This window comes from Phoenix dactylifera, chromosome 4 (genome assembly GCF_009389715.1).
Source record: "Phoenix dactylifera cultivar Barhee BC4 chromosome 4, palm_55x_up_171113_PBpolish2nd_filt_p, whole genome shotgun sequence".
NCBI classification, from domain to species: Eukaryota; Viridiplantae; Streptophyta; class Magnoliopsida; order Arecales; family Arecaceae; genus Phoenix; species Phoenix dactylifera.
Genome location: NC_052395.1, coordinates 25,737,373 through 25,809,461, shown reverse-complemented (window position 1 = coordinate 25,809,461; position 72,089 = coordinate 25,737,373). Strand labels below are relative to the sequence as shown.

General features: G+C 38.2%; 3 protein-coding genes across 13 annotated transcripts; 1 reads left to right on the top strand and 2 right to left on the bottom strand.

Annotated features, from left to right (window-relative positions):
* Positions 1 to 6,212: 6,212 nt before the first annotated feature.
* Positions 6,213 to 9,759, bottom strand: LOC103723487 (uncharacterized protein At5g41620-like). 2 transcript variants are annotated; one of them, XM_026800115.2, is made up of 4 exons: positions 9,148 to 9,283; positions 8,634 to 8,757; positions 8,413 to 8,541; positions 6,213 to 8,232 (listed from the first exon to the last, which is right to left on the bottom strand). In XM_026800115.2, the coding sequence occupies exons 2-4, from the start codon at positions 8,634 to 8,636 to the stop codon at positions 6,649 to 6,651; spliced, it is 1,716 nt and encodes a 571-aa protein (XP_026655916.2). In that variant the 5' UTR covers positions 8,637 to 8,757; positions 9,148 to 9,283; the 3' UTR covers positions 6,213 to 6,648. The 2 variants fall into 2 exon arrangements, with proteins under 2 accessions (XP_026655916.2, XP_008812626.2); XM_008814404.3 differs by lacking the exon at positions 8,634 to 8,757 and having other exon boundaries at positions 9,148 to 9,759.
* A 36,162-nt stretch (positions 9,760 to 45,921) lies between these two features.
* On the top strand, positions 45,922 to 46,797 carry LOC103723488. The gene has a single exon (XM_008814407.4). The coding sequence runs from the start codon at positions 46,159 to 46,161 to the stop codon at positions 46,507 to 46,509; it is 351 nt and encodes a 116-aa protein (XP_008812629.2). The 5' UTR covers positions 45,922 to 46,158; the 3' UTR covers positions 46,510 to 46,797.
* Positions 46,798 to 50,371: 3,574 nt separating this feature from the next.
* LOC103723489 (uncharacterized GPI-anchored protein At1g61900) lies at positions 50,372 to 67,669 on the bottom strand. 10 transcript variants are annotated; one of them, XM_026800117.2, is made up of 11 exons: positions 67,521 to 67,653; positions 66,615 to 66,723; positions 66,441 to 66,529; positions 65,492 to 65,595; positions 65,224 to 65,364; positions 64,522 to 65,127; positions 62,694 to 62,939; positions 62,483 to 62,494; positions 61,000 to 61,143; positions 58,921 to 58,965; positions 52,909 to 53,592 (listed from the first exon to the last, which is right to left on the bottom strand). In XM_026800117.2, the coding sequence occupies exons 4-11, from the start codon at positions 65,502 to 65,504 to the stop codon at positions 53,420 to 53,422; spliced, it is 1,380 nt and encodes a 459-aa protein (XP_026655918.2). In that variant the 5' UTR covers positions 65,505 to 65,595; positions 66,441 to 66,529; positions 66,615 to 66,723; positions 67,521 to 67,653; the 3' UTR covers positions 52,909 to 53,419. The 10 variants fall into 10 exon arrangements, with proteins under 10 accessions (XP_026655922.2, XP_026655918.2, XP_026655919.2 ...); XM_026800118.2 differs by lacking the exon at positions 66,441 to 66,529; XM_026800119.2 differs by lacking the exon at positions 66,441 to 66,529 and having other exon boundaries at positions 66,676 to 66,723.
* Between the last annotated feature and the right edge of the window lie 4,420 nt (positions 67,670 to 72,089).

The following is a 72,089-nucleotide window of genomic DNA, read 5'->3' as shown; positions in this document are numbered from 1 at the left end:
ACGACCAGTCCCCCTAAATGAAAAAGCCCGTGATGGGTACTGTGATTCCGGCCAATTATTGGAGGAGCGGCAATAATGGCATAACCCAGCGTAATTGATGTCACAGAGTCCGGTAAAACGTGGGACCCTTTTCTTCTATGAGTGTGGTTCCAGACGTTGGGGCTACTTCCAAGTCTCTTCATTTTTGGTTAAGTAAAGTTATAACACTCGGATTAGTTTGTGTTTTTGTTGTTGATTTCGATTGGGCAAAGAGAAAAAGAGGTCCGTGGCACATTGGATGGCTGAGGAGAGAGGGGTCAAAACTCCAGTGTCCAGACCCACTTAGCTTTGTCCTCCGTTGATTAAAACAAAGACCCCACCACCAAGACACTCCACCCCCTCTATCCCTTCACTCAAATCCATCTTCTTTGTACACCTGTTCTACCCCATCTTGAGGCACACTCATTGCAAACAGGTCTTGATATGAAATGACCAGGGCACTCTAGAAGACTAGAATCCACCATGAACCCTCCGTAAGGCATGCATCAGCCATGTAGCATAGCTCGCTGCTCTATTTACTTCATCTATCTATGATTCATGCAGTTGTATCCCTTTTCTCTGATCCTTGCACATCATGTCACCATGTCCATGCAGCATGAAGTAGATGAGCATCATGACAACCAAACATAAAGGACAATACCATTATCACCGCAAAATAAAAATGTCAGGTAACACTATTATACCATTACACAAGCCCACTACAATGGACATAACTTATAACATGTAAAAGCAAGAGGCACACATATAGTCTGGTATACGCACCACACGTTTGGAGTCTTCTTTTTCCGTGGATATTTCTTTTGCCACTTTTATGAAAGAGATTAATGGGAGCAAGTTGTCGATGCGTCCTTGCTAGAGATATTAGTAACATGGTAGTGGTGGTTACAAACTGTTGCAATAACGGTTGTCGTGGCGTCCGATTGTCTCATTTACACTACCAGTAAGCGTGTGGGCTGCGGAGTCTCCTGCAGTGTAAGAGAAACACGTCTCTTCTTTTTTGGGACCGTGACCACCGCTCTCAACCTTACTCTGTATTTCTATGCACCTCGTTTGATGAACGCAGCTAGTAGGAACGGGCGGTTGTGATTGGTGGCCGCAGGGAATAATTTCTCATCTATCCATCGCTTTCTGTGGCAAGTAATCGCGAGGTGGGCCCCGCTGGTCCCGGTTTTGCCGGTGCGGATATAATTGAACCTCTTTGTGGGACCCAACGCCCACGGTCTCAGGGGGGAGCCAAACAGGGGGCCCGTCTCCAGCGCACTTCCCTTTGTTAGTGGACCTTATCTTATCTAGGGCTTTATCCGGACCCAGGGAAGGGACCTGCCACTGGGACCCGCCACCGCCCAAGGATCTCGTCACGAGGTGGGACCCATGGAAGATACAAAGGTGGCCAGATCTGGGGCCCTGGGTTGTTCTGGAATCAGAATCTTAACGGCTACTTGCCCCAGAGCTAAGCTGTTAAGGGGTTGTACTCGGGGTGGGTGTCCTTCGATTGGGTTTTTAATTAGGGGCATGACTTAAAAATTTCTGTACTTTTCTGAAGGGGAGGCCGAAGTATGGAATCAATTTGATCAGGGAGTGCGTGATTGGGGATTAGTATATACTCTATGATACCAGGGGGGAGGGCGTTTTCCATGTGGGGGGTTACACTTCTGGAATGGGGGAGATTCCAGCTTTGTACTACTGTGATTGTTTTTCCAAGTTGGGTGGCCTTTGATGTGTGGGGCAGGGGCTGGGGGATTGGAAATCTGGCTAGCTCAGTGAGCTTGCCTAGATGGTGACAAATCTGGCAGGACATTAAGATGATCAGATTTTTTTTTTTTTTTTTTTTTTTTTTGTAGCACAGAATACAACCAATGTTGAATTGGTGATTGACAAGTTTGTGCTGATTTTTACTGAAAAAAAAAAGAGGAGAAGACACTGCTGATTTTGTTATAGGGTTGTAACATTTGTGCTAGGGTTATAAGTGGTTTAGTCGGCCGATTTGTATATTAATGTGTATGCAAGCTTGAATAGATCCTAAGAGGACTAATTAGCAATTGATTCATATCACATAAGGTAGTTTTCTTTTGGTATTTGGTTGCATCATGAACTCTATCTAGCTTTTTTTTTTTTACAATAAGAGGAATATGTAAAGTCCTCCAAGAAAAAAGAAATTCTAACTTACATAAGTTGTGTATCAGACCGTCTTCATCAGATTTACGAAAATCCCTAATTATAAGTGTTTACATAGTTTTTCTTTCGAGAAAAGATTGGGCACATGAATAATCGCTGTCATAATATTTCGAAGAAAGAAAAAAAACAATGTTGGAGTAATGTTTTAATCTTAAAAGAGCTCAAGATTTATTTCTAATAAATCCAAGGCTTCAAATAGAGTAACTTGAGTCAAAATAAGACTCCTAAGAAAGAGTGATGCTTAGTCCTGTAGGATTATCTAAAATTCATCAAAACCACTATACACATCCTTTCATTTTTATGAATATAAGATACTCGAGAGCATGATTGTTCTACAAACAAACTTAACTTTGAATATCAATAGCTTGCGAAAGAACAAACATTGAGATATATTATAAGCACTACATCTTGGAGAAAGGAAATTTTTTAGGCATGAGATGGTTTGCTATGTGGTGCCTCCAAGGAATAATTCAAGCAGTCCATGTATCATGTCACGCTTGCCATTTTTGAGAAGGAAAATTGATACAACATAGCATGCCAGATGGGATGTCTAGCCATTGATATAGCTGGTAAATCAATCAACGGCATCAAAATTTCTTGTGCTCATTCATCTGCACTTGACCAATGTCATTATCCAACCCACCAAATAAATTTTATCCTCTCATAGTCAATTGGAGGAATTCAACAACCAACTGGTCAAGTTAGCTTGCTGCTTAGATCTGCCATCAATACTGGTACATTTGCGCATGCAGTTTTAATTTGTATGAATCAAACTGAAGAGCTCCCCTATCTTTTTCAGTAACATTAATTTCTGCTTGTGGTGATAATAACTTGCTGCCCTATCTTTTTTGGCAAGGTAAAAAGTTTTGGACATCCAAATGTGCATAAAAGACTGGCCTTTTTCTCTTGTCAATCAAAATACTAGCCAGCTTACCTTAATTTGCCACCAATTTTGCACTCCTTACATAATCATATACATATCCTCAGCTAAGCTACTCCATTGCCAACTATCACCTTCATTGCTACAAACATAATCCCCAATCACCCTGACAGTGGCGATCATATTCGAAGGCTAAAATATGATAAACAATCCTGTTATATTATCCCCTGTCTGAAGGAGAAGTAAGAGAAGGGGACAAAAAGAAAGAACACACCAAGACTCATGATTGTTAGAATAGGGCCACAAATCCAGTGTCAGACTCATTGAGATCATGCCAAGCAAGCAGGATTACCTTATTACAAGAGGTAATATGTTTTTGGCTAACAAGGTAAACTTGGAACAATACAACAATGTATAATGTTGTCGCAGAATCTCCATGTTACATATCATATCGAGCGATATATAATCATGATAGGATAATAAATTTGCTTCATAGGCAGCCCCTTGCGAAGAGAACTTGCAATGCTTCTATCAGGTTTACCATTTGAGACAGGAATAGAGCTCATTTATTGAATTTGATGATTCGAAAACTCTTCTCCTGATGGTAGATAATCTGTTGGTAAGGACCCAATAATGAGTTTTGTTAATAAAGTTTCATTGACTAACTGATAGAAATGAGCTTGGCATGATCATGTATTGTTAAGCTCTGATGAACCTGATTAAGAATTAGTGTTCATGGTCCAACTTTATTTGGACTGGACCTTCCTGGGTCCATTGCACTCAGCCTAAACAAGTTCTGCTACATGGAAAGCTACTAACAGCTTTTCTCCAACTCCCATCTGGCCCTCGTAAACTCATACTAAAAGAATCTTATGGTAACCTCGAATGAAGTATCAAGAGGATATCGCCGAAATCAGACTCGGATCGTATGAACCGTGTGAAATCAAAATTTGTTTGAGATCTCTAAAAAGACTCGGACTTAATCCATTGATAGATTGGAGTCGCTACTTGTTGCATTGAGTTAGGTTATTCAGAAAAAAATGAGATTTGTAGGTTCTTACGCCTAAGGAGCCAAGAGCACGGATTAGGTCTGACATGATACATGAGAGATTTCGAGATTTGTGCGACACTACATGATCTCACCTTTGTCAAAGTTATCCATGACAACTTGTTCGCGTGTCAAATCATCCTAGTTTGCCTTTGTCTTAGAGAAATCCCCAATGTTCATGGTTTACATCTTTGGGCTCATGATCTAGGTCTTTTCTTGATTGAGTCCATGTCGAGGTTCATGCCATTTCATGTACTAATTTCATGCAACCACATGTACCTTTGTTTTAGATCCAAAAATTGATGTTATTTGCTACCATAGCTCTATTTTATGATCAAAATCATCTGCAAGTTAGACTTTATGTTATCTACAATTTCCACTCTTCACTCAGTATGTTACAATAACTCATCCTTCCGCATGTTTAATCCAACTTATGACTCATTTGGTTCGCGAAAAAGAAAATTTCTCATTGAAATGCTTTTTGCTGATGCCTAAAAAAATTGCTTTTGTATGTTTAGTTGACCACATGAAAGTGATATATTACAAAGTAACTTATTTTTGATTGAGTATCTATTTTTCTGAAAAAAATATATAAAATATCTGCTATCTCCTTAATTAAAAAAAAATTATGCTACCTAAAAGCTTGATGACATTTTTGAAAAAAAAAAACAATTCCCAGCTAACTTTTTCATGTTCAATATGAATTTTTCTTTCTCATAAAATGCAAAAATTTTATTTCTATAAAAAAACATTTTTTTTTATTTTTTTTTTTAAAAACTTTAATCAAATATAAAGTCCTTTTTTTTTCCTTTCACATTGAGCATACTTTCCCCATTCTTTTTTCCGTGGAGCAAACGAGTCCTTAGATTCACCCACATCCATCCTAACATGCACATATAAGGCATAAAAATTAATTATCCAGGATTTTTCCAAGTAAACAATAAAAGATCACGCGGCTTCACACACAACTATGAACTTTTTCTTTCGGTCGATTTTAACGTGATTCCCATCAAGATATCATGGCTACAATTAAAGAAAGCAACCATCTGATGCATTGACCGAGCACAACCTGAGGATGCTGTGCCTAATCTCACGAGAACAGAGAGATCGACGACCAACCCTCGTTTGCCAACGCTAACAGCTGGAGGCCGTTGACCTATAATGCCTCAAAGCTTAAGATTATGCTACCGAAAAGAAAAGAAAAAAGAGAAAAAATCGAGGGGAAAGAAGGCATGAAAAGCCAGAGATGAATAGGTGATATGAAGGTCTGTCACCCAAGTTTTTTTTTCCTTTTTTGTTTTGTTTATGTGCCTTAACATAGAAAAGAAAAAAAAGTTGTTGTCGAAAAATATAAAAAAGGACAATAATTTGCTTATTATTGTAAAAATTCATGCAACAACCATAAATTTGTTTGGCCAACAATTACAAATATTTGCCTACAGGCTGATTAAGAACAAGTAAATCGAAAAGCCATGGCTTGAAAAAAGTCCTGGTTAGGGATGTATGAGACAAATAAGAAACTTAAAACAATATGTCATGAATTTTTAATTAAATCAAATAGGGAAAAAAAAATAAAACCAAATAGATTTGAGGTAATGAACCGCCCAGCCAAGTTTATCGAGTCAAATGGCCAAAATCAGTGAGAACCACCAAGAACTTGCTAGAATAAGATTAGAAAGAAAAAATTTGATCCCTATGATATCAAGGTTGATGATTCTAGAAAAAAATTATCCAATTCCAATCAATCGTACATCAAGCATTGGCTAACTACGAGATTAATAGTATAAGAACATATTACCAAAGAAACCTTGTCTTGTCACCAACAAAGCAAACTTGTCTGACACCCAACTTGCTCAGGAAAAAAAAAGTCGACAAAGAAATTAATCTCACTCTTGCAATCAGTGAGCGAACTCACAGGACATGCAGAATACAAAATGGTGAAGGGTGTAAGGCACATAATAGGATGCTTATTTTAACTCCATCACTACATATCTGCTGTATTTTTGAAGAAAGAACAAAGGAAACTCCCTTCAGGCAGTTGGCTAGGAAAGATGAGAAACACAAATGGAGATTCAATTCAAGGATGTTGCCACAGAGTCTTCATAATTTACTTTGAGATGCAGATATAGCACATTATAGATTCAATAAATGCTAACTTTTTCTTGCTTGATAAGAAGATTTATGTATCTCTACAGCTACCGAAACATTCATCATTGTTGAGATAAATATGGGTTCATGAAAGAAGATTACATAAAAAGGATGTCATCAGGACATGGTTCCAAGGATTCTTACCAGAAGCTTGAGGATAGAGAAAAGTATAGTCCAATAGCCCGTGCCCTGCTCTCAGATTTCTGATGGACTGTTGGAGTTCACCTCAATAACTGTAGCATCCTTGGATGGCATGTCTTGATGAACCAACAAAGTCAATATTCTGGGTACTTCGATCCAGCCCACAACAGCCTAGTGTGATCAGAACAGATAATTCACTTGCAAAATGATGGTCGTGCTAAATCTTTTGTTTAAGAACATGGCGCAGTTGAACCTTCTGGCTCTCCATTCTTGCCTCTAGAAGCTTTGCCTTCAAGCTGTGCTTCTGTGTTCCCCTTGGCCATTCAATGCATCCTTTCATTCCTCCTCGAGTTATATGAGGGTTCAATAAGTCAGGGGAGCTCCACTGCCCTACGCTGGGTGAGCTTAGACCCCCTTCACCTGACTTTCTGTCAGGAGACAGAGCAGCATTAGATTTCCTATCATCTGGCAGCCTTCCATTTGTCACCTCAAACGAAATTTTTGTATAGTTTTCGCCGCTATTTGGGCATGAAGACCTCCACAGTCTAGAAATTGAAGATGCTTTCTTCCTGGACTGTCTCGTGGTTGCAGAACAAACCTCACTGATTTCACTATTTAACTTGCCATTATCTCCATTCTCATCCCAATCTGTTCCACTAACTGAAGCATTGCTTTCTCGATATATGCCATTCACAGATGGGTCACTCCCTTCTGGTGAATTACTAGATCCTTGCTCCTCGACATGGCTCACTGTTTCCCAGTCACTATCATCTTCCATATCCCTATTGCTCTCAATTATCCCATTCGCGTATCTCTTTGTCGGTTTTTCTAGAAACACATCAGTCTCAGGGCTTTCCGTCTGGACATTGGAGGCACGGCTTGCAGGACTGTATCCATAACATTGCTCGATCTCTCTCTCGTTAGTTTCTTCTCTTGGCTGGAGTTCCTCAAAGACAGAGAAAATGTCCTCTGAAGCAGGAGGAGGCTGGTACGAGAACTCCCTAACATCTTGAACCTTAAGAGAGTTGGCTGCCTCCCTAAGCATCTCTGCTTCTTTTAACTCTGCCACATCTGGATGATTACTGCTTCGCTCTTTGAGAAAAGCCTCAAGATCTTTTTGCAGCTTGCTTAGCTGAGAATACTTCTCCTCAAGCATCAACTTGGCATCTACCAACTTCATCTGTACCCTCTCTTCACGCCAAACCTCTGCCATCTGCAACATCTTCCTCTCTTCCTCGACTTCCTCATGAATCTTCATAGATTCCCTCCTCAGAGCTTCAACCTCCGCCTTGTCTTCTCCAATCTCCTTTGCCAGCTCATCACATACCTCCTCCATAAGCTCTCGAGCCTTCCTTTCCTTTTCATAATCTTGCAAGCATCGCTTGCCGGATAACTTAGCCTCAGCAAGTTCATTGACCAGCTTGGAGTTCATGATCTCCATCAGCTGCCGGTTTTTTCTCTCTCTGTTCATGTCATCCTTCATGGCATCCATTACAGCTCTTATCTTCTCATGCTCTCGCTTTCGCCATGATGCCTTCTCCTCTGCAAGCTTCCTCAGGAAGTGGTCAAGCTTTTTCTTTGCTGACCGCCGCTCAGCCTCAAGCTCACTAATACGATTACGAGCCTGCTCAAGCTCCGCTTGAAGAGCAGAGACAACAGAAACAGTAGTCAGCTGCTGATCTTCGAGAAGCTTCGGGTGACCATAAAATCTGTAGACCTTATCCGATGCCTTTCCGCACCCAGGGTCCCATTTAGTTGCTCTCTCCATCGCACAATTGGATAATGCAGCAGAAGCCTCAAGCTGAATTTACAAAACCACACTAAGTAAAACATCATAAAGATATAAAGAAAATGACCAATTTTTCTTTGGCAATTAGCAGATAATCATATTCTTCAGAAGAGAGAGAGAGAGAGAGAGAGAGAGAGAGAGAGAGAGAGAGAGAGAGAGAGAGAGAGAGAGAGAGAGCATCAAATTGAGTACCTTCTGAACAATGTCATTCTTTGGATCATGGATAGAAATGGGACTAGATAGCTCGTTCTTTGTGTTGGTATGAAGGCTTGTTACATTGGGATCACAGACATAAGGTACATGTAGATGCGCGAAATTAGCCTGAAAAGATGAATAAGAAAAAATGATTTCATCAGCAGGAATTTCCAAACAGTAGGGGACACATCACCCATCAAAAGCATCAATATCAGGACCATTATTATTACCACCCAACCACAGCCAACATCACCATGTTCGAACCGATGGTACGGCCGTAGGGTCACAGCCAAGTATCATCTGATCTTTGACCATCGAAGGTGACCACAACGCTTATACTAGCTACATTTAGGTCAGAGATCTCTAATTAGTTGACAAGCAAGACCAACCCAAGCGAAAGTATAAGGTGCATTCATCGTCTACACTGATATATCGAAACACAATAGAAACTCAAAAATAAATGAATCCAAGACAGAGACTTTCTATACATTTTAAGACAATTACGACGTACCTTCTGAGGTTAATGGGAAAACCATCTACTTTTTGTAAGGAAAAATTAAGCATTTTCCACTCTAGAATTTCAAAACCGAGCAGGAGAAAAGGGGGGAAAGAGGGAGCTTTTAACATAAAAATGCCAACTTTTTAACAGATTCTGCCAAGATCCCTCAATCCAGAACCCTAGAAGGATCCAGGGAAAAAAAAAAAAAAAAGGCACGGATCTTGAGGTCGTACCTCAAACCCTAGCCGAGCTCGCCTGCTTTCCCTGGAGCCACTGCTAGCCTCCGGGAGCTGGAGCTGCCATAGCGCAGAGGCAAGCTTCCTCGCCGAGACGACCGGCACCGCTTCTCCGGCGGCATTCTGGTGCTTCCTTTGGGCCTTCCCGCAGCCGAACTCCGACGGATGCTCGGCAGACCGGTCCGCGTCGTCGAAATTCCAGCGGAGGAGGGGAGTCGCGGGGCCACTCCTTCTCCCGCCGGAGGCGCCGCCGTCCCTCCTGGACCGGGCTCCGGCGGCGGCGCTGGGAAAAATGGGATTCGTGGCGCGGCGGAGCTTGTGAAGCTTCCGCGGCGGAGGGAGATCGGAGTCGGGGTTTGGGGTCAAGATTTTAGAGGAAAGGATGGCGGGGCCGTAGCTCCGGGCTCCGGATCTCCTCATAGTCTCTGACGCGATTCCGACGCCATTGGAGGTAAGAAAGAGAAAAAGAGGGGGCGGAGAGAGATGGAGGAAGGAGAGAACCTGAAGGGATTTTGTCCGAAAGGGAGGAAAAGGAGGAGATACGTACGTCTGTGCGAGGGAGAGAGACAGGATGCCAGTGGCCGTATTGACTGAGATCTAACGTTGGGTCCTGTGGCCGGAGGCAAATAAAAAGGAGTACAAAATAGGGAGTTGCCAATAGAACCCTCTACTTTACCATATTGTGAGAAGCAACCCTTATAAAGCTGCAATGGGTCCAGGTTGTTTGGATCACAACCTAACCTAAATCCAGTTATGCCCGAAAACCCATGATCTAAATAGAGGGGGAGGGGGGAAATCCACAACCATATTTCTCCGCTATCAGATTTTTCTTCTGCTCTCTCTCTCTCTCTCTCTTTCTCTCTTTTATGGTTCTTTTCTTTCTCTCCTCATTTCAAATTTTCAATTGTTTGGAATGTAATCCACTTGAGCATCGGATAATGATCTGATTTGTTATATCTTGATAAATTATTCAATGTTTTGATCATGGATGTGCATGCGATGTAGCCTGCGTCGAAAGATTATTACAGTATCTGCCATTTTTTTTCTCATGGAAGAGAAATAACAATGTCAAAAAGTTTTCCAATCTAAAGACCTTTGATTGTCACCTTATACCCTTTAAGAATGCCTATTTTGTTGCATCTCTTTCATTGCTGATTTTGATTTTTATCTGTTTGTATCTGTCTATTTTGTTGCTAGCTGGATGGCTTCTTTGAAGTTCTTTATGATCATGTCCAATTTTAAGAAATAAATCAATGGGGAAACTCATGTTCTTCTTTTAAAAAATAAAAATCTATAGTTTTCTAGGCATTGATATTTCCATGTTATTTTGTTTGTTTGGATCTCAAGCAACTTATTACTCAAGATCATTATATTTTGTTTCTCCTCCTATAACAGAAATACTTCTCTCCATTATACCTTGCTGAAGTTTTTTATATTGAATTTTACTTTAGGAGTTTAGGCTAATGCTAGTGCTAATTCTGTAAGTGTTAAATTTTTATATGTATTATATTCTATAAAGCATTCAATTTTGCTATATATTTTGAATTATATTCAGCTAGCACATAGTACTATCGAATAGTTATTAACTATAGTTAAGCCCCTCTAGTTGGATGTTGCTACTAAACTTGAGAAGAAACAAAATTGAGCAGCATAACATCAAATTGAGCAGTAATTTTTCTGATTGGGACTAGATCATATATAGACCCGACCTAGCCCAAACAACTAACTAGGTCCAAAAATTTTGGCCGTGGACCCGATCTGACCCAACCTAATCTTCTATAGAATGGGGTTTAGGTCCAATTTAGGATTCAACAAAAAGCTAGGTTGGGTCGAGTCCAGGTCATTCATGCTCGGATCTGATGCGACTCATTTGCACCCCAAACATCATATCTAAAGCTTGGATAAATTTTTTATATGGAGCTAGTTTATACTTGTAATCAGACAATCTCTTGTGATGTTGATTTTTTTGGATATAAAATATGATTATAAAATAATAAAATAATTATTATTATATTTCACTCTATTTATTATTTGTTATTATGTTTAAATTTATAACTACTGTGTTTTTTGTTTTTCAGATTCTTGATTTATTTTGATGCAATTGATACAAGGACAATTTATTTTACCTACTGCATCTCAAATATTTGGTAGCAACATGAGATTGCACTTTCTCACCTTAATGCAAGCAAATTGAATTGGAATATGTATGAGGTGATGAACATCCATGTTCCATCCATTTTGACTCTTTAACATATGAACTATCTAAAATGGCCGATGTTGCCATCCACATCATCTTTGCGATACAGAAAACTAAAAATTCTTTGATTTAGATAATTAATTCTTTCTTTTGCTTGGAAACTAATTGCTTATTTATCGCAGATGTATCGACTAACAAGGATAGCAACATCAAAAGAATAATTACAAAGAATTTCTTGATGGGTAGTTCTGATATTGATCAAGGATCCAACAAAATAAAAAGGTGCTACTAAACATAAATTCATACGCATTTCATTAAAATGCTCGGAATTCAGTCTTATTTGCAAAGAATTGTGTCGAAAACTATCTTGTTTGTTTTGGAGGGTGTTCTTCGGAAAACCTGAAAACGTAAGGCCTATAATGCAACAATCTCAAATAATAGGGTTATACTTTCTCTCCTCTGTAATAACTTCTATTGCGGTGAATAATTTAATATACGTCTAAATGCCAAACTTTGTCAAAGGAACATGTGACCCTTGATTAGAGAGGTATTATTGGGACAGATGGCACCAAGAAATGTGGGTCCCTTACCATTCACGGTTCGCCCGGTGCCCGTTTTGGGTCTCGCATGCAGGGAGCTATCACTGTTCAATTTGGCTGTACGTGAATCTTGACGTATGGTGATGGGAAGAAGAGCAGTTGATGACTCGGTCTACTACAGTGGATCTTCCAATAATAAATACCCACATAATGCTTAAAATGTCTCTGTTGAAGCAAGGAATGTGTATCTTTGGAGATATAATTGGCTACACCGGCTTGCAGCACATGGCCATGCATGCAGCCAATAATAGCTGCTGATTTCAATAGATACCATTTATTAATGTCGGTGATTGGCTGAATTTATGGTCATACTAGTGCATGCGATGTAACTAATAATTTCTCATATTCATAGGGCTCATGAGGATATACGGACAAAAAATTATATCCTACGCTGCATACACTATATGACCGTGCATGCAACCAATCACAACCGTTTGTTCATATAGTAGTGCACTGATCATAAAGTGATCACTTCGGTACATCTCTGCACAATAAGCAGCTATGATTATCAGAGTCGACCTATCTGTTGTAAGTTTGCAGGTTGGGTTAGGTTGGATTATTATAAATTCTAAGTTGGTTCCAAGTCTAAAGACTAGATTTAGCTTCTTTTTTTTTCAACTAGCATTTGCAAGGTTAAATTGGATACATTCGAGTCTGATTTGACCTAGTTTATTTTTTTAATATCTAGACCCAACTTTATGAGTTTGGTTGTTAATTAACTTGGAAGATGTCGGGTCTAAAGTTGAAGAAAGGAACGCATCAAATCAACTTGACCCACTTTCACTCCTAATGAATGAAACCGTTGAAAGGCGTCGAGTTTTGCAATGTCCTTATAGCTATCCTTTACCAAAATTACGTCAAGAGTTCTAGTCGTATTAAAAATTTGAAGTGCTTTACAAAGTTTTAAATGTCGTATGCTCGGTGTTGCTGAAGTTATTTATAGCAAAGTGTCCAGAGGCTTTTTTTTTTTTTTTCCCCCCTTCCACACCAAAGCTATTTTTAGATATTTATAAATATAGATCTAGCTCAATCTATAATCTTATGATTTTATTAGTTGTACTGGCCTAACCTATTAATTCTATAAAGTCTTCAGCCCAATCATTCAAACAAATTTTAAATTGTATCTAATACCAATGCTGAAGAATTGTAACGTCTCATGTCCGAGGAAGGCAAGCTAGCATCTTGTTATGTCTAACATTTTTTGTTCCAGTTTCTACTGAAATCACATTTAAAAGCTTGGAAGACGGTTCAGGGGTGAGTGCCACAATACTTTCCATTCAATCATTTTGAAAGGGCACTTAGATTAAATTAACCCCACACAAAGAATTGATGTTTTCTCATTTTTTACTCACAATAAATATTAAAAAACCGACTAATTCTACATTTTAAGGGACAAAGTTATGGCCAACTATGCAAGGTAAATATACAAATAGGATGATAAATATTTTATTGCAGTGGCTACACTAAGCTATGACATAACAATGCATCTAATATTTGGAAATGTGTATGACACTAATTAAATTCCTACGCTAGAAGGTGTTAGCCTAGATGCACAAATATAATTGATAAATTAAATATTTCTAATATTCAAATAAGAAGAATAAACTAGCAAATAATTAACTTGATAATATAATAATAAAATAAAGAAAGAGAGAGAAGATGGTCTATGGATTGAAGAATGCTGATGCGTTGTTTCAGGAAAGTTTATGCCCCACACACGGGTTTGCTGGCACATATCTCCTAGAGATACGACGACCCAATACATAACCACGTCTTCCCCATCAGTGCGTCTCCAGGGAAGAAAGAAGAGTACGTTCACGCTTGCAGATAGCTCAAAAGAAACTTAGAAAAATTATGAGGAGAAGAAAAATTTTCTTTATTTCTTTTCTCCCCAATGATCCCTATAGTCCTTTTTATCTAAATTCTTGGAATAGGGAGAAGAAAAATTTTTGACTGTTCTTTGAAATGATTCCTAAAGCCCTTTATATAGGCTCAAGCACGTTAAAAGAAGCAGATTCCCCTCCCATGGATTGATGACGTGTTCTCTTGTGCTCCTTTGATCCTTTGGCTTATTGCATCGTGGCCATCCATGTTTCCTTCCTTCTTCGAGGGGCCTTTCCATGCTTGCTCTTGCGCTGGATGTATGACACTTGTCATGGCCTACTTTTTTTGAGAATTTTTCCATGTTTGCTTCCTTGCTTGTGCGCGAATGCTTGCCACTTGGCCGTTGACCAATTTGGTTTTCAAAATTTTAAAATATTTGATTTAATTCAACAATCCCTGATGCCGCACAAATGCGAAAAAAGAGGAGGAGAAGGAAGAACAAGAGAGGAAGAAGGAAGAAGAGGTTCTAGAGACACAGGAAGAAGAGAAGGGGAGAGGAGGAGGAGGAAGAATAAGATCTGGGGGAAAAGAAATTCTTAATCATTCATTAACCCTAATCAACATAAAAGTTCCCTATAAATAGGGCCCAATAAGAACACTTAAAATAAAACCCCTTACACAAAATAAAACCCACAAATAAGCCCTAAAATGCAAATGAGTCCAGAAATAAAATAAACCACAAATAAACCCCTAAATGCAAATAAACCCAGAAATAAAATAAACAAATATGCAAATAAGATGGGGACCTAGCTGATGTCCCCATCAACTCCTTCCGGGTGAGAAAAACTCGACCCCGTCGAGTGTATATCGGGTCGGCTGTCGTACTGCTCCAGAAGATCCGGGTCAAGGTGCTGCAACTCAGCTCGCGAAATCCACGACACATCTGATTCGGATCGACCTTTCCACCGAACAAGGTAACGTTGGTAGCTTCCTCTCCTGGTAGATATAACCTGCTCATCTAATATATGTTCTATGTGTTCTCTGCGTGCATGAAACTGTGGAGGTGGAGGCTCACTAGCAGGTGCTAGATCAGGGTGATCAACAACAGTGGGTGTAGCAACAAAAGGGTCAGAAGGAATGAATGTGGATATTTTGTATGGGACTAACTCTTCAATATTAAATGTCGCACTAATCCCATAGGCTTCAGGAAAATTTACAACATAAGCATTCGAACTGATTTTCTTTAGGATTTTGAACGGTCCTGCACTACGGAATTGCAACTTTTTGAATGTTTCCGAAGAAATCCGTTCAGGTCTAATTCTCACCATGACAGAATCTCCTACATTCAACTCTTTATAACGTCTGTGCAAATCAGCAAGGAATTTATATTTTAAGTTATTAGAGTGAATACGTTTGCTGATTTCCTGATGCAATGAATGCAGGTGTGATGCAAATGATTGTGCAGACTCAGAGACTTTATGTTGATGAGACATGAGAATCAAGTCTATGGGTTGCCTAGGTTTATATCCATTCACCACTTCGAAAGAACTCATGCCTAAGGACCTATTGACCGAACTATTATATGCAAACTCGGCGGTCGGTAACACTAAATCCAAAGTCCTAACATAGGCCGATGAAAATTTTAATTTAGTGCCAATCATGTGCCTAAGAATTTTCCTAAAGGAGCTCACGAATCTAACATCTCTTTCATATATAATAGATTTTGGAAGGTCAGGAGGTCTAACGACTTCATTGAAATAAAGTTTGGCAAATCTAGAAGCGTTAGAAGTCTTAGGACATAGGAGAAAGGGAGCCATATTTGAAAAATGGTCCACAACCATAAATATGGAATCATGCTTGATATAGGTACTAGGAAGTTCTAACACGAAGTCCATACTGACATCTTGCCATGGGATCGTGACACTAGACATAAAATCTAAGAGGTCGTCCAGCCTAAGAATGGAAAAATGATACTTAACGATTTTATCAATGGCACGGCTATCAATGCATATCCTCCAAGAGTCATCTTTCTTGGGAGTGAGGAGTGCAGGTACAACACAGGGGCTCAAACTCTCACGAATATACCCTCGGGTGTGGAGTTCGTCAACTTGACATTGCAGTTCAGTGTGCTCGTTTGGGTTGAGCCTATGATGGGGAAGATTTGGCAAGGGTGCTCCGGGAACGAGGTCAGTCGCGTGCTGGATATCACGCATCGGAAGAAGTGTATCTGGAAGATCCTTAGGGAAAACAGAGTGGAACTCCTCCAACAGGGGAACTGTTGCTGTTGAGTGCTCAAGGTTCGACTCCATACTAATGGCTCTAGCCACAAGGGCAAACACAGATGATTGGCTTTCGATATCTTTCATTACCTCTTTCGAAGTAATGATGTGAAATGGTTCATCTTTTCGTAGAGTGGCACTCTTCTTTTCAGGGGTGGACTCTCGAGGAGGCAATGAGTTCAGTATAATTTTCCGACCCTGGAACATAAAGCTACACGAATTCGAACGCCCATGAAGTGTGACGTCCATATCGTATAGCCAAGGCCTCCCTAGGATGACTTGACCTACATCCATCGGAATGCAGTCGCACCAGATTTCGTCTTTATAGGATAGGAATTGAATCGGGACGAGGCATCTTTCCGACACTGAAAGAGATGTCTTATCTACCCAAGCTACTTTATATGGATTGGGATGAGGGGTAGATTTCAGGCCGAGGCGGGAGACAACTCCGGAAGCAATGGTATTAATACAACTTCCGCTATCAAATAGGATTTTGCATGTTTTATCATTGATCTTAATGAGTGTGTAAAATAGGGAGGTCCTACGCCAATCTTGTTCGGTCTTAGTCTGAGTTAGAGTGCACCTAACCACATGAAGCCTAGGGTTTTGGTTATTTGGATCAGTGGGCTCCTTTTGGGGTTCAGCCTGGAGAAACTCTAATCCGGTCTGTTCGTCTCCAAAGTCTTCTACAAAATCCTCAATGTTTGGCTCATAGACTTCTTCAACACATTCATTCGCTTGAGTCCCAACTTCTAGTTCAGTCATGAGATAGGTCTTGGCATTACACTGGGATGCTATATGGCCAAATTTTTGGCACCTAAAACATTGGGTTTGGCTTCTAGAAGGAGGATTGGGACCTAGTATGCCCTTTTCTTTATCATTTGAATGGTTCTGGACAGGTATCGGGGATGTCCTAATCGGTGCTTGGCTAGGGCCGGGCTGGTTAAAAGGATTGGGAAACTGCCTGGGTTGTGCGGGGTAGTTTTGATTAGGTCGAGTTCCTGGAGGTATGAACCGAGAGTCGGTACACCTCACTACAGGGGCTTGTAAGAAACTATCTACATCTTGAGCCAACTGGTATGCTTGGCCAAGAGTAGTAATCTCTCGGAGGATTAGTTCTTTCTGGATCTCCTCGTGGAGTCCTGCCCGAAACCTAGAGAGAGTAACAGTCTCCTCTTCGATTACACCGCACCTCATATGAAACTCCTCAAATCGTGCAATGTAATCAGCAACGGTTGATGTCCCTTGAGTTAGTTTCTGCCACCTATCCATAAGGTGTTGTCGGTAAGAGAATGGCAGATACTTCTCATTCAGCTTTTCCTTCATATCCTCCCAGGTAGTGATACGAGGAAGCCTTTGGGTCTCACGCATATGTTCAACATTATGCCAGTACCAGTGAGCTTGCCCAATAAGCTTCATTTTAGCGAATCGTACTTTTCTATCGTCAGTCATTTCGTACCACTCAAAATAGTTATCCATGGCTGCTCTCCAATCAAGGTACACACTCGGCTCTAATTGACCAGCAAATGTGGGGACATCTACTCGTACGGTACGAAGTAGTCGCTCATCAAGATCGCGCTGGTGATCAGGAGGAGGTTGGTTCCTAGGGGGATGGGGAAAAGCTATAGGTGGTGTGGTCAAACCAAGCTCGGGATAAGCTGCAATTGGGGTTGACGGTTCAGGAGTCCTAGGGTGTTGCACTAGAACACGGATCTCTCGTTTGAATTCGTCACGATCAGCTCGTAATGCAGCTAATTGTCCCAAAATATCTTGTAGAACGCTGAGGTCCATGGTGGGTAAGGGGTCTGAGAGTCAGTGAGGAGGTACTCTCTACCACTACGGGTTGGCATGCAGGGACTACTCTAGTTGGTGATATGATATGCAATGCTACTAATGAACCCTAACTTACCAAATGCAATGCAAGACAACCTACTACTGCAATCTACTATAAATTCGGAAATCAACAAATTTTTACAAAGATAACTTAAAATTAAATATTACTAATTTGTACTTTGGTTATTTCAGAGTTAAAGTAGAAAATTAATCACTATGAGAAATTAGGTTGCAAGCACGTATTACAGTCGTTCTAATCCTAAAGTAATCTGATCGACGGATATTGAGAATTATCCTGTTGCCAAAGTGTGCTAATTTAATATTTAGATTTAAATGGTGGGTATGATGGGTGTGGTAGTAAATGTTCTAGGTTTTGCAGTTTGACAGGAAAGTAAGTTTTCAAAATAGGACCGTCATGCAAGAGAACTAGAACATAATTAGATAAACAAGCCCAAAAGAAAGAACAACCTGTTACCTGTGGTGGATACAGTCAACCGGAAGTTGTAAAGTCTCGAGCACGAAGTTGGCGCCGAGTGAAACTAGCTGGAGCTGTGGTCCTGGATCTGCAGCACAAGGGGCTCCTGGAGTGGGCTGAAAAATGGCTAGATCGGGCCTGAAACAGGGTCTGCGGCTGATTGGGCTTGGACCGCGCTACAGTATGGCGCACGGGCTGGGCTGGCGGCCTGCTGAGGACAACTGGGCCAGGCCGGTCGGGCTCGGATGTGGCCTGATGCACCTCTCGGCTGGCAGCCTGGCACACAGGGGTGTCCCTGTTCGCGGATGAGAGCTGGATGGGAGCGGCTCGGACGAAGGCTCGGCGATGGGCGTTGCAAGTCCGGAGTAGGCAGCGGCCGACGGCGAACGGAGGCAGTGGTGGAGCACGCGGGCGCGGGGAAGGATGCAGCGGTGGTGGCAATCGGGCGGTTGCGGGAGTGGCGGGGACAGCGATGGCGAGGCGGCGGCAGGAGACGGCACGGGCGGAGGCGGATCTCGTCGGCGGAAGGAGGCGTCACAGGCGGAGGCGGCAAAGGCGGAGCGGCACGGGCGGAGGCGGCAAAGGCGGAGCGGCACGGGCGGAGGCGGCGAAGGGTACGCAGGTGGTGCGACTCGGCGGGGAGGGCGTCGTCGGGGCTCGGTGACGGTCGGCTTCGATCGTCGGCGGTCGACCGCGGAAAAGAGGCGCCTGAAGGAGGCGTCGCACGGCGGCGGGCGTGGTGGCGCAGCTCGGCGGAGACGCGGTGAGGGGCAGCCGATCGGGGAAGATGAACAGGTAGGTTTTTTTTTTTTTTTTTTTTTTTTTTTACGCACGTGCAGTCACGTGCAAAGGTTTTTTTTGTTTTTTTTTCTTTTTTAGGCGGCACGTGCGGTCACGTGCGTCTTTTTTTTTTTTTCCTCCGGAACGGATCCGGGCTAGTGGGGCGGGCTAACGGGTCTGAGACTTACCCGTTGCCCCAACCTTCTTCAACCTCCCGACGGATTCGGGAGGGCGTCGATCTTCACGGCGGCGGCTGCGGGCCGAGGCAGGGATCACAACGGCGGCTCCGCGACCTGCGGCGGCGGCGAGATCACGGCCACGGCTTCGTGGCCAGCGGCGAAGGTCGGCGGAGGTCCCCTCTATGGACCCGACGCCGACGGTTGGTGGCAGACGCGAAGCACTCGGGGCAGCGGCGCTCTCGTGGGGACGCGACGATCTCCGGTGGCGAGTCGGTGGCGCTGCGAGGTGGGGCGGCAGTTGGCGCAGACACGGCGATGGGCAGAAGGGGAAATCTATGGCGGGGCCCTTCCTTTGTTCTTTGTGACAACCGAGAGGGAGGATGGGTCGGATGCGGGTGGCTGTCGATCTGGGCCTTCACAGACTCGGCAGTGACCCTCTTTTTTTTTTTTGGCTCTCAGTTTGGAAGAAGTAGCCGGGAGATGGAAGTGCCCAACACAGTCTTCTCTATTTCACAGGAAGGCTCGGATGATCTGGATCGGGCTTTGGCAGCAGAGGCAAAGCCTCTTGCTCTGATACCAAGTTGATGCCGCACAAATGCGGAAAAAGAGGAGGAGAAGGAAGAACAAGAGAGGAAGAAGGAAGAAGAGGTTCTAGAGACACAGGAAGAAGAGAAGGGGAGAGGAGGAGGAGGAAGAATAAGATCTGGGGGAAAAGAAATTCTTAATCATTCATTAACCCTAATCAACATAAAAGTTCCCTATAAATAGGGCCCAATAAGAACACTTAAAATAAAACCCCTTACACAAAATAAAACCCACAAATAAGCCCTAAAATGCAAATGAGTCCAGAAATAAAATAAACCACAAATAAACCCCTAAATGCAAATAAACCCAGAAATAAAATAAATAAATATGCAAATAAGATGGGGACCTAGCTGATGTCCCCATCAATCCCCCACATAAATTAAATATTTAAAAAATTTAAAATCAAAATAAAATGCTGAGTATCTTATATTATGTAATAGGTGTAGATATCTTTCGGTTTGAACCTTCATTTAGTGACAATTGATTACCTCTGTGAAGTCAAGGTGGACTATGCCTTGAACCTTGGTCCATGGCTCAGATTTCATCAACAGCACATATAATATAGCGTGAACATGCTCGAAGCGGGTTTGCGCTTTACGGCCATGCGCAGGTATCTCTTCATGTGTGTTATTAGGGAACAGCCCACTTTCTACGGTCGCGGCCTCACGACTACACGCATATAGGTGAATCCTAAAAGGGGTACGAGCAAGTAGGTACCCTGCCTCATGGGTCTCGGATTCATTAAGAGTAAAAACTCAACCCAACCCTTGCTTTTTATGAGCATTGTTGCCATAGGGATGGGAAAAACAAATAGTGCTCCTCATTAGTCACCTATCTAGCTTGTTTCTACCCATTGAACCTTTTCAGGTTGGATTACCACCATGGTGACTTTACTTATAGACTTAGCTCCATCCCCCTCGACAACTCTACTACCACTGTTCTAGACAATCCTTTGGTAAGCTGATCGGCTAGGTTCCTTTCGGATCTTACAAAATTTAGTGCAATCTAGTTATTCTTTAATTTGTATCTCAATGATTTATGGCGCACTTTCAAGTGCCTATTCATTTTCACATTTGCATTTTCTTGATTGCATTTATCTGTAGCAGATCTGCATTCACAATGAATAGATATAGAAGGTAATGGTGAAGTCACAAGAGGTAAATCTATCAGTAGATCTCTAAGCCACTCGACCTCAATGCTAGTGGTATCTAGGGCAATCATTTCAGATTCTATAGTACTTCTAGCCACTACATTTTGTTTGGTAGACTTTCATGATACAGCTGCACCTCCTAAAAGGAAGACAAAACCAGTTGTGGATTTGGTGTTAACTGTATCACTGATCCAATTGGCATCACTATAGCCTTCCAGAACAGCAGGATAACCACAATAGTGTAATCCCAGAGATATGGTACCCTTAAGGTACCTGAGAATTCTTTTTAGAGCAGTCCAATGATCATTATTAGGATTATGAGTATATCTACTCAGTCGGTGATAGAGTATGCAATATCTGGTCTGGTATGATTTGCAAGAAATCCTAAAGAACCAATGATTTGGGCATATAAACTTTGATTGACTGGATTACCTAAGTTCTTCTTTAGATGAAAAGATGGATTATAGGGAGTAGATACAGGATGACAATCAGAGTAGTAAAACTTTTTAAGAATCTTCTCCACATAGTGGCTTTGGGACAAAGTTATTCCATCTTCATTCCTCATGATTTTAGTATTAAGGATTAGGTCTGCTTCTCCTAAATCTTTTATGTCAAATTTTAGAGATAAAAATTGTTTTACTTCATTAATAATTTCTAAGTATGTTCCAAAAATTAGGATATCATCTACATATAGACATAAGATTATAATTTTGTTATTCTTCTTTTTATAATATACACATTCATCTGTGTTATTAATTTTAAATCCATTAGTTAGGATTATTTTATCAAATTTAAAGTGCCATTGTTTGGGGGCTTGTTTTATACCATAAAGAGATCTAATCAACCTACATACCTTTTTTTCTTGACCTGGAACAATGAAACCCTTGGGTTGATCCATATAGATCTCTTCATCTAGCTCCCCATTCAAGAAAGCTGTTTTAACATCTATTTGATGTATAACCAGCTTATGAAGGGAAGCCAAGGCAACAAGGATCCTAATGGTAGTGATTCTAGCTACAGAGGCATAAACATCAAAGAAGTCAATTTCAAATTTTTGAGTAAAACTTTTGGTTACAAACCTAGCCTTATATTTGTCTACAGTTCCATCTGGCCTAAGTTTCTTCTTAAAGATCCATTTACACCCTATAAGTTTACTTCCTGGGGGTAGGTCTGCCAATTTCCAAGTATGGTTTTGAATTATAGATTGCATTTCATTATCTATTGCTTCTTTCCAGAAAGGGGCATCTAGAGATTTCAAGGCATCCTCTAAAGAAGTAGGAGAGTCTTCTATTAGGAATGTGTAGTAGTCTTCTCCATAGTTTTTTCAACTCTAGTTTTTTTACTTCTAGTTCAGTTTCTTCTTCTTCTTCTTCTTCTTTGAATCTGGTTCTGCTAGAACTAGCCCTAAATTATTATTGGTATTTATTTGATCATTTATCCTTATTTTAAAGGAAAATATACTTTCAAAGTATATTGCATCTCTTGTTTCCATTATGGTGTTGTTATTAATTTCATTTATTTGAGAGTTAAACACTAAAAATCTATTAGCGTTACTCTCAATTGCATATCCTATAAATATTGCATCTATTGTTTTGGATCCAATTTTCTTTCTTTTATTTTTTGGAATTTTTTACTTTAACTAAGTACCCTCACACTTTTAAGTATTTTAAGTTAGGTTTTTTGTGTTTCCAGATTTCATATGGAGTTTTATCATTATGTTTGAATGAAATTTTATTCAAGATATAAGATACAGTTACTAGTGCGTCCCCCCAAAGATTCTTTTGTGCACCTGAACTAATTAACATAGAGTTAAGCATATCCATTAAGGTTTTATTCTTTCTCTCAGTTACTCCATTAGATTGGGGTGAATAAGGAGCTGTCACTTCATGAATTATCCCATGTTCTTCATAGAATTGGGTCAGCTCAAATGAGGTATATTCACCTCCTCTATCGGACCTTAAGATTTTAATTTTTTTATCTAGTTAGTTTTCAGCCTCTACTTTATAGACTTTGAATTTATTTAAAACCTCATTTTTAGCTTTGATAAGATAGAGGTAATAGTATCTAGAAAGGTCATCTATAAAAGTTACAAAATATTTGTTTTCACCCCTTGAGGTTCTTCCTGAGTCGCATACATCACTATGTATGAGTTCAAGGAGATCAGAATCTCTACTTACAGAGTGAAAGGGTCTTTTAGGTAATTTGGCCTCTACACATATCTCACATTTGTCATTATTCTTAAGTTCTGATTTTGGAATTAAATTCAAGTGCATTAATCTTTTAATTGAACTATAGTTTACATGTCCCAGCCTACCATGCCAGACAATAGGAGAGTCAATATGAAGAACAATAAAATTTTCATTTACAGATGGAATAATTACATTGAGTTTAAACAACCCATCACAAAGAAAACCTTTTCCGATGAAAGAGACACCATGGGTTACTACAACTTTATTTGATTCAAAAATAATTCGGTATCCTTGCTGGACAAGCAAGGATCCACTAACTAGATTTCTACGGATGTCTGGAACATGGTGCACGCCTTGCAGAGTGAGGATCTTCTCAGAGATAAGTGTCAGATCCACTCGTCCCACTCCAAGCACGCGTGCCACAGCATTATTACCCATGGTCATAGTTTCTCTACATGAGATCTGATAAGATGAAAACTAGGAGCGATCAGAACAAATATGTATACTAGCTCCAGTATCAATCCACAGACCTGATAGCAGTCTCAGAGGAGTCGGCCCCACAGGTCACCATGTTGACCTGGGCGCCAGAAGTAGCATGACCCTTACTTTTAGGTTGACAAGGAGTAGTGATCTTGTAGAAGTATTGGTTGGCTATATGGTTGAATGATTTCTTCTTGAAGGACTTGTTGTGGTTGGGACGGAAAGAACGATTTTGATTTTTGAATTTGGGCTTGGATTCAATATTGTTGACTTTGGGCAAAGGATTGGAGGAGTAGGATTTTTCTGTAAGGTGATGTTGTTCTTCAATTCTAATAGAATTTAGGACTTAAGTTAGAGACAGATCACCTTGGGTGTGGCTCAAAGTTTTGGCAAAGTCTGACCAAGTAAGGAAAAGTTTGTCTATAATACAGGCAACTTGGAAAGACTCATCTAGGTGGGTTCCATTTGTCTGGAGTTGAAGAATCAAGGTTTCATATTCATGGATTTGATCATTCATAGGTTTGGAATCAACATATTTAAACTTGTTAAAGTTAGAGGCTTTGAATCTCTTTACCCCGGCATCATCAAGTTCATATTTATTTTCTAGGGTATCCTAAAGATCCTTGGCACTCTTAGCTAAATACCATAAAGGCTATTAGAAAGGGCTCCTAGGATTCTATGAAGATAGTGGTAGTTAGTTTCTTCTGGAGTCCTAATGGAGGAGGCAGCATCAGTTTGAGAAGAGGAAGGAGCAAGGTTTGGGTTGTTACGAGTAGCAGGTCGTAAAGTAGATAGGTTAGACCCACCAATGGCGGAGATCAAGACTAAGATGGTGAGCCAGAACTGCATTTAATTCTGCCACCTTCTAAAGTTTTGACCATCAAACATTTTAGATTTAGTACTAAGGTTTTCATATGTGTGGGAAGCCATTGATTAGGAGAGAATGTTTATGTAAAATTATTGCACTGATATCTAATTTGAACTTTAGATGTCTAGTTGAAAAATTCAAAGAATAACAGCCAGATCAGCTCCAGATCGGTGGTGGAGCACTTGGCTCACTTAAGTACTAGCCTTTCTTAGGCACGTATGCCTTTTTGACAAGTTTTTTTTAGACACCGTTATTCAATATATAATTGCACTAGATATCGTTCAATTTCATCCTAAGTGCAATATTAAGCTAGCTCCTATGAATTAACCAATTTTCGAATTTCTATTTGAATGGAATCTGGAAATTACTCCATGAGGAGTCGAAATAGATGTATTAATAAACCTCTTGGAGGTTAGGCAATCTAATATTTTACTTGGAAAATTAAGTACTAAAGTAAAGCTAGCATAAATGAGTAACAACTAAAATATAACAATTTACAATTATGCAGCAAAATATATAATAAATGTTGCAATTTAAAGTCTAGTGTTAACAGTACATAAACTTTTCTGGATTGTTAGACTAGATGCACAAATATAATTGATAAATTAAATATTTTTAATATTCAAAAACAGTAAATAAGAAGAATAAACTAGCAAATAATTAACTTGACAATATAATAATAAAATGAAGAAAGAGAGAGAAGATGGTTTGTGGATCGAAGCACGCTGATGCGTTGTTCCAGAAAAGTTTATGCCCCCCACGCACAGGTCTGTTGGCACAGATCTTCTAGAGATACGATGACCCAATACAGAACTACGTCTTTCCCGTCAGTGCGCCTCCAGGGAAGAAAGAAAAGCACGTTCACGCTTGCAGATAGCTCAAAAGAAAATTAGAAAAATTATGAAGAGAAGAAAAATTCTCTTTATTTCTTTTCTCCCCAATAATCCCTAGAGCCCTTTTTATCTAGACTCTTGAAATAGGAAGAAGAGAAATTTTTGATTGTTCTTTGAAATGATCCCTAGAGCCCTTTATATGGGCTCAAGCACGTCAAAAGAAGCAGATTCCTCTCCCGTGGATTGATGATGTGTCTTCTTGTGCTTCTTTGATCCTACGGCTTATTGCATCTGGGTCGTCCATATTTCCTTCCTTCTTCGAGGGGTCTTTCTATGCTTGCTCTTGCGCTAGATGCATGACACTTATCATGGCCTACTTTCTTTAGGAATTTTTTTATGTTAGTTTCCTTGTTTGTGCGCGGATGCTTGCCACTTGGCCGTTGACCAATTTGGTTTTCAAAATTTTAAAATATTTGATTTAATTCAACAGAAGGTGCATGATATTCAGGTTGCTTTCAAATCATAGGCTACATTCATTTTTGCCCCTTCAATAGAATCATAGCTTGCTTCCAAAATCATTGGCTACATTCATCTTTGCCCCTTCAATAGAACCATAGCTTTCGTTATATGGTACTAAAAATGTTAACAACAGTGCAAATGCCACAAGATAAATGGAGCTCCTTCGGCGGCAAAAGGGGGACGATGTAATAAATTTCTTCTATGATTGACTACTATAAGATATATCACCTCTATACCGTATGCCTAATCCTAGGAAATGAGTCCTTGAGTGGTATACAATACATTATTCTCTCTTTCTCTTTTAAAAACTTATTTGGTTCGTGGAAAAAAAATTCTCACTAAAATATTTTTTCTAAATATTCATGTGAGGATTCGTGCGGGCGTGTATTTAGTCCCACATCGGTTATTCATAAAGAAGATCTTAGATACTTATACAGGACTAACAAACTCAAATAATATCTTCCGGCTAGCCATTTTGGGTGAGGTCTTAGGTTGTGACAAATGGTATCAAAGCGAACTTAGTCCACAGCCTATGTGGACTAAAAGATACTGTAGCACGAGCTTGGGTATATCACTGGCCCGGCTCAGGCCCGGCCCCAGCCCGAGCCTAGATAAAGCCCAATTTAGAGCCCAAACCCAGCCCGGTTTAGAATAAGCTAATCGAGCGATGGTGGGCGCTAATCGTTAATCACGGGGTGATGTTTGGGTTCGCTTCTCTTATTTGGTCTATTCCCCCAATTTTCGATCGCTTTCTAGTGCTAGGGTGCTCCAAATCTCTTCCTCCACAGTTCTCCACCTCTCCTAATCGCTAAAAGCTTTCTAGGCATACTCTGGGCATCGACATCACGTAGTTGACGCTACTCCATAGGTAGGCAGTGAAGGCCTAGATTCAGGCGATGTCGGCGGTGGCGACGTAGTAGATCTACTTGACTATGGCCTCCGGTGAAGCAAGGATGGGATCAGGGGCGGCAACGAGGAGGCCAGTGCGTAGCGGTGGTCTAGAGAGGGGTCGTGGGAACATGGGCGACGAGGGATGAGGAGAGAACACTAGAAGGAGGGGGCAAGGGAGATGGGCTTGGAAGCGGCGGTCTCAACCCAGGCCACTAGAAACATGTTGATCGAATAGGCATCGGTGATGCGGTAGTCAAACGTGCAGGCCAGCACTAAGCTGAGTCCCATCGGTCTGGCCCAATTGGGCTCATGCCTAGGTTTTTAAAAAAATTTCAAGCCTAAGCCTGGCCTGAAGCCCGAAAAAAAAACTCCGAGCCAAGCTTAGTTAGAGGTGTGGCCTGGCCCAACCCATATCCAAACTTAATGGAAATTAGACTTCTCATATCCTATATGGATTCTTCTTTTCCATAAAATATAAGAATTTTATTACGATGTGAAAGCTACTTTCCCATTTCTTTTGTTTGAAAACTCTAATCAAATTTAAGACATTTCTCTATTTTTTTGTTGACCATACTTTCTCTTCTTCACTTTCTGCGAGCCAAACAAGTTCAAAAAAAAGGAAAAAAATAACTCATCTCATGTAACAAATATCAAAAAATACCGACTAAGCAATCACCCTATTCTCAAGCAACTTTTTATAATCTCACAAACAATCCACACCTTGTGACAATGATCCTATGTAGATACTTTGTAGAGGCACCTTTTTTTTATGTAAAAATACCCCTTAAGATAGGTGAAGAAGATGCTTAACGAAAGAGCGAACACCCAGGGACATTGAGATGCTCGTAACACAAGCCAAGGTCGGCCACCATAGACAAAATTGGGTGGGGCTTGAAGAGCCATGCCACACTGTGACGGGGAACAGAACATGGGCATGAGCACCCATCAACACCCAGCATTTCTGGCCCGTGTTCTGGCTTTTTCTCTCTTGTTCTCTTGTCCCTGGTTTTGACAATTATTGGCCTCATATTACTATGTTTTCTTCCACGCCGAAGAAAATAATACTAGATGGAAGAGGTTAAATTGCTTTGAGAGCTATGCAAGATACGATTCAACGGTTGATAAGATTATTTATTCTTTTGTGTGAAAGATACAACCTGAGCCTGGCTTAAATAGTCCGAAATAAGTGGCCCGTTGATAGGTTTAGAGGGAAGAGAGAGAGAAGAAAAAAAAGATAAGAGAGAGAGAGAGGAGTTCGACAAATTGGAAGTTGAGCAAAGTTTAATAATACAAATTTTTGTCCTCTTTGGAACCCTTGCTCTAATTGAAGGGTGAGTAGCTCCAAGAAGCAATACTTAAACTTGTCATCTAACCCTTGGGAAACCCATTTGCATCAAGAAGTGTTTTGGTGAAATTTTCCCTACAATTGACATTACGGTGGAGCTCGATGGCTATCCAATGAGATAAACCTAGCGAAGGACACTTCATGTAATTGCCTGTTTGTCGATCTATCTATCTATTTATTTCTAAGAAAATCATTCAAGAGGAGATGGGGAGTCTAACCTGACCTTATGCATGATTCTTAAAACAACATCTTAGTTAATCATCCATGCATGGTTAAACATAGTTTCCGAACATAGGAATCTTAGTTCACTATTCATGCAATTTAATAATGCTAACAACCCAAAGAGTCTAAACTGAAGGAAATTATAATATATATATAGAGAGAGAGAGAGAAGGGTGCGAATGGAAATGCATATGATATAAAATTTTATTTGAACCCATATCTTCAATTGATGGAAGCCAATCAACTAAACATAGAACCGCCTGATTGCTTACAAAACCCACCAAAACCACCAGTTTGGATAGGAACTACAAGTGTAACTTGCAAACGCTCATAGATTACTTTGCCATCCTCCTTTGTCTTTCTTCTCTTGGATCCATCTCTCTCATGCCAACTTGATGTCGAGAATAATCCATGGAAACATGATCCCATCTATGGCTTGATATATCATCGAAGTTTGACTAAAACTCTCAAGAGTATGGTCCAACTCATCCGTGCATTAGTGTCAACCATCAAATTTATAACATAAAGCAACACGAGAGACCGTGATGGGGTGTCGTCTAATTTTATCGTTGGTTGCAGTTCATATGACGGTGACCATGCCGGAAATGGGGCCGGACTTGTCCTCCTCTGACAAATTAATTGGACATGGCATGGTGCTTTTCTTCCGTGAAGGGGACCGTTCGGCTTTTTCTAATCTCAGTCGCGTTCAGGGTAGTTCATAGTTGTGAGAGATCCAGAAAAGAATAAAAAAACTACTGTTTTTGGTGACTCCCCAGGTGGATTTAGGGTTGGGACTAATGGATTTCCATTTTATAACCAAACTAAGAGATGGTCCAAGGTTTAAATAGGGCACTGCAAACTCTAACCATGTGCAACAGACGAATCATCCGAGAGCATTACATGTTGATACAGATTGTTACGTGATTTCTAAAATAATGCTAACTCTACTAATCGAGCAATAAAAAGTTTACGCTCGAAAAAAATAAAAGTAATATGAGAGGAAAGAACAGAGAGGCTCATGTTTGTAGATGTTAAAGCAGAAAAATGGATCGCGTCTCCTTGAGAGGTATTGTCCACTTTGGGGATGGACTCCCTTAGGCAGTGTCTGCTCTTATGGGTCCACGCTTCTTTCATAGCTTTGTCCTTTAAAAAAGCACCTCCAAAAAAAAGAAGTGTACCTCTTCTTGAAAAGGCATAATCCTTTTCGCTACTCAACCGATGTGGAACTAAAGTTCCGAGTCCTGCTCCCCAACATGAGACATGCTATACTTCGACCTAATATGGATCTTCGTTCCACATGATTTTAAGGCTTAAAAATAGTTTTAAGGGTTCAAATAGACTAGTTTATGGGTCCTTATGCATACATGGACATGACTTGATCTCAGTGATATGAAAGAACGCACTGATCCTGCATTTTTCTAAGGTACTGCTACTGGTGTTTTAGCAGAGAGAGGCATAATAAGTTGTTTTCATCTATAAAACACTAGGAAAATTTATTAAACAAAAAGAGGAAAAAAACATAAAATTGAGGGTTCCTAATTAATTTTTATCTAGGATTGTCAATTGATTCAGTTGGGAAAAACACTGGATATTGGATATTAGTGACCTTAGTTTAAATATGCCCTCACCACTATATTTGCCAGACTTCCTCCTTTCTCAATTACAAGGGGGAAAGAAAAATGTAATGATCGGCCGATTGCATTCCAATTTCAACATCCCATTCTAAGGAGTGAATATTATGCACTATATTCAAATTGTCTACGTGGCATGCTAGATTAAGTGATACTGGAAGGAAAATAATTTGAAGCTCCCATTTCTTCTATGTAGGATGGGAGGCTCCTTACATTAAGTTGCCATCAACATCTCCATCCCACACTACTAAAAGTTTGGAACCATGATTTGAAGCCTCCTATCAAGCTTTGTTATTAGATCCTTTAATAACAAATAAAGAGCCCAAATAAACTATAAAGACCTCCAAAACTCATCTTCTACTTCTCCCGTTCAGGACCACTTCTCGTCTCACTTCCACAAGGACGATAAAACTGCACCGGCCCAACGGGTCTAGTAGTATTTGGGCTTGGTTTTCACACTATGCGAGCTAGGCCGAGAAAAGGCTTCGTCTCCTATTGCTTGGGCTGTCTGATCAAAACCCGGCCCGTTAAACAAATTCTGTAACATTTTTTATTTTTTTCTTTATTATTTTTTTTTATAGAAACATCTGTAACTGTTTTTAGAAAGTATCCAGCCATCAGAATAGTGAGTTTTTTTTTTTTAGGTCAGAGTTTGGTCTGACAAAATACAGTCAGGCTGACCTAACCTGATTCAAATTGGTTTGCTTGGTTGGTCCACTCCACCTAAAAATTCATCATATAGAACTTCATGATTTGTCTATTTGTATTACAACATGATTAATTGCACTTGCTAAATTGTTGGCTGCGATCAAATTGATGCTGTTTAAGATATATATTTAACCTAAGAGGCAATTCCAATTAGAAAGTCAATTTCTACTGCCTCCCATTTCTTTTTATGATTTCTCCTCTCTTGCACATTTTTCTTGACAGATAAACCCTCAAATTGGATGTCTATCATATTTGGTGATTTAATCAACCAAGTTTCATCAGAAACAGGTTGGGGTGGGTCATACGTGGTCTCGGGCTCGGCCTAAGTTATTAGACATTAGCTTCAGTTAAACCCAATATAACATGAGCCCAAACTCAGCCTAATAAGTGAGCTCGAGTTGGCATCAGGCTAGCCCAAACTGGTAGCAAGTCTAATTTCAAGGGAAAAAAAGAAAAGAAAAGAACACTTTCATTCCCTTTTGTAATTCCAAAACAGTATCAGTAATTTACATACAATTGTTGATTAAAAGAATATTTTCTAAAACAATCAGATCTTTATAACCCAATATCAGCCCCACCCATAGAAAAAATTCGCTCATTGGGCCGATCCAGTGGTTATGGGCCCACTCTCGTTACCCAGAACGCCTCAGCCTCCACCATTGGTCTATCTGGCAAATTATGGAGCACCTGATTGATCCGAATTGCCGTCGATTGGAGAGTCGAGAGCCAATGAACCAATAACTGATCCAGCAGTCATAAAACCATTACAACATCGACGATTTTAGATCTTGTTTCTATCAATAAGGTAGAAAGAATATAGGGCATATTTGATTGAGAGAAGTTTGGCTTTGGAATAGAAATGGAAATGAATAACTTCCACATCAGCCGTTTGATTGTAGAAGTTTCATTCCTATTATGATTCCGGGAGAAATGGAAATAATCTAATCCTGACTTTTTTGTAGTATTCAAATTCTATTACGATTTCAATCATGAACCAAACCAATACATTTTGATTCCGATTTCAATTTCAATTCCGATGGCGAGTCAAATGCACTAATAATTCTGATGAAAATAAGGGCTTGTCCAGCATCAACCAGCGAACATGCTCTCTCTCTCTCTCTCTCTCTCTCTCTCTCTCTCTCTCTCTCCATCGAACATGCTCAGTCGTTTGATTGTAGAAGTTTCATTCCTATTATAATTCCGGGAGAAATGGAAATAATCTAATCCTGACTTTTTTCTAGTATTCAAATTCTATTACGATTTCAATCATGAACCAAACCAATACATTTTGATTCCGATTTCAATTTCAATCCCGATGGCGAGTCAAATGCACTAATAATTCTGATGAAAATAAGGGCTTGTCCAGCATCAACCATCGAACATGCTCTCTCTCTCTCTTTCTCTCTCTAGAGAGAGAGAGAGAGAGAATTCCATTAATCCATTTTATGATAGATGAAATAAAGTTCAGATTACTAAAGCACAACCATCTTGGCCCCTATCAACACTAAAAAAAATGTATCTTTCTCGACGCTTTTTAAAGCCTATACCAACTCTTATACGCGTCAGTCAGTTGCAAAAGCATCGAGTAGGCAGAAGTGGAAAATTTTTTTTCCACCTTTCACTCATTCTTTTTGTGGAATAATACTTTTTTATTTCTAACATGTCTTGGTCTGGTGCACTCCACCAGCTGCCAATAAAATAATAAAAGTTAAATAGGAGTTTGCTGCATGAAAGGCCCTGGGCTTGAAGTACACCTAACATTGTTCGTGCATGCTTCCAGGAACTATCGTACTTGTATCCATACCTAGCGGCTGCTGATTTTGCTGACCAATTCCACTTCTGGCAAGGTCCATGAGACTTGGCCTCTTTGGCATGCTTTGAATGGAAAGCCACGATGGCATGGCAGTCCCATGACTGCCGTGGGCAACTCGCACGGAAACCTTGGGTTGTTGCCAACTTGGACCTGGAAAAAGACTTCGTAGACTTGAAATATACCTAACGTGCATGCTATTATTATTTTGGAGCACGTCGTAAGTAGGAGATCAACTTTGGAAACTGGCTTGACGACCGAGTAACATGCAAGACTAAAGAAAGTTGGCAGATTCCATTCAAGGAACGCAATTCACACACACAGATATTTCATATGTTGTGATTCTCTTGTTGGTCCCTTTTCATACCAATTCAATCGAACCCTTGAGTATGACCAAATTTTCGGAGCCCACCCCATTAAAAATTTATTCGTTTCTCATGGTGATAATGTAAAGAGGCATGAGTAGATAAATATATAAAACAATTAAAAGTTTCTCCTGATGTGTATGGCTCTGTTACTTTGTTTTCGCTTAAATCATATTCTCTTGCATGACCTACTCGATAATGAGATGGGATTCATTTAAAAACCAAATTTGATCCCTAGTCTGACAAGTTGATGGGGACATCAGAGCCCTTCATTCAGATGATCCTAAGCTCCCGGATTGAGTCAGATCCGGATTGAATCCATTTAAGTCCTAGTCATTTTCTTTTATTACATTATTTGCTTTTATCTTAATCAAGTCAATTTAGTCAGTTGTTTTGTTATTAAACTAGTTAATTGGGTTTATATAATTATGTCAATTTAATGGACTAATTTTGGTAATGGATTAATTGATGTAAGGGTATAAATTTAATCAGTGTCAATTGATTACTTGATTTGGTCAAGATGTAAGGTCTATGTAAAAACCACCCCTCTCATGTATGAGACAATTGATGGTTGAATGAAAAAACCCAAGCCTCCAACTTGTTCTTCTTCTTCTTCCTCCTCCCCTTCTCTTCTTCCTGCATCTCTATAACCTCTTCTTTCTTCTCCCTCCTCCTTCTTCTTCTTTCTCTCTTCCTCCCTGCAGTGATCCACCATCACAAATGATCATATCTAATGCATACAATATGTGCTCCATGTTCCCAAAAGAGATTTTTAAGTTTCATGCCAATCTATAATGCCATGGCCCACCTAGTTCAATTTTTTGCCCGATTCACCGAGGAATATTTTAGTTACTTACGGTGGATCGCTTACTACTAGGTTGGATCGTATGTCAACTTGTAGAGGCACCATTTGTAACTATTGGACAAATTTTTTCTTTATTTTTTTTCTTGTTCTTTGCCATAATGCCCTTATCGAGATAGGTAGGAAAAGGGATTCAAAAATGCTTATACGGATGAGATTGAGCGCACTTAATTATTGAAAATTTCTTACACCGATTTATATATATATATATATATATATATATATATATATATATATATATATATATATATATTTACAAGTGAGTATTACAAAAGGAATTTATAAGTGGATGAGTTTAAGGCCTCAATAACTTAGATAGGAAAAAAATACTGTACTCTAGTATAAAGTGGTAGGGCTAATCAATTACCTTTCATAAAATAAAAAATAAATAATAATAATAATAATAATAATAAGCTTTGATAAGGTTCTTTCCTAGCAACGTCTTTGATATGGTTGGGGCCAACAAGTCAGGTTCGCGGTTGGATGTCACTTGAAGTGGGTGCACCAAGTATTTGTAGAGATTGATAAATTGTGGCCAACATATCTGATAATTTCTTTTATTTTTTTAATTATTTATAAAAATTTTAGAGCTTCTGGTAGCAATAATTTATACTTTTAAAAAGGAGTAAACATCAAAGTACAAAAACACTAAACATCCTAGGCGCAGCTTTATTGTGGCAAAATAATTTTCACCTTTAAAGATATTTGATAAGTATAGCAACAAAGATAATTAATTATTTCAAAAAAAAAAACTATACGGATTCTAGTGGTAAAAATGTGGCTATTAAAAATTTCCATTTTATAAAGATACTTTTTTCACCATAATAATTTTTATTTTCATCAAAATATAAACATTGCAGCCAAATTTAGTGACGGTGTCCATAGAAACTATATATTGTTGCTATTCTATCACAATAAATTTTAATGATAATTTTATGACTTTTAATAGTATTTTTTTGTTATTAGAAAAATTTATATTGCTATAATTGAGCAGAAAAGTTTTGCAAAAATATAATCTCCAGCATCAATCTTCATATGGCTTTTTGCTAGCCCATAGAATAATAAAAATAGAAACAACAGTAATACAGCTCATAAAAGTTTTATATATATATATATATATATTTGATTTAAATAATATAACTCAATTGAAATAAAACAACAGTCGATCAACTCTAGACATGATATCCATGAAAGAAAAATTATTAGGTAGACCAGATCTATCATAGATCTAAAATACAATTAATCATCTTAGGTAGATTCATTTCAATCCTATGGTGAAATAATTAGATGGGTTCATTTAACTCCAAGTCGTAGACCTGATCCGTTTAATAATATCTTCCAACGAAATGGGAGGCCTCGGCCTGTATAACTCCATTCACGTCAACTTTGACATTTGGTATCGTGGACAGTGCCGGCCCGAGCGTTAGGCGACCAAGGCGGTCGCCTAAGGCCTCAGGCCAATGGAGGGCCTCCGGGAGGCGTGACCAAAAGGAAGCAAAGGCCCCATGTGAAAACAGGAACAGGAGCTTCCCCCTTGATGAAAGGCTACGAGTCTTCCCCCTTGATGGAAGGGAGGTGGAGAGTTTCCTGGCCTGCAGAGAGGCAATTTGGGAAGTTGGGGACAGTAGTTTTGTTTTGGGTGGAGAGAGAGAGAGAGGAGGAGGAGGGATTTGGTTGGCTTGATACACGCCTGAAGCCACTCTTATCTTTCATCCCTTCTCTTTTTTGGTTTTAGTCTTGGTTTTCCTTCCCTCACATTACTCCTGATCTAGCTGGGCCATCGGGAAGAAAGATAGAGGGATTGGAGATGGACTTCTTGAGTTCTTGGAGGGTGGAGATTCTTTTAATTTTCTCCTCTGGGTTTCTTCTCCCCTCTTGGGTGGTAGAGAGAGAAAAGGAGGGAGGGGGTTGAATGGCTGCTGTGCTGTGATGTTGCAGTTGCTGCTTGGGTACTCACTTGAAGGGGAGATGGTGGGACGGGACTTTTATTAATTAGATGGAGTGAATTTCCCATAATGCCCCTACTTTCTCTTATAGAGAGGCTTCTTTCTGGACAAACCATGAAGTGCCACGGGATGACCTTTTCTTATCCTGCTCTTGCTTGACATGGTAAACAGTATTGCCCAGCATTATCTCAATTATTTAATCAGTTTTATGGCCCGGCAATTACATTTCTATGTTTCCATTCAAAAATTATATTAAACTGAAAAAACTTTTTGTCTACTTTTGTTAGATTCATGTATCTTTGTTGAAATAGTATACTTGATAGCTATCTATTTTCATATTATTTTTTTAAATATTTTATATTTATTAAAAAAATTTATTATTAAAAAAAAAGGCCTCATTCATTGGATTCGCCTTAGGCCCCCAAATGTATCGGGCCGCCCCTGATCGTGGACCGTGGATTTCCAACAATTTCAAATCCACGCTATAACTTACCAAAAAAAATCAACGCTATGACTTACTTGTACGTACGTATGTCATGAAGAGGTGATTATTTAGAGCACGATTACTCAGTTGAATACCAATCAAGGTCAGGGAATGTGGAGAAAGATGCCTCAGATATAAGGTGTTCGCACTTGAATAAAGGGAAGATAACCTCTTTCCACAGTCAGCTAGTTTGGTTCCTTTCGGTGGGGCCTTCTTTAAACCATTTCATCAAATGGTTAGGTACACATGCACATCAACCTATTGTTTCAAGACCAAGTAAACTAAAAAGGGGCACTACTTTTCAAGTTAACTGTGTGTCGCTTGAACTCGGTCCAATTAATTTAGAGTGTATTATAAAAATCTCTCTAAGATTAGAAATATATTATACTTATATTTAATAGTATTAAATACTTTCTGAAATTTATTTTTATTCAATACTTTAATCTATAACTTAACAGAATATTAATAAAATTGTTAATTTTAAATGAGACCCAAATGTCACATCAGAAAATATTTTAAAAATGATCAAAATAATTTTATACGACATAACAGCCATCGAGGGATATACGAAAATGTACATATTCTCATCCTCATTTAGGGGCAACTTTGATTTTTCACACGAGGCAAATGGATTCACTAACGCTGTTAATTTAACTGGATATAAGTATAAGTTTGACAAACTATTAGGTATATGTATAATAAAGGTAAACCTGAGAAGGTTTTTATAATTTGATTATTAATTTAATAGCAACTGTGATGTGTGCTTCATGCGTTGCTGATAAGTTTCCTTCATGCATTTGCATAATTATTCCATGTACATTTTTCTTGATTTCCCCTTTTTTTTCTTGTTTTATTTATTTAGACTGGAGGAGGAACCTTTTGCTGCATGGTATATCCCTATGCATGCTAAGTATAACTTCAAATTAACTGATTTCTCCTTTACTAAGATAGCAGTTATGTCTACGTATTTTTGTTGTACGGAAGAATATTCAAATAAATTAAAATAAGAAATATTGTAACAATTCAAATTTTCATCTTTGAAGTATGAAAGGTTGCTAGAACACCCCCTTCCAAAAGTTACAATATTTTGTAATGTAATTCCAAGGATCAAATCTTGTGCATCATTATATATATGTATATATATCTATACGAAGATTTCAAGCATTATGACAGAGTAAAATACATTAGAATGTGGTGAAAGAAACTTGAACAAAACAACTTTCTTGAATTCTCATGTACTAGCAAAATTATTTTCTTGTAAACTTAACTGCTCATCTATAAATTTAAAGTTTTAAGATATTAATCTGATTTGGACAACTATATAGCTCTTCTTGAAAAAGAAAAAAAAAATATCCAGAGGACAGTAATGTTACTCTTGGGTTGTTATCTCATCCTGATAAATCTCAAATACAACTTTTCTTTAAACCTACTCTTTGGATCATTAAATTTCCAACTTCCTTGTTAAAATCTTATGGAATCATTCAACATGTTGATCCAAATCTTCATTTCTATCACTTGCTCATACATCACACATGGCTCATTACTCTGCTCAACATGCTGATTCAACATGCACGCACAAATCTGCTCATTACTCTACCACCATCCATGCATGCCCCTACCATAATAGCAACAATATATCTCAAATTAAATAATTAAAAATTCGAAATTCTTGATGTTTATACTTGGGCAATGATTTCCCAATGTTTCAAAAATGAACTAATCAAGAAAATCAATAGCCTTACATTCTTTTCTCTAATTGGTTGAATCCTTTCAGAAATTTAGAAATTTGTTAGCATTTCACATCCATGCGAATTGTTTTCGGATTCCAAACTTGTGATTGCGGTCAATGCCATTTTGAGATTTTTTTTCTTTCTTTCTTGTACTCCCACTCCGAGTTGCTCAGGTAAAAACATAAGCAGTTTCCCTCATGGCAGCGACATTAAGGAATAACAAAGAGCAAAGACCGGGTAAGCCCAGTATTGCTTTGAATTCAGCACACCAACCAGCCATCCATGTTTGATAGAACTGTTCAATGACCAGCTTTCCCCCTTCCACGTTCTAGAGAAGCCGGCAGAACTTTGTCAATAGAGAACTTTCTTGGAAGATATTATTGTCTACGCTGCATGCACCAGTGTGACCGTGCACGCTACTGATTCCTACGGTCACTGCTATTGATTCCTACGGTGATCATGCACCAAGATACGCATTTGATGAACGAGACCTATAGGAACTTGCAGCCATGATTGGCTGCATGCATGGCCACGCTAGTACATGCAATATAGGCAATAATTTCTTTTTTGTTGGAGCACGTTTCAGCTCTTTTCCTCACACGGAGACCAGCTTCCCGACTGATGTGCCGTGCTCTTATTGGCTAGCAATGTGGGCCCGCAATTTAATCTCTTTGAGGTGGAGCCATGTAATCAAGATCATGCCACTCTTGACAAGGAGAGCAAACTCATGGACTTGGAGCAGAACCCTAATCAAAAGCACAACATATGGCTTAATTTATGTGAAAATAATCGAAAGGAGATGAGTAGAGGAGGATTCATTGCAAACATATTAACTGAGGTAAGGGAATTTAGTTAAAAATGGTTCTGTTTGGATCCTTCGTGTGAAAGAATGTTTGATCTTCTTTAACAATGTTAATTGGATTGTATTTGGCATGGGTCTCAAAGAGCTTCAACTTTTTTCTTTTCCATCCATCTGCATAGATCTCGAAGTAGCTATTGCACAATCTAACAGTTGATATCGTAAAAGAAGGTGAATCATTCTTTCATATAGAAGATACAACCCGATCCTGTAAAAAGTACCGTCAGACAGCATACTCAAACTTATGAGGACGAGAAAATTCTTTGTTCAGACATGCAATTTCCATCAAGGGTTTGTATTCAGCTATTGGTGCAATTCATCTAGGAAAGGATTTCAATTTGGGGCCAAAATATTGTTTCGAATTCTGATATACTAGTTTAAGGTAAGATTCTTGAATTTCGAATTCTGATATACTAGTTAGAAGAATGAAGGCCTGGCTCTTGAATTTCGAATTTCTTGTATCATTTCTTTAAAATGTGAAAAGAATAATTTCAAGCTTGGCAATTATTAGTCAAAAAAAGGTTTCGGTTTGAATAGTTAATAGTTGACCTTTTTTTTATAATAAAAAATCTTGATTTAATAATTAATTTAATTATTTTTTTTAAGAATTGGGAGGTTGAGGATACCTGAAGAGGCTAATCTTGTCTTCGCAGACATGTTTCCAACGAAGAAAAAAATTAAAAGATAAATCAATTTCTATAGATCCGGATACTAAAATTAAGATTTTATATCTACTGTATTTATGAACATTTGATATCAATGCAAAATGATACCTCCATAATGTAAACCTCATTTTTGGCTACCTTCTGGACTTATAGAACTTTTCAAAATAAACAGAGCGCTATACCTGTTCAACGGTAGCATCAAGTCTGGCTCATATTGTTTTGTCAAATAGGCAAGATTCGCGTTCTTCTTTTAGCTTCCTGGACTTCTAAATTACGTAGAATCTTTGTTATGCGAAATTCACTTTATGCTTCCCTTAGAAGTCATTTCATTTAGCAAGTCACTTGAAGCCCAATCCAAACTAACAAAGTTATAATAATCGAGTACAAATGCAAGTAAATCTATAAAGCAAATTCTAACCACTTAGGACTACACCTAAAAAAACTTGTCGGAAGGCAGTCTTGCCGTCCTCGACAAACTAAGGGTTCAAATCTATGCACCACAATTGGCCCATGGTTAGACCCGATGGATCTGTGCTGCAATATCCTCTAGTCCATATAAGCTATGGGCCAGATCCGCTCTGATATCATTTATAACAACTTTAGATTTTATTCCAAAAGACTAACTGAAAGGTATTATTTAGATTCCTTAATCCTATATAAGTATATATCCAAAATCTATACGATGCATAGCTGATGTCAAACTAAATATACAGCTGCATGGATCCTGACACAAATTTAGATCTAACCTGTATCTAAGATTGATTAAATTTGGATCCAAACTATAGGTAACGTTGAGCATTGCAGTTTGCAACTCAGAAACTAAGCTCCAGAACATTTGGTGATAGACCTTGTAAAATTGGACCCAGCAGCTCTGTCAAATTGGTTCCGACTTGATTTGACCTTGTATAAAGTAGTTTTGAAATATGGAACTCACCTTCTAAGCTTAGAGCTAACCTAGTGCAATTCGAAAAGTAAACCACATAGTTACTAGCTCCTTTTGGGGTCAAAATATTGGAATCAAGGCTAATTAAAGCTGCAAATAGGTCGGGTTGACCCATGACCTGACCCGTTTAGACCTAATTTGACCTAATTTAAAGGATCCATGGGGTTGGGTCGGGTTCTAAAATTAGACCCGTTCTATTTTATAGGTCAGATTGGGTCTAGGTTAACTAAATTTTGACCTAACCGGACCCAACCCATCTGATTGTTGGGACAATTTTGGGCTTTCTACACTACGACCTGGCCCAACCCAAACCGCTTAAGGGTCTCTAACTCTCCAATTGTCTAATCTTTTTTGATGTTTGAGGATAAGAGGAACCAAAGAAACTGTCTTTTGTATACTGTTAAATGGCATAAATTTTACATTAAAGCTTGGGTTGGTTATATTAAATGGAAATACGATTCCCCTAAGAAGAAAATTCGGACTAATGAAGGCACAATAGAGTATAATTTTGTCATGTGGAAAAAAATAGATTCATAATGAGTCTTTTGCAGCTGTTGAATTTTGTCATGTATTATTATCAAAGCTATATTCCTCATCTTGGCCCATGCATACTTTTCTAGTAATATGTTTAGAAAAAATAGTAGTAGATGCATTCTAACAAATTTAAAAGATATAACTACTGAGTAAAAAGAATTAGCATAGATACAATTCTTTTCTACTAAAAGAAAGTATTGTATACATGAATAGAAAATTTTTTCTTGTAGCTAACAAGGTTGAGCTTATCATTATTACGTTAGTTTGTCTAGGCATCAATCCTTGATGCCTAGACACTTTTACTTGTATGGTCCTCCATAATCTGTTATCTATAGTTTTTACCTATTGCAAAAAAAACCTAATATAGGGATCCAAACCAATCCTGATCTGGATCCAATCCGGACTAGAATATTTTAGCTCGGGGCCAAGTAATACATGAACCCAATCCGTTGGGTCAGAAATTTTAACCGTGGACCCGACCCGATCCGATCTTTTATTGGGTTGGGTCTGAGTCCAATATTAGAATCCGAACAAGAAATCAGATTGGGTCGGGGTCACTCATAACCCAGTCCGACCTAACCTATTTGCACCCCTAAGGCCAATTAACGTTGGTTCCAAATTAGGCTTGACATGGGTTCAACCTAGCCATGCTTGTAGGGTTGCAGCTGGTTGCACCAACACCAAACAGAATAAGAACCGGGCATCTTAGTTAGCAACAGAACAGGTCCTACTGTCTCATCATCTGCTTGCAGGTTAATTCCGCTACAAAGATGAGCAGAAAATGCTTGCTTACCATTAATGTGAATCAGTTTGGACTTCCATTGCAGCATCAATGACAAAAAAAAACCGTTATAATTATTTGAGTTCTTCAATCGATGCCATGCTTTGAGCCTGAATCTAGAAAAGGCTGGTGATATTTTATAACCTATCTGCCGAAAGCTACGACTATCTTTGTTCAAACATCATACGCTAATAGCTTTTGGACTATCACAGCAGTGGAACACGCATGAAGTATAGAGTTGGAGCTAGCTATTTGTACCAGCTGATGTAGCATATGGGTCCCACAATAAATCACCAATGGAGCTTTGCCACGTCGACTTTTTTTTTTTTTTTTTTTGAAGCACCGGCATCTCACTACATTCAGCCGTGGTACGCCTAGAATAATCACAGTATAAGATACGCCTTAGTGCCACCAGCATGTGCTCCAAAGCCTCCGATAAGACGGCCCTAGAGTGGTGTGCTGCAAAGAGGCAATTCAGTCTCCCGCATTATTCGCCTTTCGAAAAACATGCGTGACTCGGAAGGAGTCTAACTCTCCCTACAAATGACAGATATGATAGACTACAGGGTGCAAATCTGGCCTAGCACGTCCGCTCCGAATTCAATCGACCACTGTAGCCAAGTCTCCCTCAAGAAGAACCCATCAAGCATCCAGGTACACTCTGCCAGATCGTGGCGCTTTCACGCCGCACACAGCTTTGCTTATGTTTACGCACCTTGCATGGCTCGTGGGACCCACTTTAATGTCGTCAATTGCTCGTGACACCAGGTGGCTGTTGGCTGTTCGAGAAGAGACATCTAGGCTGGAATAACCCAACGTCCGATGGCCTCATGAAGACGTTGAAGGGAGCGGTGGACTTGAACACAAAAGTTCATTTTAATTAGTTACGGACTGGCGTGATTAGGTGCGGATCCGTGGTGAGAAAGAGTGAAAGAACCCTAGATGAAGAGTTTGGCGAAAGATTCCCTGATTATACCGTATTCACACCTAATGTGAAAAATGGGAAGATTCCGTTCACATTGCTATTTTCGGACCAGAATGACTCAATAGCTGAGGCCCAATGTACTATTTTGCTATTGAAATAGATAAAGGATTTTGGGCGTTTTTCTTTGCAAAAACAAAAGTTATTTTTTGATTATTAAAATAAATTACAAAATAACTAAAGTGAGTTATATTAAGAACTCGTTTGGTTTATAAAAAAGAAAAAAAGAGATAGTAACGAAGAAAATGGAGAAATATTTCATATTTGGTTGGTATTTTCAAAGAAGAGAAATGAAAAAATAATTTTTCTATCGGAATAAAATTTACATATTGTATGAAAAAGCAAAACTAATTTAGGATATGGAAAAGTCCAATTTTCACTGAATGAAGATTGGAATATTTTTTTCTCAAAAGTATCCTTAAATTTTTAAATAGAATGAGATAAGATCTTTATATGTATCAAAGACATGTATTTTATATAATTTTTTCAGAAAAATCGATGACAAGCATGGATCACTCTAAAATGTACCATTTTTTTATCAATTAAATATACAAAAATTACTTTTTTAGACATTATACATCCATACATTAACTTTCCAAAAAGATATTTCAATAAAACAATTCTTCTTGCAAACCAAATGAGCCCAAAAAATTCCAACACCAACACAACAACAATAGCTGTCAAACAAAGAAGGCATCAACCATAGCCTATATGCTACACGTGTGTATTAAGTCATATTGCCAAACTCTTTACAATTCGTAAGCTTACAAAAATAATCAAAAAGAACAAACTTAGAAAACCCTTTTCTGTCAGGCTCTTTGGAAGCTTGAGACGGTCGAGAGGCATTTCCATTGGATTGATGCAATACATAATTTTGTGATATCTTATGCTATCTAGCTACTAGGTTCATTAATAGAGTAATTGAGTCTGTGAAGACTACTTCTATGAAATCTCTATGAAAGATCAGTCTATTGCACTAAGCATTCTCCGAGTAAACACTATAGACACCTTTTTTATGTTAAATTGTCCTTTTGATTGTAGAATTCTTACTACTCTATATGCTAAATAAGTCCTAGACCTTGTATATTTCTTTATGGCTAACAAAGTATTACGGTAAGCGATACGACAATTTAACCATGTTACTCTGTATAACAATGTAGGACCTCATCCAAAATAGCTAGTCAGAAGGCATTATTTGAGTTTCTTGATTCTGTATAAGCACTCAAGATCTACACATCCGCACGAGTCTTTACATGCTCCTTCCATTCAAGTCCTGACGTCCTCGTCAGGCTAAGGGTTCAAATCCATTCAAATCTAATTACAAACACCATAATTGGCCTACGGTCAGCCCTAATAGATCCGTACTACCGTGTTCTCTAATCCATATAGGTTATGAGCCGGGCCAACTCTGATACCTTTTGTAACAACCTAGGAGCTCACCTAAAATGGCTAGCCGGAAGGTATTATTTGGGTTCCTTGATCCTATATAAGTACTCAAAATATATCCAGTGAATAACCAATGTGAGTCTAAACACACATCCGCACGGTTCTTCACACTCTAATTGTCAAAATCAACTAAAGAAGATGCCAAAAGGATAAGGATAGGCTAAAATTCAATAATGTAACTCTCCAAGCGAAGATAACTGCTAGTGAAGGAGATTTGGACAAACCAACTTATCAACACTCCAACAGGAGAGTGTTATCAAAGTAGATGTCAATCAAAATCAATCATTAAGCAATCCTAGTTGTTGCTTTCGCTGCAATTAGAGCTTATCCTGAATGAACGCTGGTAGCTCTCAGGAGAGAGAAACTGTCATAGTAACGTACCAAGCAGCAATAAGTATCTCGCTTTTGTTCCAGCACAAACACTTTGACATTTCTCACTTCATTAAAGTGACATGCATGACGTAAATGAGAGTGTTTTTTTGGTTTTTTCGGTGCACAATTGAGAGTGTTTGATCACCAAGAAATGCTGACCGAAATTACGTATGCAATGAATTCAAGTCTTAGAGTGAACCTGCAGATGTCCTTCAACTTCATTCTTGTTTTAGATTCTAGTAGTCGATCTTCTAGTCAATCTACTTATATTTTACATGCATAGCAATTACAGTAAAATTTTACTTTGGCTACTTTAAACTCTTTTCAATAAGATTATGGCATCAAGGATGTGGATGAAGTTGAAGTTAGCATTAGATCTTTAATGTATGACTTGCTTGTTGATATCATTACGATAAAAAGAATTATGCCATATATATTAGTTGTTCCATATTTGTTATTTGCATAGTTTTTATGGATTTACCCAATTGGTATTCTTTCATGCAACCTTCGAGTTGCTATATCGTTCTTAAAATTTTTTTTTCCTAGCAAAGCATCATAACATCATTGAGTTAGTAATAATTAATATTTACCGGCCTCCATAGCTGGATACATAATTATATGCATATAAATTCTCATAAATTTATTGATATAAATATAAGGTTGGTGTCTCATTATTTTTTTTTTTCGAGGACTCACCACGCACTTAAACGATCATATTGACAATGTTTATGATAATACAAAATAATAACTTATTATCTTTGGTAATTAACTTAAAAACTAATATGCCTTGGATGATATTAATAAACTTTCTATTGTTATATAAGGTTGAAATTGGTGCATTATATAAACAAACCCTTCCTTGAGTTGCCTATTAAAATATAAACCTTTTTGCCAGCCAATTAAATCGAAGGACAAGAAATCTTCGGACACGCGTCCTGCCAGTGATGCTTAACACCAAATACACGGGAACCGTACTGTGATGCAGCCAAATGCCGGCCCTGTTTATCATTAATTAAACATTAATTAATAACAAAATCAACTAAAACACTAATAAATAATTAAGGTAATGATGGGGGGGGCGCACGGCACGTGAACGGGGAGCAAACCCGTTGGCGACGAAAGATTCCCTCACGAGCCGCGTTCACACCTGCCCGACGCGAAAGATTCCCTTACGAGCCGCGTTCACACCCGCCCGACGCGAAAGATTCCCTTACGAGCCGCGTTCCCGTTTGAGCCGCACCGTTTCGGTGTGCCGAGAAAGAGATCGAGGGGACCCAAAGGAGGTGACGGATGACGCGTGGACGAAGCCGGTCGTCTGACGTGGCACGAAGATAGATCTGACCCTTTCCTTTTGTCTCCAGAGAGAGAGAGAGAGAGAGAGAGAGAGAGAGAGAGAGCCCACCACCCCTTCCTCGAACCTATCCGTGATCAAAAGTCTCCTTAACTCGCCCTTCCCCCACTCCCTCTATATACGTATGGGTTGCCATCCCTGCAGGGACTGGATCCTCTTATTCTTCTTGCATTCTAATAACGCAAAGGAAACCCAAGAAAAAGAAGGAGAAAGGCAAAGAGCGAAGGAGGAAACTGAGATCTAATTAGGCTTGTTCTTTTTTTACTTCTGAGGAGAAATAGGAAAAGAGAGATGGGGAATTGCATCGACCGCGAGAAGGCGGTGACGTGGGTAGACGACGAGGACTGGGAGTTGGAAGAGAGCCCCATGCAATATTGTTCAGTGAAGGAGAAGGCTCGAGCAGCGGTTCAGAAGGAGGAGAAGGGGTTGTACGAGGGGGAGGGAGGGGTAGGTTCGACCACAGAGGTCAAGGTGAAGATTACCAAGAAGCAGCTAGAGGAGCTGCTGCAAAGAGTTGAGGGGAAAGGATTGCCGATCCAACAAGTCCTGAAAGATCTATTGAGCATGGATGAAGTTGCTCTTCAAGAGCGTGCACGGCACTGGAGACCAGCCCTACAAAGTATACCGGAGTTCCCTGAGTAAAGAAGGATGATGGCATGGGCTTCATGATGATGAGGGTGATTTTCTTTTATTATTATTATTCCTTTTTCTTTTGGGGGGGTTGTGTATTATTTTGGCCGTAGGTGGCATCCTTTTTAACTCCATTTCTCCTCGAAGGGTTAGTTCGTAGATTTTAGGCTAGGTGATGTAAATTGCGGAGGAGGAATGGAGCTAGAAGGATTTCCATTTGGTTTTTTGCCCTTCTTGATATTGTACACATATAATTTGATTTACGTATATTATCACATAATAAATATTAGGTCCTCTCTCTCCCTCTCTCTTGCGATGAAGCCAAATGAAAGCCATCTTTTTGTTGCTGGAGTAGCAAAGAGAATGGTGGATAAGGGGCCATGATTCAACTCCACTCTGGAGAGATTGGGTAGTGAATTGCCACCATTAAAGCCAATAGCAAGGTTGTCAAATGGTGATAGCATGGCCCACACCTAATACAAAACGGTGGTGGCATCGACTGCTGGCGAGAGTTGGTAGACCAGCAGCTCAACTCTGCAAGCAGGAAATTAATGTATTTTGATGGCTAAATTACAGTTCATGTTCCTTGATTTGTTCGGAACAAAACAACAAATTTGCACTCAAAAGGCTTTTATTTTCCCAAGAAAAAAAAGATTAATTGAAGGCCAAACTTTTGGAGCTACATCTCTCCAAAGAACCAAATTGAGTTCTAGTCTTAAGTCAGATTCTTTTATCAGATTTTGAAATAATATATATCATCAAAACATGAGCTCCGACCAGCTGGAGATCTACCTAATTGTTATTACCTAACCATTTGAAGAGGTAATCGAGGGCAGTTGGTGGCTTCGATCGAACCCTTCAATCCATCAAAGAAATTCTCTTTCCGCGAAGGTTCGTCGGTCGCAAATAGAGTTGCATGGGTGTGAACTTACCATTAATGGACAAATCAAAAGCTGCCACCTGTCCTATTTTGATCACATACGGAGGATCGTACCGTAACGTAGAACAAGGTCTAGCTTATTCCGCTGCCAGAAAGCTGGTGCTGTTTGCTCTTTGTAGTCGTTAATTATTTTTTTCCCAAAAAATAAAGATATTATTTTAAAAAAAATAAGGAGAAAATAAACTTTCATATGATAATTTATTGTGAGGATCTGTGCGGGCACATGTTTAGTCCCACATTAATTATTCACCGAGAAGATGTTAGGTACTTATACAATACTAAGAAATCCAAAAAAAATATCTTTCGGCTAGCTTTTTTAAGTGAGGTCATAGATTATTACAAATAGCATCATAGCGAACTCAACCCATAACCTATATATGTAAACTAAGAGACTGCAACACGGGTTTATAGAGGCTAAACAAGAGCCGATCGTGGTGCTCGTAATTAGATTTGAATGGATTTGAATTCTTAGCCTGACGAGGGCGTTAGGGCTTGAATATGGAAAATATGTTAGGATCCGTATGGGCATGTGTTTTGTCCCACATTGATGACGTTTATCCATTTTTTTTCTAAAATAGATAAATGTATGAATTAGATGCCATGAAATTATAGCCAACGAGGGTTTTCTGTCCTTTTTTTGGGAGGAGATAATGTCATGTCCAAACACTGCTCCTCGAAATATGTTTCTCCAAGTGTTTAACCTAATCTAATAGTTTTTTCGTTATGTCGACTCTTTATATGCATCCACTATATTATCCATTTAGTTAATTTTTTTTTTTTTTCTGAAAAGGACGGAGCACCGATACTGACCCCAACTTAATTTATACGCCAACATGACACGCACATTTAGTGAAACCTGCAAGTCTCCATATGGTCATTTTCCATTATTTAAAGCTCTCCAATGGGTAACTAAAGGTACGTAGCAAACGCCCCACTGCCTGAAATTAATGAGGGAATGGCTGGTGCATGGCTCGTTTGGTACCGCCAAGGCAGTGTTCTCTCTTTTAATACCTTCCACCTATAAAGACCTATAAGACGTGGGGGCAATAAATTTGGTGGCCTCGAGAGATAAGAAGGTGCATGGCTCCCTTTCTCTTGTAGTCTTGTGGGAGGAAATTGAATAAAGGCAAGGACAATATTATGGTGTTGCACCAACTGAGTCTGTTGGCGTTCTATAGAAGTTGGTATTTCAACTAGGCCATATTTGAAGAAAAGGATTAAAAAAAGGAGAGGTTATGTTTCTTTTGTTATTCTTTATAGTATTTATCATACGCATAGGGAAAGATGATTTGGATTAGAGAGGAGAGATTCTTTTAAGAAAATTATTGGCAGCTTGCACATTTGGAAATTAAGTTGGAAAGTATGGCCTTTTTTTTTTTTTGGTGAAACTATGGCCTTTGGCATCAAGAAGAGCCTCAAGATTTTTTTTCGTTTTCAGGATATTTAATGCCCAGTTCTTTGTTTGGCTTCATTTAATTATAAATTCTTACATACCATGCCCATTTTATGGTCAATCTTTTATGTACATAAAGACATAGGACTAAACAAAAAATGGTCATTGAAATCGATGATCGGAAAAGAAATACCCATTTATTAGGGACTAAGCATAATTGATGTTGAATCCACGGATATGAGTCTAATTATTTTTGTTCTCTCCTAATAAGTTAAATTGTAAAAAAGTGGGGAGGTCATCCATTGTGAAGAATTCTTTCAAAGGAAAAAATAAAAAAGGAGGAAAGTGAAGTGGCTTCGGTTCGGAGTATACCCATGTAATGTTTCTCCTGCAATTTTTTAATGTAAGAAAATGATCTAAATGCAAGCACAAAAATGGTATACACCAGGCTTAGTTGGATGAAACATGTTGGTGAATAGGTGTAGTACTATGTAAGATGAGATTAATTAATTGAACTTGGTGAAATTGCTAAACTTGCAATTTTATTCTAGAAGAAATTTCGCATAAAAAATAAATGTCTCCCTTGTACGTGTTTCCTTTTAAGCATACAGCATTTTTATTTTTTCCATTTTTTTTTTTATTTTTTTGGAGGAAAACAAGGGAAAATGGATCTAAGAAAATCATTTAGATCCAGTACTTGAGGAAACGCCTTTCTCAAGTGCGAACCTTCTCCATTTTGATCTAAATTCAACAATAATTACTTGCATGTGATGATGCTCTTGTGCTGAGGGGAGGAAATATGCTTTTAGATGCTGGAGACATTAAGAAAATGTTGTTATAGTTTTCAGAGCACATGTACGCAATACATTGGTTTTGTGTATGAATGGGTAGAATCTAGTATATTTATACTGTGGGAAGTCTTCTGATAAATTGCAGATGGATCCATTACAAGACCCAAAGAGAAGGTGTCTCTTAATGAAATATTTGATCTTTAATCAGAAAATGAAGGTAAAATTAAAGGGAATCCATATATAAAGCTGGCTCATTTAGATGTGTTGAGGCTTAGCTATGGATAATTATGATAAGTTTACATATTATCTGATATTGGCATCAAGAGAAACGAATTCTGGTTCTTCCATTCATGGATGGTCTATTTCTTAGATCATCACAACTGCGAATTCTGTGAAGACTTCTAGCTAGAGGAATACTTCAAAATGAGCAACCTAGCTGTCAACCTAATCTTTGAACTAAGATAAAATATGAGTGCGTTATAGGTGCATCACCAACAGATAGCAGAAGCTAGCAAAGTAGAGTTGCGATTATGATATCATTATTATAAATCTACAATTATGTTAACATATATAAAAATATATATGATTAACAATGCTGATAGGTCAACCGAAAAATATAGTTACTGCTGCAATCTTCATATTTACTTGCATTATATTCTTCCAACATGCTTCGAAATAAATTTACCTAATGAAACTCACAGGCTTGACAAGGTCATGCATGAAAATAAAACCCAGCCCTCAAATCAAATGTAGTACATACCAAATCCTTTTTCTTGATCTTTTTCTGTTATTTCAGTAACAATCACGACGACCGATACAACAGCTATCAACTTGGCCATTCATTAATTGGTCGTATAAAAGTCATGAAAGAAAAAGATCCTCAGATATTTTTTACGTATGGGATAGAACAGCAGTTTCATAGGAAACGTTTAGATGCTCTTCATATCCATATATAAGATGTCGTGTCTGAGTAGAAGATGACCTTCGAAGCTTTATTGAAAGCATGAACCACACTGGAACGCCTTTTGAGTTTGAACTGCACCTCCCGTGGGACAGCGGATACAGCAATCCATTAAAAAAAAAATCAATATCCCCAAACTATCAAAATCATAGACTTCAAAACCATGTCTTTTGTCCATGTACAGGATGCGACGTGGATAAGGTAGTTTTGTATTTAGCACCTGTTTCGTGGTTACCATAGGCAATTACAGCAGGCAATATTCATGGAAATATAGTAGATAATTTTATGACCAAAAGATGGGTTCATAAAATAACATCATATATAAGAGAAATCTTGGAATAAGGTTCACCGTTTCGATACCAGATTTGTACCAATCTCATGCTAGCACTGTATCGGTACGGTACAGTATGGAGTCTTTTCAGCATACCGAGTGTCGTGGTACGCCTTCCGTATCGGATACAGTACGGTATGATATATTCCGTACAGCTCAGTTCGGACTAGTACGGTGAATCATGCTTTATAATTATGTAGTAAACTTGAATACATCACATCATTTGAAGATTATAGGAAAGAGTCATATCAAGTGGTGGGAAAATTAGCACAACTCATGGATTTGTTGTCAAACGTAGTGGATTGGTTCATTGTGAATTTGCCAAGTCAGTGATTATGGATTTGATAAACTTTCTATCGACCTTTGTGAGCACCCCAAAGCATTTTTCTGTAAAAAATTTGGTCTGCTGAGTAATGAGCTCACACCATATCCAAAGAAGATAATTATGAATTATTAGCTTATATTTCTAGGCCATGACACATGTAGTGTACATCAAACTCACATATTTCAAAGATCATCGTTTACTAAATTTGCAATGCTGATCTAAACCTGATAGAAACCTGCCCAAAGTCAAATTGTAATCCTCCACCTTAACCACACACGTAAGATCATATCAAATGCTAAATAATATACAACATAGTCATGACAGCAACAAGGCAGGTAATCAGAAACTATGGATTCCATCAACATGGAAGGCTCCAATAGTTGAGTTGTTGGGAAGACGTTAGACATGGCCCAACCTAGACAGAGTAACCCAAAAAAAACACTTTGACGTGTAAAATGCCAGTGGTGATCGAAAGATACATACATGGGTGAGCCTTAGGCAAGGATAACCCATGTAAGGATCCATGTGGGTATATATTCAATCCCACATTGGTTATTCGTCAGGAGATTTTGCATACTTACACAAAACTAAAAAATCCAAATAATAGCTTCTGGTTAGCCTCTTTAAATACATCATAAATTGTTACAGAAGGTATCAGAGAGGATGCAGCCATAATCTATATGGACTAAGGAACATTGCCGCATGAGCCCATCGAGGCTGACCACGAACTGGTCGTGATGCTTCAGAATAGATTTGAATGGACTTGAAGTCTTAGCCTAGCAAGGACGCCATGGCTTAAAATAAAAAGACTATGTAAGAACCCATAAAGGTATGTATTTAGTCTAATATTTATTATTCGTCGAGAAAATCTTTAATACTTATATACGACTAGACAACGTTAATAATATCTTTTAGCTAGTTTTTTTAGATGAGGTTCTAGATCATTAAAACCTAAGCTTCATGATTGAATGGGTCGGAGAATAATTACAGCTGATTTTATGAAAGGTGACGGCAGATATGCTACTCAAGACCCAATCCTCTAGAAATACAAAGTTATAAGTTTTAAGCTATCTTCTTTGAAGATTTTCAAGGCTCATGTAAAATGAAATCGTTCTCGTCGTCGAGCCTGTTCAACAAATTTGACTGCTTATCTTCAGCTCTTATTCTTCTGCCTGGGAAGACGTCCTGGGGATTGAATTCACCTGATACGCAACATGGTTTCTAGAAAACAGATTTCCCCATTCAACTTAAATTCATAAGCCTGCCGGGTCATCTCAGCTTCCTAATTTAGAAGTAAAACAAGAGAAAAACATGATTGAATTCCAGCAAAACCTAGCAAGAGCATTCCTTCTTATCCGTTACAAGATTAATAGACGATCTAGTGGGAAAAAACTCTCCGATTTGTTGCTTAAAATGTGACCATATGACCCTTCTTTTTTGAAGATAATTTACTCTAGAAATGTAATTGCTCATCAGCAGGTGGCGTTTGACAGGTAGGATTTTGTGTAAAGTCCCCTTTGTAAAACCTGCGAAACATCGCGACTTCTAACAAACCGCGCAAATTAAGATATCAAAACATTTGTTTGAAAAAAAAGAAAAAAAAACTTTTTCTAACCTATGAATCAAATACGCTTACCGATCTCACAAAATATCACTGCAACATTACAAAATATTAAAGAATTACTTTTCTTTTCCTTACTTTTAAATATCACTGCAAAGTCTCTCAGCATCAACCCTAAAACTCCCTGGTCAACATTCTTCTCGTCGGTGTGCTCGTTCAAGCAACAGCCTACGATATGTACTATTTTTAGGCGTCCACCCCCGCCTTACAATCAACGATAACTGGCGTTCTCATTCAAAATACCAAAAAGTTGGACACTGTGAGAGATGAGATGATGGTATCGATTGACCTAAATCTACATTAAACTGCAGACAAAGGTTCTAGGAAGAGTTTCTATGAAGGAGCTCCAAATGGGACAACAGATCTCAAGATATTTACAAATTTCCCCCTCCCTTTACAAGGCATTATTATATTGCTTGCAAGAATCATGGTTGCTACAACTTCAACAAAAAACCTGTATCCCAGAATGCTGTCTATTGTGTTGGGAAAAGCCTTTGGTTAGATCCCTGGTCATTGATGTGATGGAAGCCTTATCCCAACTACTTGGTAGCAGCATCCTTTCAAATATAGTAAGGATTGAAACTGATGTCTACCGCAGGATCACGAAAGCATTTGAAGAACCAGCAACAAAGCAATGAACAAAGGAAGCTTTGTGTCTTTTCTATTTTCACCTGAAAAAGAAGGCATATAAGATAGAAAGCTAAAGGAAGCTTTATGTCTTTTCCATTTTCACCTGAGAAAGAAGGCATATAAGATAGAAAGCTAACTTGATTGGGAAATAAATAACCTAATGTTCTAAGCTCCTAAACAGCTTTAGACAAGATTGCACCCAACAGAATAAGAAACTAGTAAGTTTAAGTTGCAGAATCAGTATCCCAACAGTCTAAATACCTTAAAACTGTAACGACTCGGGATTTCACTGAAAAAGGCTAGCTAGAAGATATTATTTAGATTTCATGATTTTATATAAATATCTAAGTTTTCTCCATCATACAACTAATATAGGAACTAAACATACATCCACATAGATCCTTGTATGCTCCTCTTGTTTAAATCTTAGCATCCTCATTAAGCTAACAGTCCAAATCCACTCGAATCCAATCACAAACACCAAAATCCATTCGCGGTAGCCCTAGAAGAGTCCATGTTGTTGTGTCCCCTACTCACATAGGGGCCATGGACTGAGTCACTAATACCATTTATAACAATTCAAGACCTCATCCAAAAAAATAGCTAAAAGATATTGTTCGCATTCCTTGGCTCTATATAAATATCCAATATCTCCCCAGCATATAACCATTGTGCCACTTAACATATCCCCACGTAGGTCCTCACAAAAACTGCACTCGCATAACATATTTATCCAAACTATACCCAATAAAGCTTAAAATTGGCATCCTATAATTAGGGTTCGGGCTAGGTCTAATGGTCATTGGACCACTTGACAGTGTAATGAGTGTGGACGCCGTTGGAGATTTACTCGGACACAATGAGATATCGTGTCCCCCTCCCCTCTCTCAACCTAGGTCCTAACCCCCGTGATGAAGCTCATCATGTTCATCGAATCCACCCTCACCCGATACCTTGCCAAGGCAGCCACCTTCCCAGGCGACTCCGCCTCGTCACTGTGAATGAGAAACGCTTCCTCTCCAAAGGCTTCAACATTGCATGGACCAACCTGGCTAAATCCCATTCTGCTGCTCTCAAGTGGCCTGGCTCCTTTGTTGCCCTCTTCAAAGTGATTGCCAGCATGAACCTGGCAGCGGTGGCAATGGCAGAGGCAAAGAAGGGGATCATGGATTGGGTGCATGGTGGCGCTGTAAGATGGTGGAGGCAGCTGTGAGGATAAGCGTGCCAGGGGACACGCGGACGGGGGAGGAGTGCAGGCAACAAAGAAATCTGAGAAGATTAGAGAGACCAGGAGATGGGACTCAGGATGGAAAGGAGGGGCAGAATCAAAGTGGACCTAACTAATGGGCATTCCTTTGTCAGTCACCGTCCAGACAATCTCATCATATCCGAATAATCCAATGGCGTCTGTGGACCTGCAGTCCTTGGACCATCAAGTGGTCTGAGAACAGTCGGACCTAACCTGAACCCCTATAATGAAAGCATCAAGACAAGTAAAGTGCCATCATAATTAAAGGTAAGAAGAGGATTGTTAAGGTGTTCTATATTAATTGATAGGGTCATCAGCGAGAATTTAAGGAGATTAACTGCTTCCACAAGGAATAGCATCGATGCATGACAAATCAGGAGACCATTACCATAACAAACAAGCTTCATTCCATCTACTTAGGATACTCTGGGGATTTGTTTTCTCTACCAAGAGCTTCAACATCAAGCAAGTGCAAAATTTTCTAGCATTTTCTCACTACGACGCTACCTTCGTCTAGTTTTCTCCAAGATCTTGTTTGATGGCATCCATTCCACAGCAAAACAAGCCCCTCTTCACTTCAGGACCTTTGTCCTGCACTATGCAAGAAACACGCCAACTTGCTCTGTTCAATTCCCCAATATATTAATTTCTAGCAATAGCATGTTTCTTTTACTATATGTCAACCTTTCCACATTCGCATTTATGCAATGCTCATCAGCCTAGGACCACTTTATTACCACATTATCTAAATATACAACATCTCCAACTCCAAGAATGCCATAAAATTCACCAAGCCTTACTAGCAACGATCACATACCACAGCAAAGGTACATTTTAGTTTGAGCTGCTGTTTCATAAGTTCATTAAGTTTTATTCATCAATTCATTTACTCTTCATAATAATCATTTCAAGATAACAAAAAGTAATCACAAGAGGCCCTCATCTTGCCACTAATCATCAGCCTCTTTCAGTTTAAATTTCATCTAAAGTTGCATTTAGTATTATCTATTTAATATGGAAGGTCTTACACCCTAAAATCCAATTGGAAACTCATCTAACATGATTACTCCTTGCACTTGCTCTTCTGCCTTGTTAGATTATACTAATGAATGGCAAGAATTGTGCAGAAATTCATAAATTTGATCCCCAGATTGCTGTAAGGTGATTAAGTTCCAGATCTGTCACATGCCTCCTTTGCGCCCCAAAAATCTGAAGGAAACACCAGATTTGATAACCGAAGGACAAAAGAGTGATAGAACACCGTTTAGCATCTCATTGGCTTCAAAAGAAGAGTTGATAACATCACAATGCAAATGGTAGGTCGTCAACATCTCACCTATGATATGGGATTTCCAATATCTTATCCACTCCATGAAGAAAAATAACCATCAAATTTGTTATTTATATAAAAATATGACTTCAAGAAAAAAGATTACCAATCGCTGACCTTCCAAAACTTCCTGGCATAACAAAATACATATTCCCTTACTCATATGAAATTTGTCAGGTAAGTAAAATATATCTTATTATATGTTAAAATGGTCCAACATATTTAATTCCTCATCCTTAACCCCATAGCTATGTCTCCGGTCCACTTTTCAGGTCCTCACTCACAACCTCTCTTTCCATCTATTGTCTTTGGCATCAGTTTGACTCCAACAACACCGGTCATCATCAAAATGCCCCTAGGTATGCCCCTTTTCATCAACTTTAATTGTCCCCCCACCCCTCCTCTCCCTCCTTACTCTTAGCAAATCATTAGCCCCCATCTCCTCGTTTCCCCGCCAGTCCCCACCCCCAGCCCTCAATCCTGCCCCTTGGTTCCCCAGTGACCCATCAGTCCTCAGGCTACACTCTCCCCTCCCCTTTCACAGCAAGTGTGGCAAGCCACTCCAACCCCTCCACTTCTTCTTGCCCCACCCCTCTGAGTCTAGTTTTTTTGTTAATTATGTACTAAGTTGAAGAGTCTTGTTTTCACTCAGAACCATCTATAGAGTCCTTTTCCTTTCAAGCATGATTACATTTAGTAATGTTATAATGGTCACTGCAACTGATGTTCTTTTGTTGGTAATAAATCATGCAATAATTTTCATGATTGTACCTAACTCAAAAATCAAGCATCTTTTCCTCTGTTTTTTTTTTTTTTATAAGGTTGCTCTTCATTATTGAACAAAGAGAAAGGTCATTGACTAAAACATAGTGGCTGGAAAAAAAATATTAAGCAATGAATGCCATGGTTCCGTATTCATCATCAACTTACTGAAAGCAATAGAAAGAAGTCACAAGCAGTTTTCATCATAAGAACCTTAAAAGCAAGATGAATTTCTACATAGCAAAATTGAATGATACAAATAAGTAAAATGGAGTATAAAACTAGAGAAATACCACTCTTTAGGGTCATAGAGAGGCATGGTTGCAAGGTAAGAGCTCTAAAAGAAACCCAGTCTTAAGATAATTTTAGACACTGCATTTGCGCATGTTGATGTTTTCAGCACATCAGTCACGATAATTATTAACTTGTCACATGAATATCTTATGTTCCCAACCGATCATTAAATAGTTGATTATTAGATGAGTCTTGTAACAATGTTTGTTCAGTATAAGAGCATTAACTAGTAAATTACATTCTGCAAAAGTTCCAGCTTGACTCTTATGTTAGGTAAAACTTTTCCCCCTTTCTTAGAAGAAAAGGTAAAATAAGTTGATTCAATTGAAATTAGGTCTACTGCCATTTATAAAAAAAAAAACTTCCGAACAAATATCATGGGAGTAACAAATTTAATATAAAGTTTCAATAAGCCGTACACACTCTTCCTCCCTCAAACCCTCTTTAATGGCTTTATGATGTGTCAACCCATTAAACTATCATTCAAAATTTCAACTGCAGTCGACCCTCATTTAGAGGTACCAGTTCTTGACACCAAACCTCTGGAATCCAATGAAAAACCCCTAAAAGAATGGGGCTGCACAAGTTTCCTCATTTCATTATTTTCATTTGTCCTTTCATTTTATTTCTAAGAAAATCGCCAACCTCACCTCTGAAGCTAAGATCATGACAGATTTTAAGTGCTTAAGTGTATTAAAGAAGATAAAAGTATGGTGCTCGGTGCAACTATGGACATTGGAGAAATACATCCTCAATATATATATGGAAAGATATGTATTTTTTTTCTTAGTCTTCCAATAAAAATCTTTGAAAAAAAAAAGATGTCAGTATAACATGCTACAATTTCCACCAATTAGGAAATTTCAGGGAAGCCTCAAAATACAGGAAAGACTATCCTGATTTATTTGAAAATATATCATTGATGTCATCGCTTTTCCTTTAAAACTATAAACTTTTGTTAAAAAAGGGCATTCATGTTAAGATGCAGGTTGTTAATATAGGACTTGGTGTCCTATTTTTCTGTTTTAAGTATCAAAATTAAAAGGACTTTTAAAACAAGAAAGTAAGGATTTTCATGAAATAAATCTAATACTCACGTATCAAGGATCTACAGATAGATATGAAAATAATATTGTTCTTTCAAGTCATACCTCATGGCTAGCCAAATTGCTTTTTGTAATTATACTTTTAGAATTGTTCAGTAAATTCGAAATGAAGTTACAAAGATTTCTCAATTGTGAGAGCTTTTATTGTTCTAGACATTTTTTAGTTAGAACCTAATGTGCGTGTAATGAGCTAGAGCTTTTTCTTTTAGCTTTATAATTAGAATGTAGAAATTTTATAAGTGACAAATTGATTATTTTGCATTTTTGGTTTTATTTCATCATGGGTTCATGACATCAAGTGCCAGTAACACCTTATAGCAGCTAGCAGCGCTATAGGATGGTAGAAATGATGTTATAGGAGGGAAGAAGTTGAAAGGTGCCTTATGACCGAAATCCCACTTAACATGCATTATTGGATATGTGGCACCATGTCTGCAGGTGCCTGTTGCAAAAAAAGGGGGAAACCACATCCTGACTCCTAAGAAAGGTGGGACCATCTTGACCTCCAAAAACTCAAAATGGACATATTTTTGTAGTCATGCTATTTATTTTAAAATGTGCATCATCATTCAAATATGAAAATTCAAGCAAAGAAGAACCTCATGATAACCCCTTCAGAAATCAATGGAGGGGTAAGCTGTATGAAGGTGGGTGAAGAAAAGCATTTAGAACAGCAATCATGATACTAACCAATGTGTGCAGATGTTGCAGCTGGAAGTTCTGGCAAGTTAATAGCTGCACAAATCAAAGAGAACATGCCAAAGATTACACACATAACACAAAATGAAAAGGAAAAATAGATTTTTAAATCAAGAGCGTATAATTTATCACTGATGGAATGAGTTCCATATGCAAGAAAAGAAGTATTTGTGGCTTCAAGAACTCAATTATTCAATTAGTTTTATTAACTGTAAAGCACTGATTTTATATTAGAGCAAATTCTGCTGAACTAAATATCAATTTGCAAAAACATTGCATGCATGTGTTAACATTGCAACATTACTTTCTATCACATGCTTTACATTAGAAAATGTACAAATTTGATAGCAATTAAAAGGGCAAAAATAATAAAAAATCAAAGATCATATTCTTAAAATAGAAAAGATACATAACAGTGAGATTTCATTTCTACGACAATGACAACCTTTAGAGGTTCATTCCAAAAGAAATGTTTAACATTTAGATCTAAATGATTCATTTTGTTTAACCTAAATCTGGAGATATTTCAGAAAAAAAAGTAACACATGGTTTTGGCAAATCTTGAGTAGATAAACAATCTATATATGTTTTCAAGTGGAAGCACTTGCTAAATATCATTGTCAAATTATTGCGATGTGGTATTTAGAGAAGAAAGTTTCAAGGAAACTTAAACAAACAGTGCTTCAGCTGCTGATAGCAATGCATCACAGCAAGAACAAAAGGATGCTGGCCCTATTGCGCCCACTAGTTAAAATTAATAAACCTATTAAATAACATGATCTAGGCGAAATGTGAAGTTTTTATATTTACCTTTTTCAGTCTACAATAGGTAAAGGCAACTTACTTTTCATATGACACACATAACTAATATGCATGTACAGATTATTGACAAAAAAAAACATGTTTATACATATATACATCTATGACCATGCCGTATATCTTATCTAGATTTAGCAAAGTCATGCTGGATACCATATTTGTCCGCCAAGTGACCCCATTTCCCATGTCAACTGCATCATATCTCCGTTCTTTAATTCAAGAAGATACGTGCTGAAAATTTTTTTTCCAGTTACAGGTTCCAGGTATTTCATAAAATCACAGGGGTATTAGCAGTGCTTTAGGAGCATATGGCATGGTCATCTAATATTTTAAAGTTGCATCTCATGTTGCTAAATACACTCGTGTCACTTACTAAATGAAACTGCAATGGACAAATAAGCCCACGAAGTCTTTTATGGAATAAAACTGCATATTTTGGTGCACATTCACAACTCAAGCAAAGATGGGAGGGAAAACAAGAAGAAACAAGTAAAACAGACATCTATATGGATCATGGACATACACTTGTTGCAGAAAAATTTTGGATGTTCAGATGCAGAGTGCCAAGGATGTATGGTACTTAAAGAAGAAAACATCATAAAAACTTAAACAAACAGTGCTCCAGCTACTATTAGCAAGGCATCATAGCGAGCGCATAAGGATGCTGGCCCTATTGCACTCACAAGTGATAATTCATAAAACCTATTAAATAACTTGATTTAGGTAAAAGATAAGTTTTTGTATATGTCTTTTCCATTCTACAATAGAAAAACCAACTTGACTTATTATCTAACCCATAAATAACTAATATACATGTACAGATTACCGACAAAAAAATGTATATATGTATGTGTGTATATATATATGACCAAGTTGTCTGTCATATCTAGATTTTAGGAATGTCATCCCGGATTTCCGTGTGTGCAACCAAGTGACAACCCATGTCAACTGCATCATAGCTCCACGCTTTAATTCAAGAAGATATGCATGAAAAAAAATTACAAGTTACAGGTTACAAGTACATTAAATTACAAGGGTATTCGCAGTCTTCTAGGAGGTTATGGTATGGTCATTTGATATTTTAAAGTTGCATCTAATGCTACCAAATAAACTCTTTACAAACCACCCTAAATGAAACAAAATATAAGAATCAAAACTGCAAATTTTGGTGCACATTTCACGATCCAAGGCAAAGATAAATAGGGGAAAAGGAAGAAGAAAATCAGGTATTTATATGGATCATGGACATACATTTGTTGCATGAAGATGTTGGAGCTTCAGGTGCAGAGGGCCAAGGAGCCGCAATATTGTCGTTCAGATCACACGTGAAGCTGATTCCAGAAGAAGGGTCAAACATTGCATCTGATGGCAAGCTTGGAAGGAGGCATCCAGACTCTGGAGCAAAAATTGAAAGAACAAAGTAATATATTTGGCAAGCAGTATCAACAGTTCTAATAACAATTATGAAAATACAACTTCATGATAAAGAACTTTATCTTTCCAGATGGGATTACCTAAAGGCTTTAGTTTATTCTATCTGCATAGCTTGATATGCAAAAAGGATTGTTCGAATAGATCGAAAATGATCTATACCATAATGGTTGTTTTGCCTCTAACAATGATTTAGCTTTAAAACAAAGTAACAACCTTATGCTGAACAGAAAGTTCAAGCTCAAAATTAAAATGTCAAAAAACCACCAAAAGAAAATTGGTGCTTCTTTTTATTCTAGTGGAAAGCTCTACCAATGTTTATTAAACAATAAGTACATTTCTTGAAATGGGAAGGTAACCATTACAATTAGTTCACATAACTACTCTAAGACAAATATGAAAGATTTCTTAAGAGCATCTCCTAAATATTAGTTTTTAAGAAAGCTTTACTCAGTTATCTTCACTATGACTGTCTCAGAAGAATGAAAGTTGAAAGGAAAAGGGAACATGTTGGTTTTCAGTCATAGGGGACAACAGGTGGATGTGCAATAGTTCATATCATTAAAGTTTTTCTTATAGAAAAAAAGAAGTAATTTTAGATAAATGGTCATGACTGCAAATGAACCGACTGTTCATGTTAAAGTATTTTTAGTTTTACATTTAGATACACAGTTACAGTTGCAGACGAACCAACATGTTCATGAAAAGCTCAGGCTGGGATTGAGAACAGGCTCACATGGAGCTTGCACAGTTTTTAAACAAGCCAAGCTGGAGCGCTCAACTATGTTAGGAGCCCAGTTTGAACACTCTAGGAAGCTCAGGCTCATTCAATGAAGAAAGAGTCAAGGTTAAACTTTTGCTACTAAGCCCAGCTCAAGTTTTAATACCCCTTTCATATAATGAGCCAAGCCTAAGCAGTTCAAAGATCAGTTTATTTGCAGCGATAAACACAGTAATGCTACAAGTTTTTATCCACCACATGCAGACAGAAGAAAAGGTGTTCCCTCAGTCTCTGCTTTCCAATAGTTCAAAGACCATATGCACATTGGTAAAGTGATGTACTTGATCCAGCTTAATTAGCAAAAATGAGAAGACAAAAGCAAGATATAAATTAATCTGGTTAAACGGCGCTAATCACCATACATGTCCTGAGTTAACGGTTGAATTATTTCATGCATAAGAGTTATGCTAAAATTGCTGTTTAATGCTAACTATGGCTAAGTTCGTAACAAGCAAATCACTAGATCATGATTCATATTGGAGGGAAAAGAGAAAAGCATAATTAGGGTTTAGATAATACTACCTTGAGATCCAACTGGTTCACCATTTGACCAAACGACCACAGCCACATAAAAACAACATAAATTTCTGTTAGTATGTCAATTAAGTGAAGCAGAAAAATAATCCAGATGTACAACATTTAGCGGTTTCTTATATCACCACTTCTCATGTTGGGTATGCTATTTAGGAAAATCAGCTTGCAGCATAATAGCTGAAAGTTTCTTACAACTAACCTTGTAGAGAAAAATCTTTGAGAGTTATCTGACAGAGGCTATAGATGTTTGTGGTAACATTCATTTTTTGCAACTTCAGACCAAGCAATGAAGCACAATCCAATGCTTGTAAATTGGTTATGAAACTTTGCTTTTGCAAGTGAGATACATAATTATCCATTGCATTGCAGCATGCATTATGGTTCTTAATCCTATTCCCACAATACTCTGCAACTTTTGTGGTATCTGGAAAAACTAAAGGACATGCTGCAGCAATAAACACAATTATTGGTGAGATTATTGAAGCTAAATAAACATATTTGATGTTATACAAAGATAAATTAAAAGAAAAACAACAAGGGCGAGATCCCAAGATTCTTAAAATACAATAGAGAAGCAGTTAGTGGAATAATACGCAAAAATCAACAGAATAAGCAATGATCAAGTTCGAAAACAGCAATATAGTAAGCACCATATACAAGTATAAAATTAACTCAAAAATGAAAAAGTTTAGCAGTACAATTAATTAAGCATTCTCCAGGTTTTTGGCAAGTCCAGTATTACCTGGAATAGGTTTTATCAAATGCAAAAAAAGGCAGGCAGTACTGAAGGTACACATTCGACAAAACAAGTTCCAATGATAGGTCAGCCAGAAAAATATGATAAAGGAAATGCAGGATGCGAAGTGTCATTCATAAGATAATGATTAATAACTTGGGAGTGGATAAAGAAGAATAACTGTACAACCATGATATTTAAATCACTGAGACAAGATTGCCTTTATTCAACCTGTTTAGAAAGGTTAAAAGTGAGGACTCTCTAAATCTTGTACGCAATGATGTATATATATATGTACATATATATACATATATATATATACATATATATATATATATATATATATATATATATATATATATATACAGAGAGAGAGAGAGAGAGATCCAAAACAAGTCTATGCTTACTCGTTCATTAACCATCGTTTTCATGTGTGACATAAGATACATAAGTGTTGTATCAATGACCAGTCATTCAGCTTACAGCTGCTTTATCGCCAAGTCACATGCCAACAAGTGCGAAGTGGGACTAAATGAATCCACTAGTAGCACCTGTTAGACCTTTTGTCTAACTTCTCCTTAAACTAAAAAAGAAAAAAAAAGAATCTCCTAGTTAAATGATCTAAGTCTAAAACGGGAGCAAATTGGTCAGTTTTTGACTTGTGCTTAAGTATTCACAGAACTAAACTACGATATCCTAATAAGTTCATTAGTCTAAAAAGAATCATATAAATCAGCTAGATATTAGTTCTCTCTGCACTCAGAGTAAGCTACATGCATCTAACTCTCCTTAAACTCCACAATGGCGAGAACCTCGAGAACTAGGCCTCCCTTTTCTTAGCAAGCTTTGATATACCCTTCATAGGAGCAGATGACAAGTAAGGATTCATATATATTATGAATCAATGAAACATTACTTGTATCCATTAGTAGCAACCATCCAATTTATAAAGAAGATCAGCTATAGAATGGTTTAAAGACAGTGAACTATGCTCTTTACATAACTCTTTGAACAACTCCAGTCAACCATATGACCATCTTTTACTACCTTTCAGGCAGTTGTGTTAATTTTATCTAACTACAACTTTGGCGATTAATCTAAGGTCAATCTAGTTAATCCACTTGACCTCAACTGAGAAGACTCTTTAAAAAAAAAAACCAAAATAAAGATCAAAAGTAATAGATGCATATCATGAAGCACATTAAATACAACTAGTACTGAGCTAATTAAAGATTTCTCGAGCACTATATTTAAGAATAGCATCACAGATAAAGGTTTCTTTTCTAGCTACCTTCATTAACATTGCAGTTGGATATCTGTCTAAGTACATGCTTTGCAGATAAAGGATCGAGTCTACTGGATAACCATCTGAGGACAATACTTCTGCAACCATCGATTCTAGAATAGTGCTCATGCAAGTTATCAGTAATATCCATACTGGTCAAACCACCATCTCTCAAAGCAATCTTCCTGGCAGCTTCACGTATAGCATTTTGACATATCTGGCTGCAACATTCATTCACAGCATCAACTTTCCCACAGGCAGCCAGGAGTTTAGCGGAGTCAATAGCACTCTCAAACTCACTGATATCATTGACAGGGCAAGAACCTTCAGTGAGGTTCAATGGGTGGATTGAGCAAATTTGTTCAAGATCATCACTGGCACCCCGACTTTCTAAGATCCGTTGAAAATCTGATAGGCAATAGTTTGCATGAGTAGAATCTAAGGCAAGCATTCCTGTGTTTTTACTTGATTGCCCTATCAGAATGACCAGCGTGGCCTGAAACTGGGGGCAGCAGATTACATTGGCTAATAAAGGAGCAAAGGACGCCAAGCAATCAACAGCAGTTGTGCTTATCAAGCTGTCAACAGCAGAGAAGTTTAATGTACATCGTCCTACAAGAAAGAAGTACCATGGAATGCAGTTCATGCAGCTTTACCAGGTATTTGTTCAGCCTTTGCAAGATATAATATAACTTTAAGCTGCAAAACCTGATAGCTTTGGTGTGCTATTGTTGAAAAATGGTGTCATTGGCGAAGGTGCAAGAAAAGGAATGAATGGTTGAGGAGTACTGTGCAGTGGAAAGCCACGAACTATTACATCATCCAATTTGCAGCAGAATTCTTGCAAACCTGAATGGCAATGCAGACAGATTGGTTGTATGAGAAGAAAGAGAGAGAGAGAGAGAGAGAGAGAGAGAGAGAGAGAGAGAGAGAGAGAGAGAGAAGCAAAAAGTTATGCAACATTAAAACACAGTACCTAATTGAAGCATGTCAGGTAAATGTTAAAATGAAGTAAAATGAGCTGGACCAAGGGTTGTCTTTAAGTCTTCCAAGTATAAAGATGGAAGAGGCAACAAGAATCTGATTTAAAAAAGCTCACGTTAAAAAATCAAAATGCATTAAAATAGAATTCCAGAATTAAATGTTGAATATTGAAATTATGCCGCCAAACTAACAGAATGCCTACTAGCAGACCTGCATTTCATCAGTTACATCAAATTAGTATGGTATAACTTACATATTACATATACACTTATCACTCCACAATATTTCCTACAGAAATGGTGCAAAACAGGTTTTTTGGCATGATCCTGCCAATCTAATGTTCAATGTTTTCGTGAAACAGATTGGTTATGCAGAACTTGTCAAAAACCAGAAAATTTGCTAATCTGATCCCTTTATAAAAGGGGTTAAATGTGAAATGCATTGTTGTTGCCCCTGTACAGCAGTATTTTCTCTTTGTCATAGGTTTAGTACTTCAAATACCTGATTTGTTGAATCCTTGCTCAAACTTCAACAGCTTTTAGTTGATTCAAATACTTAAGGGTAATTGACTGTTGGGATAGACTCTAAAACAGCTGAAAAAGATATTTTATAACTACCTGATAAATGGCCCTGATTTCAGTTTATACCAGATTCACTATGGGTATGGATCTACCGTTGCAATTCAGATTTATATCCAGGTGCAGACCCTAGAGACACAATTTAGATTTGGTTACAGATAGAGCAGGACTCAAACTGTATCTGACCCACTGCTACCCATATTGACAAGATTTTTTCCCGAAGATCACCAATTCAACAATGTCCTCAAGTTTGCCTCCCTATGACCGGAAACTTTGGTTTAGATCACAAATATGATGGGCATGTAATGGGACCCTAGACATGAGTAGTTACTGCCAATTTAAACAGTGTGCATAAAGTTGTACCGAAAGCCATAGGCAATAAACTGTCAATTTACTTGCATTTGTTATCATTATAACATGATGTCTTGACAACAAGATTATCCATTATGCTCCTGGAAAAAAAAAACTGTAATCCATAATTCTAAATCCAGGAAAACATCGCTTAAAAATCAAAGAAAATCTTGTAGAAGTTCCTACAGTAGCATGTGGGCTCATGGTGAATCAAGACCAAAGCAGAAATTCAGACATTGCCATGCACCTTATCCTGAACAATGTACTGAATTGGTGAATCAGCTACCAGGTTCATCTAGAAAGCAAAGAGACCACTCAAAGTATATAACCAGAAAATTCCAATCATTCTATTGCATCACATTTTATATCAAGATAGCTGGATAAAAAGAAAACACCGCGACACATCATCTAAAACGAGGAAGAAGGTGAAAGTAAGTACAGTCAGAAGATCCTTACACAAAGAACCAATTCCACGAAAAATATCAATACAAACCACGGGAAAACATCAAGAAAGTCAATTAACCACTTCTGTGCTTTAATTAATTAGTCTTAATAAAAAAAACAGGGAAACGAAAGAATCATCGAAATCCAAACCTAGCTTCAAGAAAGTTCGCAAAAACAAGAACTCTCAGCAAGAACCGATTTTGAGCATCCCCAATTCTAGAGGGGGGAAGAAAAATCCGAAGCCTAAACCTAGGTTCAAGAAAGTTCACAAAACCAAGAGCCCCTCGCAAGAACCAGTTTTTGCACCACAATTTGCGAAAGAAATTCCAATCTCCCTCAGAAAATCACGACAAATTCGTTAAACAAGACAACAAACCAAAAACCCTCTTCGAAATCCAAAACCAAGAAAGGTTACCGCCACACCGCAACCCAGAACTCAAATTGCGAGCTTAAATTCAGAATGCCGTAAAAAAAAAAATGCAAACTCCCACCTTGCTAAACCAAGAAATCAACAATAAAACTAAGAGCGAGAAGAATCTGAGGTTTCTTGGCGGCTTGAGCGATGAAAACAAGAATAATCGAGAGGAAAAGAAGCGAGGAGAAGGGCAAGATGTTGAGGACGAGGAAAGGGTTGGGGGGCGGACTCACATAAGAGGAGGAGAAGGGCGGCGAGGAGGGACGAGGTGCGAGGGAGCAGCTCGCGACCTCCCATCGTCGCGACCTCGGCCTGTGATTGGGGGAGAGTAGTGGTGGTGGTGAAATCTACGATTACTTCTGCAATGTGTCTCCACGGAACCCCATCAAGAGGAGAAATTACACCACGTGGAATTTGTGGCATTCATAATAACGGCTCTTTTTTTTTTTATGACACTTTAAAACGCGAAGGATCGTACAGGGGCGTGACAAGATTTGGCAATATAAGTATATACAGGGGTTTTTACGTCAAAACGGTTATATGGAATTCTTAGCAATATCGCCAAATCAGATTAAGAAAATATACATTTTGACATACAACTCCCTGTCCATTTTAGTATTACCAGATACCGCGTGCAAGTTTGTTTCGTGCAGCAATATTAACGTTTTACGAGTGCTGATTTGAAGAAATCCCGGTACTTGCCGACTCCAATGAATGACATTCATACAGAGTCCCCTGTCAAATAAATGTTGTAGACAGTGCCCTGCGTAAGATAATGTTCTCATCAATCTTTCTCAGGATTGAACCTCAGTTTGATCAAGTTTGGCCTAAAACCAGTTCAAATCTAAATTTCAGGATCGAACTTGGATTATTTACTATTTTATCAAAGTTTAATCGAACCTAAATTCAAATGTAGGAAATTATCAAAATCTAGTAAATTTATATTAATAGTTTCAAACATTTTATGTAAGGATTTTTCCTCAATTGATTCCTAAAAGATAGTAAACTACCTAATGCACATCCTCTCTTAAAATTGTTTCTACTTTATTTACCTCATATATCATAATAACTCTGAACTAGAGCCGATCATGAGTCGAGCTTGGGCATAGAAAATATCAATTTTTAAATTTAACTCGAAGCCCTACTAAAAATGAATAAAATTTAGGCTCGAGGACCGGCCTATGATCAACTCTAACCTAAACCAATTTATAAACTTGTATCTTGTGAATTAAGATAAATTGTGACGTCTAAGTTTTTGATATTTCTGCACTAAAACCAATTTGCCAAGAAAGAACAAATTCTGAATTGTGAATTTGAATCCAAATAAGGTGAAGGCAGCGAAGATCATAAATATGCCCTCTAATCATACACTTGGTCTATAGGCTGATCATTAGATGTGCCTTGCTATCATAACTCCTAACATGACATGCAGCCTAGGGGTAGCAAATTTTTTCTTCTTAGATTTGCTAGCATGCTTGAACTCATCAGAAACATTTATACAAAGTCACAAATATGTGATTCTCTTATGCTCCTCTATTATGCCCATCTCTTGCTTAGAAGTCTTCGGGTATTTTTTTTATGATAGGACGGATGAATCACACAAACCTAGCATGAGTACATTAGAAAATAAAATATTTTTCAAGGCCATACCACCTATCCACAGAATTTCGCCAAGTGATCGGCAACAAAAAATACCACCCAATTCGCAACTTTATTTGCCTCGTGGTAGATAAGTTTCATCCTAAAAGTGGTACAATCCCTCGTACACTGCCACGTTATGGAGCAAGAGGTATCTGTCTGTAGCCATAGTCTGCCTACAGATCCAACTAATCACAGTAGCCGAGTTATCCTCTAAAAGGATGTTTTTTTCCATCTGTATATCTCCTGAATAATGGGGAAGGCCATGCTATGAAGTCGCTCGTGTCATTTGTTGTTAAAGGCCAAAACCAGGCATATCATTATCCTTCCGAAGGTTCACAAAATATTGGGCCCCTGCTGAAAGTTGAAAGCGTTTAAGCTGATGGCAAATGAATGGGGTTGCAGTCCAGAAGACTAGATCTTCGCACATACTTTGCACGTTGCATGAAAACGGATGGCTTAATTTGTTCTTAAGGAAAGAATTTTTATTATTATTTTGATTTAAGAAGAAAGAGGACCCTTGGAAATCGATATCATACAAGTCCCATTTATAATAAACTTACCGTAATAATTTTTTTCCTTATTTTTATATAGTGGCAAACATTATCAGATGGTCAATGGTAAATATTATTGGCATTTTCGATTTGCTTCACCTCTACATTTCCCTTGGTTTTCAACTTACGTAACATCCACCATAGATAAGAAAGAAAGATTCCACCTTCAACAAAACTTCACTCAATCTCTCAGGGAAAAAAAAAACAGACTTGATTTGTCCTAATGATCATAATTCTTCTAACTTGATAACATAGGATGCAAATTTCTTCTATTGGCCCACTGGTTTAGCATTCCCTAGCTCAAGAAATTGGACCCATCACACCATTGCTGGTAGCTAAGCATCACGTCGCATGCAATTATATTCTGGTATGATAGTTGATGGTGCAATGGCTTTGCCAAAACCAAGAGCTCGAGATAGGTGGCAAAATTGATCTCCCGGCTTAATTATTGGGCACGTCATCTGCAATGCATTCCTCTAAGTTTTGATACTCCTGCCTTGGATTTATTGGAAGATAGGCCCATTTCAGCCTTGAATTTGGTGTTTAGATAGATGGACTCAAGAGTATATAAACACCACAGAATTAGATATTATGTTAAATTTCTATCTAATACTCGGATGTTCATAGATAGGCAGAAGAATATATAAGCATCACAAAAATTCTTAATCTATTCAATATGAGACTATTATCCCTCCGCATACACCGTCGTGGTTATGAGTGGAGGGGATTCCAAAATAGTTGTCAAAATGATAGCTTCCAGATCGTTGGGTCATCATCATTCATCTACCCGACATATGGGACTCATCCATGTTTATGTGTCCCCTAGTCACCCTCCTCTCCCAACCACAAAAAAAAGAAAAAAAGGGGGGAAAAGTACTGAAGCATGAGGGTTCTTTGCTAGCCAAAATGCCAAGGCCAAACTTGTCCATCAACAAAAATGTCAAACAAAATATTAATTTTGTTTTATTTTCTTTTGAGGCCAACTAGTTAACAAATTAATTCACTTTCTTTTATGTCAACTGTTGGATTGTACAAAGACCACTTTGAGATATATATAAAACTTAAACTGCTTTCAGATATGTGCAAAATTATTGCAATGCTTGGTATCTTGAAAAAAATTCTTTTTATGCTTTTCCCTTCCTACAAAGCTTCCTTTCTTAAACTTACACTCAACAAAATAAAAACATATCAATAGAAACTACAATTTGATGCCAAAAACTTGGCTCATAACAAACAAAAGAATCCGATTTAAAATTTACTAAACTAGAATTTGTTGTATATCTTGTATTGCATCTTTGCATTCATCACACTGTTCCTTCGACACCTAGAAGAAATTAGATTACATATCAAACCTGGACGTTGGTGTGAGTACGACCAATAAAAGAAATGGAGTCATGAGAGAGATAGAACGATAATTTAGGAATAAAATAACATGAAGATGGGCAATCCAGTGCTCACACGTGCTCTGAAATTTTTCTTTCAGACGTGGAGATTAGAACCACTACGGTGGTAGCACGGTGGAAATAGAGCTTTGATTCCACTGGAGTGGCCCAAATTCGTAATGCACATCGTCGATTAAATATGGAGATCAAATGCTCCCCGGCTGCTTTGTTCGGTGAAGTCGCTATCTAATTTGTCGATACTTAGGTGGTGTTAGTGTGACGTACTCACACGTGAAAGGATTACCACGTTGGTGTGGCTCCTTACGAGTAAAGAGGGTATGAGTAAAAAATGTTCTACCCGTATCGAATACTCTCCAGCACCCCCTCTTTCCTTGCCTAAGGAAAAAGTGGAGATTGCTATGCGGGTGAGGTTCTCCTTACCCCCTCTTCCCTTGCCTAAGGAAAAAAAAAAAGAAAAAGAAGAAAAAAAAAGAGAGTAGAGATTAGATCTAGTTTGGTTGTGGGGAAGGGAACGCTTTGTTTACCCGGTGGTCCAATTTCTTGGTTAATGCAACATGATGTGATATAATTTTGGCCCATGATTGACATATGGCCTGATCTCTGCTTTTAAGAGCTATGTCTGAAATCATGTCGAGAAAATGGATTAGATATTAATATTATCAACACTCATATCAACTTTTTTATGAATAATAATTAACATCAATCAGATATTCTAGTTCATATATGCCCCAAGTCAAATGGATGCAAGTCATATTATTATTATCTATATCTTGTTATGATTTATATGGTTTCGTATTAGATATCTGTAGCTGTCACTTTTTCTTGATGTTTAAATAAATTAGGATATAATTATTATAGTTTTCAACTTTTCATATTTTCTTTGGCACATATTGGTGGTATTAGTCAGCTCTTCATAGTCTCCGACACCATGAAAGATTAGTGTGGATCAAACAACGAGCTGCTGCTATTAAAAACATGGTTCGAATAATAGACTTTAGTTCGAAATCTTACAATAGTTGAAAATATAATGTTATTACAGATTATTGTACTAGAAAAATTTATCACAAATGCTAATCTATCAACTAATCACATAAATATAATTAGAAATATATGTACCATCACAAACCGAGATATCTATCTCTATGAGGCCCTGCTCATAATTAAATAGGCCCAAAAAAACAAAAAAAAGAAAATACCTTCGCCTCCC

Excerpts from the sequence above, each read along its gene's own strand:
- LOC103723487 (XM_008814404.3), bottom strand. The coding sequence starts at position 9,570 with ATGAGGAGATCCGGAGCCCGGAGCTACGGCCCCGCCATCCTTTCCTCT. Across the intron at positions 8,542-9,147 it reads GAGCTCGGCTAGGGTTTGAG|GCTAATTTCGCGCATCTACA; the intron begins GTACGACCTCAA and ends TCATCTTTTCAG. Across the intron at positions 8,233-8,412 it reads AGAATGACATTGTTCAGAAG|CTTGAGGCTTCTGCTGCATT; the intron begins GTACTCAATTTG and ends TTGTAAATTCAG.
- LOC103723489 (XM_026800116.2), bottom strand. The coding sequence starts at position 67,584 with ATGGGAGGTCGCGAGCTGCTCCCTCGCACCTCGTCCCTCCTCGCCGCC. Across the intron at positions 65,365-67,520 it reads CGCCCTTCTCCTCCTCTTAT|GTTTGCAAGAATTCTGCTGC; the intron begins GTGAGTCCGCCC and ends ATTGCCATTCAG. Across the intron at positions 62,940-64,521 it reads CAACTGCAATGTTAATGAAG|CATGTCCTTTAGTTTTTCCA; the intron begins GTAGCTAGAAAA and ends TTATTGCTGCAG.
- LOC103723488 (XM_008814407.4), top strand. The coding sequence starts at position 46,159 with ATGGGGAATTGCATCGACCGCGAGAAGGCGGTGACGTGGGTAGACGAC.